Source organism: Cannabis sativa, chromosome X (genome assembly GCF_029168945.1).
Source record: "Cannabis sativa cultivar Pink pepper isolate KNU-18-1 chromosome X, ASM2916894v1, whole genome shotgun sequence".
Lineage (NCBI taxonomy): Eukaryota > Viridiplantae > Streptophyta > Magnoliopsida > Rosales > Cannabaceae > Cannabis > Cannabis sativa.
In genome coordinates, this window is record NC_083610.1 from 526,324 (window position 1) to 595,393 (window position 69,070).

General features: G+C 32.2%; 4 protein-coding genes across 5 annotated transcripts; 2 read left to right on the forward strand and 2 right to left on the reverse strand.

The window, feature by feature from the left end:
• Positions 1-17,801: 17,801 nt before the first annotated feature.
• LOC115712375 (probable F-actin-capping protein subunit beta) lies at positions 17,802-21,154 on the forward strand. The gene is made up of 8 exons (XM_030640645.2): positions 17,802-18,041; positions 18,651-18,721; positions 19,133-19,246; positions 19,395-19,477; positions 19,644-19,717; positions 19,821-19,940; positions 20,662-20,757; positions 20,906-21,154. Exons 1-8 carry the CDS (start codon positions 17,913-17,915, stop codon positions 20,984-20,986), a joined length of 768 nt encoding a protein of 255 aa, XP_030496505.1. The 5' UTR covers positions 17,802-17,912; the 3' UTR covers positions 20,987-21,154.
• Positions 21,155-35,147: 13,993 nt separating this feature from the next.
• Positions 35,148-37,647, reverse strand: LOC115712367 (co-chaperone protein p23-1). The gene is made up of 6 exons (XM_030640637.2): positions 37,494-37,647; positions 36,330-36,516; positions 36,066-36,237; positions 35,947-35,984; positions 35,655-35,760; positions 35,148-35,559 (listed from the first exon to the last, which is right to left on the reverse strand). The coding sequence occupies exons 1-6, from the start codon at positions 37,496-37,498 to the stop codon at positions 35,447-35,449; spliced, it is 621 nt and encodes a 206-aa protein (XP_030496497.1). The 5' UTR covers positions 37,499-37,647; the 3' UTR covers positions 35,148-35,446.
• Positions 37,648-39,212: 1,565 nt separating this feature from the next.
• Positions 39,213-42,200, forward strand: LOC115712356 (pentatricopeptide repeat-containing protein At1g34160). Its single transcript, XM_030640626.2, has 2 exons — positions 39,213-39,770; positions 40,626-42,200. Exons 1-2 carry the CDS (start codon positions 39,364-39,366, stop codon positions 41,971-41,973), a joined length of 1,755 nt encoding a protein of 584 aa, XP_030496486.1. The 5' UTR covers positions 39,213-39,363; the 3' UTR covers positions 41,974-42,200.
• A 1,197-nt stretch (positions 42,201-43,397) lies between these two features.
• LOC115712345 (very-long-chain aldehyde decarbonylase GL1-9) lies at positions 43,398-46,625 on the reverse strand. 2 transcript variants are annotated; one of them, XM_030640619.2, is made up of 3 exons: positions 46,444-46,596; positions 45,956-46,291; positions 43,398-44,301 (listed from the first exon to the last, which is right to left on the reverse strand). In XM_030640619.2, exons 2-3 carry the CDS (start codon positions 46,187-46,189, stop codon positions 43,756-43,758), a joined length of 780 nt encoding a protein of 259 aa, XP_030496479.1. In that variant the 5' UTR covers positions 46,190-46,291; positions 46,444-46,596; the 3' UTR covers positions 43,398-43,755. The 2 variants fall into 2 exon arrangements, with proteins under 2 accessions (XP_030496479.1, XP_060962741.1); XM_061106758.1 differs by having other exon boundaries at positions 45,956-46,625.
• Positions 46,626-69,070: the final 22,445 nt, after the last annotated feature.

A 69,070-nucleotide genomic window follows, 5' to 3' on the forward strand; every position in this document is an offset into this window, starting at 1 on the left:
ATAAACTGCTACAAAAATAAAAAGAAGAACGATATTACCGAATGAAAAATTCTGAGTTGAGTTGCGAACTACGTCGCTCTCTTTAAGACGTTCGCAGCACTGCCCAGGAGTGTGCAAGCAGTCGAAATTTGCCGGTCGTTCCCAGGATAAAACAGCCCAGTCGAACACTGTATCGGAACTCTATTGCACGATAGAGTACCGTCGAAATTAAACACCCAAAACTGACTACTGCTCAAAAATATAAATATGTATTATAGTAGTATGTAAATATATCGTATAATTTTTCAGTGTGAAAAAAGATATTTTTCTTCCACTGTTCAATCGCATTATATAGGCAATGCACTGAAAGTAGTAACGGGAAGAAATATGTTACTGGAAGGGAACGTTGGAACAGATCGTGGGAACGATGCACAAAATTAGGAAACCTTTGTTTACTGATTAATCAAACACGTTTAAAAAAAACTGTTTTAATTAATTAAATAAATAATAATTTAATAAATAAATTTTTCCCAAAAAATAAGGTGACACCATACCCGCCCGCTCGGCTCGGCACGGTCGGACGGGCGGCGGTGCGCGCGCGCGTGTGTGGTGGTCCGGTGTGTGAGTCCTCACCCATGCGCACAAAACTGGGTACCCCTTGGGGCCCAAACCCATATCTCAAACTTGCACTAGTTATACACTTCAAATGAAGTGTTTCTATCCCATGTGGGACTCTTACTCACACACTTTATTTTTGTAATATTTCACAAGGTTCCAACAATCCCCCACTTGAAATTTTAAAAAAATATTTTTCTCGAGCAGTATTCTAAGCAATAAGATTGAGCATAAACAAAGGTATCTTTCGATTTGAACCTCTGCGTAGTGAATACGATTTAGATTTTACTAGAGTGACCCATAGTCTTGAACTCTATCTTTAACATTGTACCACGCAACAACCTTTTCAAGGGTGTAATCAAAAGCCCGTGCGTTATTGGCCATGCACGTCTATCCCAGTATAGTGAACGCTCTAGAAATTTTGCCCAAAATTTCATAGGAAGCGGCCCCACTCCCACATTCACATAGGTGAGTCTATCAAGAGTACTCTGTAGCTTGGTACTCCACTCCACTTGGAGTATAGATCTCATTAAGAGTTTCTATTAACTCTGCCTTAAATCGCTTCAGGAATTCATGCTTCTCTTTTCGTATAATTATAGCATGATCTCACTTTTATCACTTCATAACTTGTTATTACCCATTGAACCTATTTCTTGGGATCTCCAGTCTATAGGTCGGGTTGCCATTATGAGTAATTCATCAATCTAAGGGCAACAGTCCCATTCCTTTCGATGTTTTAAGGACTTTCTCTCTAGCTAAACCTTTCATCAAAGGATCAGCCAAGTTATCATCAGTGCGTACATGATCCACTCTAACAGCTCCTGTTGAGAGAAACTCTCTAACAGTGTTGTGCTTACGACGTATTTGTCGTCTCTTACCGTTGTAATAACAGTTCTGTACTTTTGCAATAGCCGTGGTACTATCGCAATGGATCAACACAGCTGGAATAGGTTTTTTCCATAAAGGAATCTCAGCTATCAGGCTTCTCAGCCAACCTGCTTCTTCACTAGCAGTAGCTAGTGCTATCATTTCAGACTCCATTGTAGATTGAGCCAGAATAGTCTGTTTGTTAGATTTCCATGAAACAGCTCCACCAGCTATGCTAAAAATATAGCCACTGGTTGCCTTGGAGTCATCTGATAAAGTGTTCCAATCAGCATCACTGTACCCCTCAAGTACAGCTGGAAACTTTTGAGAATGTAATCCAAGAGTCGATGTTATTTTGAGGTATCTCATGACCCTCTCTATAGCATTCCAATGCTCTACACTAGGTCTACTAGTAAACCTGCATAATAATCCCACGACATAGGCAATGTCGGGTCTAGTACAATCAGTGGCATACCGAAGACTGCCAATGATGCTCGCATATTCAGATTGTCTTACACCATCACCAGTGTTCTTAAATAATTTTACACTGGGATCATATGGTGTACAAGCAGATTTACAGTTAAAGTAATTATATTTCTTTAAGATCCTCTCAATGTAGTGAGATTGATCTAAAGAAATTCCCTTTTCAGACCTAGTGATTTGTATACCAAGGATTACATTCGCTTCCCCTAGATCTTTCATGTCAAAATTTTCACATAACAAAGATTTCACATTGTTCACGACATGAATATTTGATCCAAAAATTAGCAAGTCATCCACATATAAACAAATAATAGTACACACATTATTTTCAAATTTATAGTAAATGCATTTGTCACTTTCATTTACTTTAAACCCATGTGAGATGACAAGATTATCAGATATTTCATGCCATTGCTTAGGTGCCTGTTTCAAACCATACAAAGATTTATCTAATTTACACACTTTATGTTCTTGACCAGGAACAACAAAACCTTCAGGTTGGTCCATGTAAATCTCTTCTTCTAATTCACCATTCAAGAAAGCAGTTTTAACATCCATTTGGTGCACAACAAGATTATGAATAGCAGCAAGAGCAAAAAGCACACGAATAGATGTAATTCTAGTAACAGGTGAAAATGTATCAAAGAAATCTACATTTTCTCTTTGTCTAAACCCTTTGGCAACAAGACGTGCCTTGTACTTTTCAACAGTACCATCGGGTCTTAATTTCTTTTTAAGAATCCACTTACAACCTGGTGGTAACACAACTAAATGCCAAGTTCCATTTGACTCAAGAGAGTCCATTTCATCATTAATCGCTTCATTCCATAAATCAGCATCTAGTGAAGTCAATGCTTCTTGGAGGTTAGAAGGATCCTCCTCTAGAGTAAATGCACAAAAATCAGAACCAAAATCTTTGGTCATTCTAGCTCTTTTACTTCTTCTAGGGTCTGTTTCTATACCCTTTTCATGCTCATTATCCCTAATAGCAGTCATGTTACTAGATGATGCACCCTCACTATTTCTCAATTTAAATGAAAATCTATGTTCGAAAAAATCAGCATCATTAGATTCCAAAATAGTATGCGCATTTAAATCATAAAATTTATATGCTTTACTATTAACAGCATATCCAATAAAAACACATTCATATGCTCTACTAGCCAATTTAATTCTCTTAGGATCAGGAATTCTAACATATGCCAAACAATCCCAACTTTTAAAATATGAGATATTGGGTTGTTTATTTTTCAAACTTTCATATGGAGAAATTTTCCTTTTAGATTTAGGAACTCTATTAAGCACATAACATACAGTTAATAAAATTTCTCCCCACCAATGAGAAGCAGCACCCGAATTCAATAAAATAGCAACAATAGATTCAGTAAGAGTTCTATTTTTTCTTTCAGCTTTGCCATTCATTTCAGGTGAACAAGGTGCAGTCTTATCGTGTATGATTCCATGTGAGTTATAAAATTCAACAAAAGCAGTAGAATCATATTCAGTGCCTCTATCACTACGAAACTTCTTGATTTTTCTACTAAGTTGATTTTCAATTTCAGCCACAAATATCTTAAACATATCAAGAGCTTCACTTTTATTTTTCATTAAATACACATAGGTGAAGTCAGAACAATCATCAATAAAAGTGATAAAGTAGCGTTTACCATTTCTAGTCAAAGTTCCATCAAGTTCACAAATATCAGAATGGATTAAATCTAGAGGCTCGGTTTCTTTTTCTAACACAGATTTATGTGATGTTTTAATAATCTTGGCTTGGCTACAAAATTCGCATTTTTCAAAGTCATTTAAAGATAATTTAAGAATTAGGCCTAAACTAGTCATGTTCTTGATTATGCGTTTATTTACGTGACAAAGTCTAGCATACCAAGTATTAAAAGAACACAACATATAAGCAGAAGCATTAACTTTATTAACTTGAACATTCAATTTAAACATTCCCTCAGTTGCATACCCCTTCCCTACAAATATCCCATTGTTAGTTAAAGTAAACAAATCAGCTCCTATAGTCTGAGTGAACCCTGCCTTATTGAGAAGGTAGCCCGAGACCAAATTCTTCCTCATCTCTAGAGTGTGCATCACATCTTTTAGAATCACAGTTCTTCCAGAGGTGAAGTTCAATTCTACATTTCCAATACCAACAACTATAGTGGTGTGGGAGTCACCCAACAACACTTTCTGATCCTCAGTAGCAGCAACATATGTTTTAAACATATTTCTATCATAGCAGACATGGCGAGAAGTGCCAGTATCTACCCACCACCCTTCAGATCCACCAATGAGGTTGATCTCTGAAATTTTCTGTCAGGTTAGCCTGCGGAGCAGAATTAGGCCTGTTCTTACACTTTCGTGCCATATGACCTGGCTTGTTACGGTTGTAACACATGAACAAACCAAAGTCATTTCTATTAGGGGGTACATGATGCCTGTTATTATGGTTCCTTTGATGGTTCCAATTCTGATTGTTGTTATTGGTCCGAGGTTGATTGTTGCGGTTTGGATTCGCTTTGCGATTCTAATTCTTAAAGTTTTTCCCATTGGGTTTCAAAACTGCAGTGGATCTTTTATTAGTGCTATTGTTGTTTCCAACAACAAGCACTTCTTCCTTTTGGTCTTGTTTTCGAGCTTCCTCCTCAATTCGAAGATGAGTGATCAGACTTTCCAACGAAAACTCTTTTGTTTTGTGCCTGAGAGTATTTTTAAAATCTTTCCATGAAGGGGGTAATTTATCAATCATAAGAGCAACTTGAAATTGTTCATCAATAGTCATACCTTCAGACAGAATTTTGTGAGCTATTTTCTGAAGCTCGTGAGACTGGGCTTCGACGGATTTATCATCGGTCATTTGAAACTTCAGGTAGCGGCTCACAGCATATTTCTTTGTTCTGCCTCCTCGGTGTCATATTTTTTCTGTAATGCTTCCCATATCTCCTTGGCAAATTTTTCAGAATTATAATAATCATACAAATCATCAGACAAACCATTCAAAATAAAATTCTTACACAGAAAATCATTCTCTAACCAGGAGTCCCTTTCCTTAACCTGCGATTCGTACTTCTCGAATTCATCCTTCTTCTCGGCACGAGGTGGAGTCTCAGACACAACTGGTTTCAAAATAGTAAGCACAAACGCAACTTTTTTCATGGTCAGAAAAAACAGCATCTTTTGTCTCCAACGTTTAAAATGCAAACCCTCAAATCGAAAAGGCTTGTTAATGTCAGCAGTAGAACCAGAACATTCATCGGTAGTTGTAATGACCGCATACTTAAAATATATAATTAGTAATCGATTAATATTAATTATTTGCATTATTTGATTATGTGCGTGTATCATGTCATATGGGACCTATTCTCAAGAAATAGGCATTTGATTTATAATTTATCAATTTCAGAGATTTTATTGAATTCTAGGTGTATCGTAGAGGATATACATGAATTTTATTATTTTCATGGTTTTATTTTCGGTAATAGTGGAAATACGACGGACGGTCATTTTAGTCACATGGATACAATACTGTATCAATTATTTGATGAGGCATTATTATTGAGTGTTTTGGAATATCAGGGTTTATTAGGGTAATGCAATTGGACTATTTTACCCTTAGAGTTTTAGAGCTTACTTAGAGTGTAAGTGAGGGCAATAGGGTAAATTTCCACCTTTGATTAAGTTTGTTATTATCTTTCCTTTAGTTAATTAATTAGAATGTTAGAGATTTGTGTTAGAAAGGGTTAGAAGAATGAGAAAGTTACTTAATTGATGATAGGAATAGAGAGACAAACAAAAATACAAAAATTCAAACTCATCTCTCTTAAACCTTCTCTCTCTCTCGGCTTCCATTGGAACCCAATGAACTAGACCTAATTTGTCTACCTTCTCAAGGGTTTCACAACTAGGATTTGAAAGGGATTGGATAGCAAGAACAAGGTAAGCATGGTTCTTCTTCTCCTTTAGTTTTAATAAAAAAAAAATCTTTGGTTGAATATGTGAATTTGAGATGTAGGTGTTGTCTGAGTTTCAAATGATTGGGGATTAAAATTTCTAGGATATTTTATGGCTGTTTATGACTTGTGGGATTAGTTTTAGGTGGATGAGTTGAGTGTTGAGAAAGTTTGAGTTTATGAACTCAAACTTTGCTCAACAATGGCAATTTGTGATTTCTTGGGTTATGATTGTTGTTGCTTGATGAAATATGCTCATTGTAGTCTATTTAGATGTTCTGGAAAGTTTTGTAGCATTTGAGTTTGATTGGAGCAAGTTGTGGGGGTTGGAAGATTGAAAATTTTCGAGCATTTCTGCCCAGACAATTGGAATTTCGATTGGTTCAGGGCTGTTCCAACTGGAATTCCGGTGGGATAGTATCGGAAAAGGCCAATTTTCCTATTTTGGCCATAACTTCTCGCTCGGGTGTCCATTTTAGACGTTCTATATACCGTTTTGAAGCTTGTGACGAGCTCTACAGTATGGTTTATAATTTAGGGCCAAAGTATTAGTTTTTTAAGGGTGTTTTCACCACGTAATTTGGTAGAAAACCATAGATTCTTTTTGGGGAATTAGGAAGTGTTCTGGAGCAAACACTTACCTGTTTTTTTTTTATGGAAATGTGACATAGGGCCTTCGATCAGTAGATGGTATTTCCACTCAGATTAACTGGCATTCATGAACCCAGAATTGAGGTAAGATTAGCATAGAACATATTATATATGCATGTTGTGTTTGTGATTGTATATGTTTTGGGTGATATCATAGCGGCACAACCACTGTGTCAGTTCGCCAGTACATGCACCGTATTGGTTAAGAGTGACATTCACACCAAAGAGTATTAATTGGCGCTATCATAGCGGCACAACCATTGTGTCGGTTTGGCAGTACGGGCACAATACTAGTTAAGAGTGATATCATGGCCAATTATACTCTTGGGTGCTATTGATGCTATCATAGCGGTACGAACATAGTGTCGGTCCAGCAGTGCGATCATAGTGCTGGTAGTGGGTGATATCATGGTCAATAGCACCAACCATTAAGAACGTTCTTAATCATTTGGTAAGCCTTGTGGATAGGTGTATGGGCACCTAAATACTAGTCGATATTATGTTATATGTTTTGTGCTTTTCTTACTGAGTCTGTTGACTCACATTTGCTGCATTTTGATGTGCAGGTAAAGGCTTGTCTTGAACTGATTATTAGTGAGTCTAGAGCTTAGTGAAGATTGTACATATCTCAGCGGTTAGACCTGGAGTGTTCTGATCTTCGGGACAACATGGGCTCATAAGCTATTATGTATTTATCTATAAAATGTAAAACGGGATCCCAGATTTTTGTAACATGTTGTACAATTTATATTATTATAAAAAAAAATTATTCAAATCACGATTTTTATTAAACCCTTTGATTAGCAAAGGTTGCACAGTAATTAAGAAAACACTGTAGCACGCCTAAATAAATAGGGTGTTACAATTTTGGTATCAGAGCCACCAGGTTGTTCTCCGAAGACCGTCAAGATATGTACAATCATCATTGGAGATAAGCTCGACTCACAATTCAGTAAGCCTTTACATATTCTGTAGTTTATTTCAGTTATGCATGATTAGGAAAGCATAATAGGAAACATGTTATCTATATTATAGCAAATATAAGAACATGTCTAAATTTCCATGTATGCGGTGTAAGATTATATTTAACACCATCGCCCAGTTTACCTAATTTTGATCGTTAGGTTTGGCGATCTGCAAGAAGACATGGTAAAGAAGTTATGGTTGGAATGGTTAAATATCCCTTCTGGCTATGGCCATAGTATGGGTCTTAGTAAAAGCATTTTGGTTGGAATTTAGATCCACTTTAGATTTGATATGGGAGTAGGGGTTTGTTGTTATGCGAACTAGGTTCCCAGGGATTAAATGAAGAGATATATCAGTTTAGACACTCTGACCGATAAGGTTTAGATCACACGAAGTGTGATCAGATCAGAATCAGATATAAAAGATCTGACATGAAGGATCTTTTGTTTCAAGGGAAATTCAGGTGTTATAAATTCAGTGTAATGGTTAGACACCAAAGAAATTTATAATTAGAAAAGAGAGAAGCTTGAATAACCATTAAACATTTCAATTCTATGAGGATACCCTGGTTTGATGGGAAGGTTGTGCCCCTCCGTATATGGTGACAAAGTAGGATAGGTTCACCAGAACAGTATTAGGAGTGGTCTAAGTCACTTTTATTAAGTGAGGAATATATTTCGCAGGATTTGATGCCAAGATTGGACATGGTCTGATGAGTTCGTTGATATTTGGAGGTTAGATTCAAAAAAAAAATGAGGTTCAAGAATTAGATTGATCGTAAGGGTAGCCAAGAATATTGATACACCTATTTAGAATGTTAATCGTAGAAGACATCAACTGGGTAAGTCTTACGGTGTAGTTTCCTTTGGGATCAGTTGATGGAGTACTATAATAAGAATTATCCTCACTTGAAGAATGAAGGTGGTAATACTTTCAATTTTGGGATGTTTATCATCACTGAGACTGACACAATGGATGATCCATCAATTGTAACATATTAGCTTTTGGTAATAACCCTCATCACTATGTGTTTATGAACTCTGGAGCTACACACTTATATGTAGCATCAAAGATGACAGATCAACTGAGCAGGCCTTATGTTAAACACAAATCAAGGCTTGAAATCTAATTACCTACGGGGAAGTTAGATATCTCCAAGAGGTAAATTAGAGATACATTGGTTAGAATGGATATGTTTATGTTCATGTTGTGCCATGTTATGATATATCAGTTAGCACGATAGTTTGTGTACATAAGTTTACACCAAAAAAAAATCAATGATATGTGTCTGACAATTCTGGAAAGAGCGAATCGATATTTTGGCAGTACAATCATAGTGTTGAGACTCAGTGCAATTATAGTATTGAGGATATCGAATGAATTGATGTTATAATGGTATGATGCTGGTTTAGAGTGGAGGATAGAAAGTTAAATGTTGATCTTAGTAAGGATCCTTAACAGACTTTAACATTATACTTGGGATGGACTTTTCCCATGTTTATGGCTAATTTGATTGTATAAGAAAGATAGTAATCTTTTAGCCGACAAGCGAGGAACCGTGGATTATTTGTGGGATTAATTTGGGGTTCCCGAACCCAAATTATAACCGGGTTAAGGTTAGGAACCCAATTACGAGATGGGTACATAGGATATCCAGCGGTAATAATTTATATTGGCAAACATAAAATGTTTAGACTTGAGAATGTTAGTATGGTCAAAAAGTTCAAGGATATGTCTCCCTGATGAGTTATTTGGATACTTTACCCAGTGAGAGATCGATTTTGTTATTGGATTGATACTGGGGAGTAAGAATTACATACTTATTTTAAGAAATTAGTCTAGTTAGCAAGTAAAATAGGCACCTATAGTTAAGTATTGATGACTTAGTTGAATAACTTTAAGGAAACTTAACCTCTTTCCAAAGTTGCAATTCGCTTGGAGTGACATCAGTTAAAGACTTTTAAGGAAGATCTTCTGATGATGGCATTCCATTTTAGGTTTAGCCAGTATGAATGTTTAGTTTTTGACCTTTAGACTACTGGTATTTTGACAGCTTCTATGAGTATCATAAGGAGAGTGGTAAATGGTCTCCTTCAGTAATTATATTATGGTATTTATCGAGGATACTCTTGAATACTCACAATCAGTAGTTGGTCATGAGAAGTGTTTGTGAGTAGTTTTATAGGATGTTAAGGACCATATGTTTTACATCAATTCAAGAAAGTGAGGATTTTAGTTATTATTAGAAGACTTCCCTAAGTCATATTAGTAGTAGAGACATGATTATAGTAGATCTGGGAAAGAATGGCGCAATTAGAATAAATATTCAATTAAGAAACCTCCTCAAATTAGTTGGGCTTTACTAATGGTTATTAGTAAGGTTATATTAATATCTCTACATTGGTAACAGAAAGAACCAAGGATGGTTAAGAGTTTGTGTGGATTGATAGGGATAAGACTATCTTTCCCACATCTAAGTAGTGATTAGTCATGACTCCCTTATTGATTTACCATTGGAACAAGCAAGGTTCATGGTTATTTTGACATCTTTGTTCAGAATCTTGAGTGTGAATCCGTATATGTTGATAAAATCTTTTGTTATAAATTTCAACAGTAAAGGGGTATAGATAGTATAATCCAACCTGCAATTGGAGCTCACCATAGTGGTGGTTGCAGTAAGGTTTCGTAGTTTCATTACGATAGAGGGAAAGAGCAAGTTTATACTAACTACAAGAGTCTCAAGTAAATCTTCATCAAGAAGTATTTAATTATGAGACTAAGATGGTAGTTAGAGATAATCAAGGATTATGATTATATGATGTATTGTCATTTTAGGGAAGTCAGTATTATAGTTGACGCCTTGAAATGGGAAATAATTTACATACAGGTATAGGGTGCTATAATGTTTTCTTCAAAGTTAATGGTTGAGAGGACTGAGTTATGTGTAAAGTTGTTGTAAACAAATGTAGTGATTGAATACCTCAAGAAAATCTATTAGAAGCATACATGGTATTTTATTGGAAGACCACAGAGTTCAAGGATTCACTCATGTTATGGTGAATCATCTCAGAAAGTTAACGTCCTTCCTATTTAGTGGAAGTTAAGTTCAGGACGAAGCAGTGCATATGAGTTTAAAATCAAAAGATAGTCGATCAACTTGAAATGATGAGGTTCATTGTTATGAACAGATTACGAGTTCACTTCTAAGTTAAAAGAGAATCTCTAAAGAACCACAAGTATGAGACAGAGTTTGGTACAACTCTATGTCTTCAATAGATGGCCAGTCCAGAGAGGTGGCGCAGATTTTAGAAGATTCTTATGAACTGGTGTTACAAATTCCAAGGGATTATGGAATTGGATTTCTACTATAACTATGATTAGTAAATTATTATAGGGGTGACTCCTTGTGAATAATATGATATAGTGTTGTTTTCCAGAATCACTTCAACATCTAATGATATTATAATGAGAATAAAGTTGAAAGGATACTTTTCTAGTAGGTAGAAAAGTTGTATGGATCCAAAGTGTAGGTTGGAGGTGTTACCTCACGAGTCTCGCCAACTTGAGGTATGACATATTTCAGAAGAAGAGACAAGGTAAGACTTGAGATTAAATAGACAAGTAGCATACTGTCTAACTATATTCCCAACATTATCAGAAATACATGGTGTTAGTCATGTATTAATGTTGGGTACGTATAGAATGACTTATGTAGGGGATGTAGTACTACAGACCTACAATTAGATACATCAGATGATGAATGAGTTTTTTTTAGAGTAGGACGCTAGATTTCATAATATAAGCCAAGTGGGGAAGAAACCTGGAAAGTGAAGTCAAATTAGAGAACTCAGTAGTTAAAGATGTTCAGATTTGATTTTGAGGACGAAATCCTTTTAACGAGGGGATAATTGTAATGACCGCATACTTAAAATATAAAATTAATAATCGATTAATATTAATTATTTGCATTATTTGATTATGTGCGTGTATCATGTCATATGGGACCTATTCTCAAGAAATAGGCATTTGATTTATAATTTATCAATTTTAGAGATTTTATTGAATTCTAGGTGTATCATAGAGGATATACATGAATTTTATTATTTTCATGGTTTTATTTCCGGTAACAGTGGAAATACGATGGACGGTTATTTTAGTCACATGGATACAATACTGCATCAATTATTTGACGAGGCATTATTATTGAGTGTTTTGGAATATCGGGGTTTATCAGGGTAATGCAATTGGACTATTTTACCCTTAGAGTTTTAGAGCTTACTTAGAGTGTAAGTAAGGGAAATAGGGTAAATTTCCACCTTTGATTAAGTTTGTTATTATCTTTCCTTTAGTTAATTAATTAGAATGTTAGAGATTTGTGTTAGAAAGGGTTAGAAGAATGAGGAAGTTACTTAATTGATGGTAGGAATAGAGAGACAAATAAAAATACAAAAATTCAAACTCATCTCTCTTAAACCTTCTCTCTCTCTCGGCTTCCATTGGAACCCAATGAACTAGACCTAATTTGTCTACCTTCTCAAGGGTTTCACAGCTAGGATTTGAAAGGGATTGGATAGCAAGAACAAGGTAAGCATGGTTCTTCTTCTCCTTTAGTTTTAATAAAAAAAAAACTTAGGTTGAATATGTGAATTTGAGATGTAGATGTTGTCTGAGTTTCAAATGATTGGGGATTAATTTCTAGGATATTTTATGGCTGTTTATGACTTGTGGGATTAGTTTTAGGTGGATGAGTTGAGTGTTGAGAAAGTTTGAGTTTATGAACTCAAACTTTTGTTGGGTTTTATGCCCTAAATAAAACTTCATTTCAATGTAATCTATTTTATTCAACATCAATAAAGAAACAGAAGTATTTTTCATTCATTTGTGTATGTTTTGGTTCACTTTATCAATTTCTTGTCTATTTGATTTATAAATTCATCTGAAACCCTTTTCACATACTTGATCCTGTTTATTGTGTTGTCAACACTTTGGAAAGTAAACATGACTATGTGAATAAAGTTTCCTAGATTTATCAGACACAGGGTTTTACTGATGTGATAATCTACAACAAGAGTTTACTTGCATTTGGAGAAATGCTATGTTCTTTCCAGAACATTGGTTAAAGTAAAGCTCAGGTTGGATGCATGGAGTATGCATCAGAAGGGACCGATATTGAACTTTGACTTAGATTTATTAAACTTACCGTAAAATCTATTCAAGTCAATATCGCCTAGTTGATCCTAGATCAAATGATCTTAATCCTGTTATGATTAGGCTCAATCTCAGGAGGCTATTCGTGTTCTTTGATTTGTTAGTTAAGCCTACTTTTAGGTCAGGGTGATACGTACATTTTGGGAACACGGTAGTGCAATTGAGTGGGAGCGCTAACATAAACATGGAATCTATAGCTTCCATCTGGCGAATAGTAAGCAAAGGATGATCTCCTTCGAGCTTGACCAAACGAAAATAAATGGTGGAGTACTCATTTCACATAAGCTGAAATATCATGTATACGGGGTCAAGTGTTTTAAGGATAAAATACATAGTAGGGTGTAACGGTAATCTAATCCCTTTACAGTGTAGATCATTCATATAGAGGATCATTGATCAAATTAGGATTATAACAATGGATAACTAATGATGTGTCTATATGGTGGAACATATAGAGCATTCTATATACTGAGAGTGCAATTCTAAGTTCTATGCGTGGATTCAACGAAGAATTAATAAGTTAGTGAATTTAAGTAATAAATTCTTGATCTACTTATTGGAAGCTCGGTTATATAGACCCATGGTCCCCCCACTAGTTGAGATAATATTGCTTGTAAGACTCATGTAATTGGTTTTGACTAATCAATTATAATTCTCAAATTAGACTATGTCTATTTGTGAGAATTTTTCACTAAGTAAGGGCGAAATTGTAAAGAAAGAGTTTTTAGGGGCATATTTGTTAATTATGATACTTTGTATGGTTCAATTAATAAATATGATAAATGACAATATTATTTAATAATTATTTATAGTTATTAAATAGTTAGAATTGGCATTTAAATGGTTGAATTAGAAAATTGGCGTTTTTGAGAAAATCAGATGCAAAAGTGATAAAACTGCAAAATTGTAAAAAGTGAGGCCCAAATCCACACTGTCATGGTCGGCCACTTTTATAGGATTTATCCTCTGATATTTTCATTATTTTAATGCCAAATAATTCAAACCTAACCCCAGTGGAATGCTATAAATAGATAGTGAAGGCTTTAGGAAAATTACACTTTTCATTCAGAAAAACCTGAGCCTCTCTCTCTCTCTCTCTACCTTGGCCGACCACTCTCTCTCTCTCTTCTTCCTTAATATTTCGAAATACTTAGTGATTAGAGTAGTGCCCACACACAGCAAGTGATACCTCAATCATAGTGAGGAAGATCGTGAAGAAAGACTTTCAGCAAGAAGGAGTTTCAACATTAAAGAATCAGAGAAAGAGATCCAGGTTCAGATCTTGATAATACTCTGCGACAGAAAGGATACAAGGGTTAGAGATCTGAACGGAAGGAGTCATTTAATTCCGCTGCACCCAATGTAAGGTTTACTAAACTTTATATGTGTTTATTTCATCGTTTTAGAAAGTTCATATTTAGGGTGTTAATCAACATACTTGTGAGTAGATCTAAGATCCTGGTAAAATAATTTCCAACAACTTTGCTCAACACTGGCAATTTGTGATTTCTTGGGTTATGCTTGTTGTTGCTTGATGAAATATGCTCATTATAGTCTATTTAGATGTTCTGGAAAGTTTTGTAGCATTTGAGTTTGATTGGAGCAAGTTGTGGGGGTTGGAAGATTGAAAATTTTCGAGCATTTCTGCCCAGACAACCGGAATTCCGATTGGTTCAGGGCTGTTCCAACTGGAATTCCGGTTGGATAGTATCGGAAAAGGCCAATTTTCCTATTTTGGCCATAACTTCTCGCTCGGATGTCCGTTTTAGACGTTCTATATACCGTTTCGAAGCTTGTGACGAGCTCTACAGTATGGTTTATAATTTAGGGCCAAAGTATTAGTTTTTTTAAGGGTGTTTTCACCACGTAGTTTGGTAGAAAACCATAGATTCTTTTCGGGAAATTAGGAAGTGTTTTGGAGCAAACACTTACCTGTTTTTTTTATGGAAATGTGACATAGGACCTTCGATCAGTAGATGGTATTTCCACTCAGATTAACTGGCATTCATGAACCCAGAATTGAGGTAAGATTAGCATAGAACATATTATATATGCATGTTGTGTTTGTGATTGTATATGTTTTGGGTGATATCATAGCGGCACAACCACTGTGTCAGTTCGCCAGTACATGCATCGTACTGGTTAAGAGTGACATTCACCCCAAAGAGTATTAATTGGCGCTATCATAGCGGCACTACCATTGTGTCGGTTCGGCAGTACGGGCACAGTACTGGTTAAGAGTGATATCATGGCCAATTATACTCTTGGGTGCTATTGATGCTATCATAGCGGTACGAACATAGTGCCGGTCCCGCAGTGCGATCATAGTGCTGGTAGTGGGTGATATCATGGTCAATAGTACTAACCATTAAGAACGTTCTTAATCATTTGGTAAGCCTTGTGGATAGGTGTATGGGCACCTAAATACTAGCCGATATTATGTTATATGTTTTGTGCTTTTCTTACTGAGTCTGTTGACTCACATTTGCTGCATTTTGATGTGCAGGTAAAGGCTTGTCTTGAACTGATTATTAGTGAGTCTAGAGCTTAGTGAAGATTGTACATATCTCAGCGGTTAGACCTGGAGTGTTCTGATCTTCGGGACAACATGGGCTCATAAGCTATTATGTATTTATCTATAAAATGTAAAACGGGATCCCAGATTTTTGTAACATGTTGTACAATTTATATTATTATAAAAAAAAAATTATTCAAATCACGATTTTTATTAAACCCTTTGATTAGCAAAGGTTGCATAGTAATTAAGAAAACATTGTAGCACGCCTAAATAAATAGGGTGTTACAGTAGTAGTCATAGCAGATAGATCGTCTTAAAATTGTTGAATAAACTGCTACCAAAATAAAAAGAGGAGGGTTGAGTCACAGACTAGGTCGCTCTCTTTAAGACGTTCCGGCACTACCCAGGAGTGTGCAAGCAGTCGAAATTTTCCGGTCGTCCCCAGTATAAAACAGCCCAGTCGAACACTGTATCGAAACTCTATTGCACGATAGAGTGTCGTCGAAATTAAACACCCAAAACCGACGACTACTGCTCGAAAATATAAATATGTATTATAGTAGTATGTAAATATATCGTATAATTTTTCAGAGTGAAAAAAGATATTTTTCTTGCACTACTCAGTCGCATTATATAGGCAATGCACTGAAAGTAGTAACGGGAAGAAATATGTTACTGGAAGGGAACGTTGGAACAGATCGTGGGAACGATGCACAAAATCAGGAAACCTTTGTTTACTGATTAATCAAACACGTTTAAAAAAAATCGTTTTAATTAATTAAATAAATAATAATTTAATAAATAAATTTTTCCCAAAAAATAAGGTGACACCACACCCGCCCGCTCGACTCCAACATGTTCAGTTGGGCGAATATTGTGTGGACGAGGTGGGAGGGTTAGGGTAAGAGGGAGGGCTTGAGTGCACGAATTACGGACCAAGCGAGTCATAAGAGGCCAAGCAACATTTCGACCACTGCTATTAAATGCAGGTTGACCATTACCCCTTCTAGGCAAAGGGTCCTCTTCATCCAAGGGCCATAGGACGAAGAAGTATCCCCTCCTACATATTCAGCTTCCAAAAATTTAATACAACTTAAGTAAGTATGTCCAAGGCGAACACACTTATGGCATATATCAGGAAGTTTCTCATATTTCAAAACCACCCATAAATCATCAACAAGGCCAGTAATCTTCAAAAGACTGCCACAGATGAGGGGTTGAGAAACATTAATAGAGATACAGACACACATGAAGGGTCCCCACCCTTCCTCAAGAGAGTCATCATCAACCTCCAAGAATTCTCACCCAATGATGTTAGTCATAACCTTGGTTTTGCTAAGAAAAGGCAGACCATGAACCTATACCCGAAAGAGAATGTGAGTAAAATCAGAAATAACAAGAGTAGACAAAGCAGGAGCAGAATAAAAGACAATCGACTGATTATTGAAATGCCAATAACTAATTGATAGTTATCTCATATTGTTTTGTTCATATTTTTTTTTTATTTTCTTTTAATTTTTCCTACAAAATAATTATTTCAGAAAAAATTATATTTTTATAATTACAAAAAAAAAAAGATAAAAATTAAAATTCTCAATATTTGGAAGACTCTTCTTCTCTACAAAATATTGGGCGGTTACTTCTTGCTAGGGATGCACATTTTCCCTATAGAGATCACCCCGCAGGGACCTGCTCTTAATGAGGCAGAGATTTTCCGTCTAAATGAGGAACGGGGTGGGGACGGAGAACATTTATGTCCCCAAATATTAAATGGGGCGGGGATGGAGATACCACTCCCCGCCCCAACAGGCACCCGTTTAATTTATTAATATTTTATATTTTATAATATGTGTTTGTATTTTTTTAGTATAATTATTGTCATTTTTATAATTTTTTAAGTTGTATTTTTGTATAATAATTAATATATTGAATAATAAATAGTGTGTAATATTTTAATTTTTATGTAATTTAATAATTTTATACACTTAAATTTTTTGGTAAATACCATTTTGGACCATATATTTTGCAAAAGTTATCAATTGGACCATCTGTTTTGTTAAATGACAAAATAGACCCTGTATTTTCCAAAATAGTAAAAATAAGACCCTAAACTCAATTTTCAACAGTTTTATTTTTTAACATATGCAATTTTAAGACAATTTCTTACATGAATAAATACAGAAAATATAATCAGTTTTATCATAACATCTCTAGATTATATTATTATTAAGTTTTATTATGACAAAAAATCAGTTTAGGTCCTATTTGTACAATTTTAGAAAATACAGAGTATATTTTGTCATTTAACAAAACAGAAAATCCGTAACTTTTGCAAAATACATAATCCAAAATAGTGTTTACCCAAACTTTATTATTATATTGGAAGATTTTCCCACAAATAATATTGAGATAGAAAGTATTCTTCACAAATTCTCTAACTCGTGTGCATGCCTACTTCTCAGTAGGAAAATTGTGTCCCAAAAAATAATAATAATTTTTTATATTATAACTATAATTTTTTTTTTAAAAAAAAAAAAAAAAAAAAAAAGAAAAAAGAAAATGTTTATTCCTTCCTCTCACATATCTCATCATATCATATTCATAACAACGGCTTTTCTCCATTCAAGTTTTTTCTGTTTGGTTCGAAAGAAAGTGAGAAAGAAAATATGGAGGCAGCAATGGGACTGATGAGGAGAATTCCTCCAAAGCACACTGAGACCGCTCTCTCTGCTCTTCTCTCTCTTTTACCTCAACACTCCTCCGATCTCCTCTCTCAAGTCGATCAGCCTCTCCAGGTCCCCTTTCTCAATTTTTCTCTTTTCTTTTCAATTCCTTAGGGTTTCTTTCCACCTAAATTTTCTGTTTCGTTTCTGAAGATAATACATCATAACTACCTAGCGTTGATCTTATTATGACTCCATTAATGAATAGATAATTTTAATTTAAAAAATCAATTACAGAGACACAAACAGTGGAAATTCCTATAACTAAGTTACTTTTAATTTCGATTTGTTAAATTTTTGTTAAGATTCTATGAGTTGGAGCCTAATATTTACTATCATGGCAGCTTAATTATGTATGTGGATATAAGAAATGATTACATACATTTACTGCTTTTAAATCTATACATACATATATAATGTAATTATATTTGTGAGTTGGTGATCTTACAAAACTTGTTATTTGTTCATTTTTTGGGGATTTTTTATTTATTTAATTTTATGTGAATGGTATTGTAGTGTGAATCATTGGCATTCTATTGTCCCATTTTTTTAATTAATGGAATACTTGAATTTTCTCTGTTTTATATTATTTGGAGGAATTGATTGAGTGGATTTTGATAAATGCAATAGTTTGCTTTTATAAATTTTTCCTGAACTTTGAAAACTTTGACTGATAAACAGGTCTTGTGTGATGTGGATTCTGGAAAGGAATTCATTTTGTGTGAATATAATCGAGATGCAGACTCTTATAGGTAAAGTAATCATTTCTCTCTCTCTTTCTACTTTGATAAGTTTAAAGTATGAAGTTCACCAACCTGAAAAGTGGTTAACTTTCTCAAAGTTCGTGGATTTTTTTGAGTAAATTGGCCTATATATTGGTTTACCTGGATACTTTTTACACTGTTGTCTTTTTCATAAATTAGAGAGACAATTACATAATATGTCTGTTCTTCTAGTTGCCTTTTGGGGTCTGTTTATGCTTTGCCTTTTCTTCTGTTGTTGATTTGAGTAAATATGAATTGACAGAATAAGTAGGTTCAAATTTTGGAGTGGAAATTTTCACTAGGTGTAGCCATTGCTCTCAGTTATAACTCTTTTCATTCGGAATTAGCTTTCATTAGATATTTATTCTGTTATTTTAATACGTTTCTTTGTTTGTATAGATCACCATGGTCAAACAAATACCATCCATCTTTAGAGGATGGGGCCTTACCTTCAGCAGAGTTGAGAAAACTTGAAATCGAAGCAAACGACATCTTTACCATTTATCGTGACCAGTGAGGTCCTTTACTTACCTCATTATTAGCATTGATTTCTTTTATGATGAATATTTCTGTAACTTTTTACCATTCTAATCTTCAAAGAAAGAAAACTAGAATTATTATACGTATTTACTTAGCAGTTTGGTTAACAATGTATTGGTAGGTATTATGAAGGTGGGATTTCATCAGTTTACATGTGGGAAGATGATAATGAAGGTTTTGTTGCCTGCTTTTTAATAAAGAAAGGTAAGCTCATTACTGTAGCCCGGGCAGCCACTGATTTATGGTCTCTCTCTCTCTCTCTCTCTCTCTCTCTCTCTCTCTCTCTCTCTCTCTCTCTCTCTCTCTCTCTCTCTCTCTCTCTCTCTCTCTCTCTCTCTCTCTCTAATTTCTTATAATTTATGATGAAAAGATGGCTCGAAGACAGGAGATGGTAGGAGGGGTTATTTACAGGAAGGGGCATGGGATGCCATCCATGTTATTGAGGTGAACTTCATTAAGATGACTTTAACAACATTTATGAAAAAACAACAATCTCTTCTTTACTGCCTTTCTCATTTTAACACCCTTCACTGAATATCCTTTTTAGGTGGGCCCAGAGGAGGAAGGAACAGCTCATTACCGTCTGACCAGTACTGTCATGCTGTCCTTAACTACAAATAATGATGCATCAGGAACATTCAGTTTGTCCGGATCGATTAGACGAGAGGTACTTGTGTTTGAATTCATCTTTCCATCTTTATTGAAGCATTCTTTTAAAAGTTGTAGCTGTACAAAAAGAATGTTTGTTTCTGAATTTGTGCTCTTTGCACCAACACATATACTACAAGAGTTTACATGATCCATCTCATCCCGGGTTTCTTTAGACTTTAGCTCAAGCGGTATAGGAGTTTGATATAAGGGGAATTAATATTGAAACGGTGTTATGCTTTGATTATGTAATGTTACAATAATTGACTACCGTTAGTTTTATTTCTTAAGAAACAGAAGGATAAATAAATGAAGGGCCATAAATGAAATACCAAACAAAAGTACAAGTTATGTAAAAGCAAAGTTGTTTGGAAACAAGTGAGAAAATAACTGTGACTGGTGTAGAGAGTTAGGATTTCTGACCCTTTTTTTTGGAGTTAATATTCAAGATATGAAAATTAAAAGCTACAAAAAAATGAAGAAATTAATGGATGAGATGCAGATAGAGAAGTAATAAAGATCCCTTGTCCAAAAAATTGTAATGTCCCCTCATTAAAGTTAAGGCATCATTAAAAATCCAATGACAACAACAACAGAGTAATAATCATATATTTTCATAATTTGATTTCTTCATTCTTTGTCAACTTGTCAAAGAACTACATTTTCTTGGTTTGTTACATAATGATTTTGTGAAATTAAGAAATGAATTGTTTTCAATTTTCACTTCTCCTTTTTTGTAGATGAACATGGACCTTTCAATTGAAGAAGGCCATCTTTGTAACATGGGAAGAATGATAGAAGAAATGGAGAGTAAGCTTAGGAATTCTCTTGATCAGGTACAACAACACGAAACTTCCTTTCTTTCTGATTTTCTTTAGAGCCGTTATCTAAAACCGTTGGGCAAAACCGTTGGGCAAAATACGCCCAGTAATCCTATTTTAATGAAGTCAAATATTGTTGGTGCTTTTCTTTGCTATTTTACAGGTTTACTTTGGAAAGACAAAAGAAATGGTTTGTACCTTGCGACCACCATCCGAAGTGGTGATGAGACTGCCCGAGGCTTGACCTGGTATCATCATCAGCCAACAATGCCAAATGAAACAGGAAATTCGTGCCTATATCTTTGGTTCTTTGTGTTCATTTAACAATATGTTTTGTGTTTTCATATGGCTTTACATGATATTGTGTTGTAGACATGATTAATTACTATTTCAGAACTTATCTTCTGATTCATCTTCTTCTTCTAATATGTTCATTTGATTGATTGAATATTTTCTTAAGAAATAGATTGACCCACTTGGTTGTTTGGTAGGAAAGTTTAAAATTGAAAAGAGAATATAATTGTGTGAAAACTTAATACAATTGTGTTGTTGTTAGTAAGCTTAATTAAGTATAAAATCATGTTGAGTATATAATGAGATTTGTTCTTAAACAAGACAAAGTCTTAACCCTACATTAGAGTCCTAAGGATTAAACATGGATTTACAAATTTTAAAGGTTAGATAAATAATATGAATAAATGTAAAGCAGCTATGATTTCCAACTAGATAATTTGTTTTACCTATTCTCATGCTGATATTATGATATAACAAACCAAATAGCCTTGACGAATTATCTCAGTATAAATTATCACTATAGCTTTCTTATGTACTAATTTCATCATTTAAGTTTTAAGTAACTTTTGCATTATAGGAAGGGTTAACACCATTTTGAATTCTATATTAAACCCTTTGTTTTATTAAATGACAAATTGAAATTGTATTTCTTAAAATAGTACTATGAATTGAATTTTTGTTAAAATAAAATTAATAATAATCTGATTTAGTGGTGTTATGACAAATTTTGTTATGTTTTTATGCATCTATTTATTTTATGAATTATCTTCAAGTTGATTATATTAAGAAAAAAATTGTTGAAAATTAAGTTCATGTTCTATTTAATTCATTTTGGAAAATACAGAGTTTATTTTTCCATTTAATAAAAAATAGGATTCATTCAGTAATTTTTATAAAACATAAGATCCAAAATAGTATTAACTCTTATAGGAACCTCACAAAATAGAATATTAATATAATTAGACTAATTTAGCATTTGTTTTTGTTAAATGAGAATTTGGATGGGACATTTGAATTTATATGCATAAATTTGGTGTATATTAAATTTTTGAACACAAGCTTACTAAAATTAAAAAAAAAATAGACATACTTTATATTCATACCTATTATATTCTTCTCTCTTCTCTTCTCTTCTAAATTCTCCATCCATACTCCATATTCCTATCTATAGATTCTATACTGATGGTGGTCCGATGGGAGTTCGATAATGGCCCGATGCTACCCCTTTTTTTATGTTTTTATACATAAAAAAAAGTAGCATCAGGCCACCATCGAACCACCATCAGATCTCTATCTTACCATATTCTACATTTATAAATGTTAAGCTCCATTCATTAAGCTCGTCAGGAAGGCATCGGGCCACCATTAGACTACCATCAGAACATATCATCGGGCTACCATCAGACCACCATTGTAATATCCCAGAAAATATAATAATATTTATTTAGACATATTTTATTAAATATGTAATTATATGAATATTATAGTAAGATTATAATCTTACTTAAACTAATTACGAGTTAATTAGTGGATTTTGAGTAAATGAACAAATAAAGCATAATTTATAAATTACAGAGATTTATATAGCATGTGTGAATGTAATATGAGCTATTTGTGAAATACAAATATTTTCAGGTTTGGCGATCTTAGAGACTCGATCGGGGGCCAAAAATGTCACAACGGTATTAGTTAGTTATGTTGATGGAATTATTGAGATAAGTTGATTATAGAATTACCGGGGTATTTTGGGGTACTCAGGATTGACCAAATACCTTAAGGTTAGAAATTTCTTATTGACTAAGAAATAATTAAATAATTTTTTATTATTATTATTATTATTATTATTATTATTATTGTTGTTGTTGTTGTTGTTGTTGCTGTTGTTTATTTTTTATATATATATAAAGTTTATATATCTATTCTATATAAAGTGGGCCTATATAACTGAATTTTTAGTTTATGAAAAATTCATGGGTGACTTTTTATTTTTATTTTATAAAATAATAAAATATTATTTATATATAATAAAATAATAATAAAATAAATCTCATTAATATTTGAATTGATATTTTCTTTTTATAAAACACGAGGTAATCGATTCTTCTCTCCCATGCAATTGAACATTCTTCTCCGATTTTCAAATCTGAGTTTCTTGTTTAAAATGAGATGCAATTCAATTTGGCCAAACTGAGTTTCCGAACCAGATTTCTGCAGATTCAGGTATTGGCTTTTTGTGTTCTTCAGATTATCTCATTCAATAATTGATTGGATTTTATTTATATGTTATTGATTACCAACTCATTTATGCATAATTTTTGTTTTGGGGGAGTGGAAAAAGATCCTGCTAAACAAATACTAGGTACGCTTGTTTTGGGTTGGTTGGGGAGGCTTGCATTCCCGCCTTCTGGCACCCTTACTATCCTCAACAAGCAAGGCCTTTCTTATGCTGTGAGTATGTTATAAGTACCAAATTTTAGTTAGTACAACTGTCCTTTTCATCAAGTTATGATTTCGTTAGTGTCTTAAATTTGTGAAGACTTTTGAATTTGTTGAAAGAAAATTTAGAAATAACTAATACCACCGGGTTCTACGTGTGTGTTCTGTTTAAGACACTAATAGAGTTTGTGTAGATGAAAAATGATGAAAATTATAGTTGTCCTAGCATTGGGTACTCTTATGTTGCTAAATAAATCATTAAGTTTATGCTACTTACAAACTCAAAACTTTAAGTAATTTATAGTGGTATGTTGTGTTGCTGCAATGAACTTGTATGTACAATTCTTATATCTTTTCTTTACAGGTGTTTTTCCATCATTGGATCCAATCTATCGTTTTAGTCTATGTGTTGCCGCATCTGGTTTGCAACGGTGAAGACAATAATGGACATCTCACCCATCTCTCTCTATTCGCTTATGACGTTGGAGCACTAAAATTTCTCTCTTAGTCCTCTGCTTTAGTAGCTCGTTCTTGGTATGTTTCAACTCAATTTTAAGATTTGAAGTGGTATTAGTAGCTTGACTATATTTTTATTTTTATTTAAAAGAAGTTGCATAACACAAGTTGCACATATTATATATTCGAGATGATATTAATCTTAAAACTGAATTATTGGTTATCTAATTTTCCTTTTAGTAAACAATATAATTTCAAAATGAAAAATTATGAGTATTTATTGTTTATTATAGGAAAGGCTAAACGAAGTATTTAATGAGAAAAGTTATCATATATAAATATTTATATTAAATGAGAAAAGGAAGGATTTAAGTATAGCATGGAGATAATGAAATTGCTTCAGATATATAGAATATTTCAGTACTTGTTTTACGACTTAATTTCATATCACAAGATCTACAATTATGCTCTTGGTTTGCAACTGCGGTTCCGTGCATTAATAATTGAAGATAAGAAGGTATTATGCCAATTTTTTAATCACTTTATATTCAACTTATAAAGAAATTGTGAAGTTTTTATTGAACATTTTTGTAAAACTATCTGGTATTTCAAAAGCAGATTTAGAAGGAGTATCTTGAATCTCTGAGAGAGATTACCAATATTGTGGGTTCAAAATAAAAAGTTGTCACTGCTAAAGGAAAGAAGCATTACGAGGAGAAGTACTAAGCTAAGATAGCTATGGAGTTGCTTGAACGGTGTCTTTAGTTCAAACCGAAAGTTGAGAAGGAAAACAAAAAGACTAAGAAAATCCCCTCTCTCTCTCTATATATATATATATATCTATTCTATATAAAGTGTGCCTATATAACAGAATTCTTGGTTTATGAGAAATTTATGGGTGACTTTTTATTTATATTAAAAATAAAATAGTTTATTATTAAAAATAAAATGGTTTATGAGAAATTCATAAGTTACTTTTTATTTATATATAATAAAATAAAAATAAAATAAATCCCATTAAATCTAAAAAAAAAATATAGGGTTCTAGATTTTCTTTAATTACCGTATTTCTAACTCTATTTAATTATTTATGCCTCTTTTATAAACCCTATTTGATTAAAGTTAAGATTATAAGATTAATTCAAATTATTGTTTATACATTGATTAATCCCATTAATAAAAAATAATTCAATATATGAACCCTATTTGATTAATCACATTATTAAGTCTTTTCCCTTTAATTTTCCTTTTGTTGATGATGCTAATTTATTCATATTAAGGTAGTGTTCTACTAGGGGATCTAACGAGTTTCGCCCCTTCGCTAATGGCCTCTAAGAGTTCAAATTCCAGTATTGTATAAATCTTCAATTTGTTCTATTTCTTATATTAACTGAGATTTTGCTACTTTTTTTTTTAATTTACAACTCTATTGTTTATATCTTATTAGGGACATTCATGGAAATTTGAGTTTCTTTGAAATATACAATTAATGAGCATTACTTTTTGATCATAGTGTGTTTTCCATGGCTGAAAACCTCAATAATCTCTATCATTTGATATCAAATAAAATAAAATTATCATGATGTATACATTATGGTTATTTAATGAGTAATTAGTATGTTAGAATTGTCAAGCTGATATAGAATTATTTATAAGTGAATTGTTTCTTTGTCAAAATTAATATTAAGTATATTTATATGCAGTGGCGGAACTATGTTATGGTATGGGGTGGCCATGGCCCCCCCTAATATTTTGGGAAATTAGTTTTAATATATATATATATAATTTATAAAAATTAAATTTAATTATTAAAGAAATATAGTTAGTTTAGTTTACCTCAATGTACATAAATAGATGTGTATTATTATATATGGGTTGTATAGGTGTATTCTATTTCCTATATTTATTTAAAAGCTATGTGTAGGAATTGTCCCTCAAATTAATACAATTATCAAATCGTCTTTTGAAATATTTATTTACTATTCCCTTCGAACTATGTCACAATGCTGAAATATAAGACTTCTAATAAGTTTTATCCAATATGGCTAATAAAATAGTAATGGGACTTGTGTGTCATTGTTACATAAGTACCACATGTATAATTTAAATAAAAATAATTTCTCTTCTTATCAATTAATTAATTTATTTTTATTCATATAATTTAGGGTAAATACCATTTTGAATCCTGTATTTTGCAAAAGTTACTAATTGGAATCTATGTTTTATTAATCACAAAATGTACCATGTATTTTCGAAAAATGTACAAATAAGACCCTGAATTGATTTTTTGTCAAAATAAAATTTAATAATAATTTTATCTAAAGATGTTATAACAAATCTAGTTACATTTTCTGTATCTGTTCGTGTTAGAAATTATCTTAAAGTTAGTTATATTAAAAAATAAAAATGTTAAAAATTGAGTTTAGGATCCTATTTTTATACCATTTTGGAAAATATAGGGTCCATTTTGTCATTTAACAAAACAGAGGGTCTAATTGATAACTTTTACAAAGTAGAGGGTCCAAAATAGTATTTATCCTATAATTTATAGTTAATAAGAAAATATTTTTTAAAATTTTAAATTAAATATGTGGCCCTGACAATAACACATCAACTACATTGACATGTTTTAGCAGAAAAAATTTCAAGGGGTGCGATACGATCATTGTAATAGTTCAAGGTTATAAAATTTTTTAATAGCCTAATTTTATTAATATTTTTTAAAAAGAAATAGGTAAAAATACAATTCGCTTGACCTTCCTATTTGGCCCCTCCTCGGGTTTTTGTCTGGTTCCGCCACTGTTTATATGTTTATAGGTTTATCTATTTTCTCTTAGATCAATCATGCTCATATAGTAAAAAAATCATACTCATATAGGCATGTTATTTTTATTTTGTAATTTAGATCTTCTTAGTCATTATTTAGTTCACTTAAACCTTTTCCGATTATGGTAACTGAAGTTTTGTTTCTTTTAAGTACTCTATTACAAAGATCTGTATTACATGTATTATTCATTTTTGACTATGAGGAGGTGGATTTCTTTATTGGGAAACATATAGCGTGAAAAGTTATTGTTCATAGATTGAATAATTATTTTTTATTAATGCATGAGATTCATATATATAACTGTGTATATTGAATTCTTTATTCAAATAATTATTTTTTATTTTTACGTGATTATTTATTGTTCATATATCTAGAACCCTATTTGATTAAAGTTAAGATTATAAGATTAATTAATTTGTGATTTCTTCCTATACACATAATAATAATCTCACCTAATAACTAATAATATTTTTTCTTGAATTTTTAATTGTATCACTTTAAAATAACATAGAAGAAAACTAGCGTAAAATTTAGTATACGTGCCTCGCACGTAGCTTTTTACTAGTATATATATATACATGTATGATCATGGAACATTAGTGTTTTAGTTTAATTGACATTTTACAGAAACAAAAGGATCTATTGAAGTCGAATAATGATTTATTAGTGTTTTATAGGAATGGTTCTGGAACATTGACATTCCAATATGGCTATTGGGTTTTAATGAATAAAAGAACAATTGTGATCATTATTGTAGTCATTGACTCATTGTCAAAGAAGGTTCTGATTGTAGTACATTATTATGTTCTTTTTTAGTCAACAATACAATACAACAGTTGTATTTATGTTTTATATATATGTATAAATTCAGTTTGATGTTTTTTGTTGCTAAATGTAGAACAACTTTGTGAAAGTGTTTATTCTGTTGGTTAAAGATCAAGTAACTTCGTATCTTCATTTTATTTTCTTGAAAAATCCTATATTTTGTGAAGTATTGATTATTGATTTCTTCACTTTGTGGCACCAATATCAATTAGAAGCAATGGTACCTACGAGTGAGATGTGTTAGTGGTCTCAATCAACAACGAAAAGTTTATTAGCTTGTTGTGATTAGATTTTAATTTTAAGCTTAAGATTAAAAGGTTCTTTTATTATATCGTATTTATATATATAATATTTTTATTATTTTTTTAATTACAATTATTTAATTCATGTTGTGTGAAAATGTTTTAAATTTCTTAAAAGTACGATATTTTTTAATTAATATTTTGAATATTAATTTTTAGTTTATTTTTGAATTAATTTGAGAATAATTTGCAATTAGATAATCAAGATTTCTTAAAACTAATATATTGCATTCAGTATACTTTTAATTTATAATACCATTATTTACATTAATTAATGTGAAATGTATTATTTATTTATTTTATACATTAAAAATAATTTCAAACAATAACTAATAATATTTTTTCTTCAATTATTTATTGTATTATTTGTAAATAAAGTAGAAAACATCTAACATAAAACCAAGTATACGTGCATCGCACGTACCTTTCCTCTAGTATATATATATATTTATATATATATTTATTGGTAAGCGAAAAAGAAAAAGAAAAGAAGCAAACCCTCACTTCTCCTTCTCCTTCTCTCGAGCAAGAAAAAGCTAGCTAAGGGACCAAGTTCTATTAGCATTTCCTATCCAATTTCATCATTTTTCATCATAAGTTGCAGCTAGAAGAAGACTCTAGTTGGAAGGGAACATCAAGGTAATGACCTTAGCTTATTCCTCCTTTATTTTTCCATGGAAACAATAGGTTTTGGAGGGTGAGTTTTGTGTTGTAGTTGTTGTGGGTTTATCAGGGTTTTGTAATGATTCTAGGATAGAATAGATGTGTTCTTGATGTTCAAACCAGTAGGTTTGCTGCAGTAGTGAAGGTGAGAGTCAAGCTTGAGTTTATTGAACTTAAAGTTTGAACTCTAATGGTATTTTTCATGTTATGATTTGATTTTGAGTTCTATCAATTAGAAAATGTTATTTTGATACTCTAGAAATGTTCTGTGAAGTTTCATTGCAATTGGTTAGGTTTGGAGTTAGTTTGGAGAGTTTAAAGTTGAGGAAAATCGTGTTCGTGGCAGTTCAGAACCGGAATTCCATTTGGTTAGTTTTCGGAAAAGTCGAATTTCGTATTTGGCCATAACTTTTCACTCGGGTGTCCGTTTTGGACGTTCTATATACTGTTTCGAAGCTTGTGACGAGCTCTATGATATGGTGTATATTTTAGAGCTAAAATATAAGTTTCATTTTAGTGAACTTTTATCCCAAGGTTTGGTAGGAAACCATAGGTGTTCCTTTACAATTATTAAGCAGTGTTTTGGGATAAACACTTATTGGTTTATCACCGTTATGACATAGGGCCCAGGATGATCGATCGTTATCCAAGCAGGTCGGCCAACATACCTAAAACAGAACTTGCGGTAAGAAAAGTATTAAGCACTATTTATGGTTAACGATATGATTGTTATGGTCTCGATTATGATCGACATCCCAATATGTATTTATTGTGACTCGATCTTGATCGAGATTACTAATATGTATTTGTTGTGACTCGATGGTAATCGAGGTAATGATGAGAAACGATTATTGTCATTTGTGAATTGTTTATGATTGAGGGAAGAACACGGTTATCACCGTTGTTGTGAATGAATTAAGATACGGTCATTACCGTTATGAGTATTACTCCTGAAACCGCGGATAGGTTTCTTACTTATCGTTTTCTTTATCAGGCAATGATAGTGACATACGCAGCTCGTGGTTAATGAGTGGTAACGGTACTTTATGAAATACCGGGATTGTGTGGTTACGATATTGTGAAATGAATTAAGTGTGTTATTATGTGATGAGTTGTAATTAAATACATATTGTTATAGTGTGACTGAATGAATGATATATTGCTTATGAAATTAGTCACTTTCCTTACAGAGCCTTGATGACTCACGGGAAGTAAGAGTAAGTGTACATAGGAATGTAAGATTGGAGTGCTTTATGAAGCACTGAGAATGTATGGTTATGTATTGATTAAATATTCATTTAGTATAATGGTGAAGATGTTGACTAAGATGTTGTGGTTTTCTTATTGCGTAACATATAGGTAATTGTTTAAATGTTAAAACCATATAGATGTGTATGATGGACTTGCGTGAATCACTAATATATATGTTATATTGTGATGTGAATATCTGCGTTTACAATGCTTTTGATTTAATAACTTTTCATGCTGAGTCATTGTGACTCACGGGTGCTTCGTGGTGCAGGTAGGAAAGTTAGCTATGTTCAGCCATGAATTAGAGGTCTCCCGGCAATGTACATATCAGCTGTGGTGTCTTGGCTTCTAGGAAGCAGGATCGACTTCTTTTCGTTATGTGTGAAAGTGTAACTTTACTTTTGTAATATCAATTTTGCAATTTGTTATAAGGAAATTTTATAAACAGGGGGTCCCCATACTTTAGTGGTATTTTAAAAAGAAATTTTATATATATGTTTTAAATTATCAAATTTTAATTAAATTAACTACACTTTTTCTAAACTAATATATTAGTAAGAAATACATTTGTAAAAGCACACATGTGGTGTCCCTGAGGTTCAAAGCATTACAACCATCGAACATTCGTCTTCAACCTTTACTCATTTTTACAATAGGAAGGCATCGGACCACCATTAGGCCTGACAAAAAAACCAATGTTTTGTCCAAAACTCAGATCTGGTCATTTCGACCCTAAATTTAACATCTATTCACAGATAACAAACATTAATCATACAATTTATTCTTTTGACAACATTGCCGATAGTGAATCGGTAGCTGATGGAGAAGTCGTTGGGTCCGCGGTGGTCATTGGGTCCGTGGGTCCTTGAGTCTATAGTCGTGGTGGTCGTGGAGAGAAGGGACTAAGGTTATGGGTGGTGGGTTGTGGGTCGAGTCCTTGGGTGAGTTCAAAGAGCGAGAGAAAAAAGTGAGAAAAAAAGAGTGTTAGGTGTTTGAAATGAGAGGGGTAGAATTGAGTTTTATAAAATATCAGTCTATTCTATTAATATGGGTTAACTTAAGTTTAGAAAAATAATTTTAATTTAATAAAGGTATAAAAAATCAAATTTTCCATTCCGATTTTGTATTTTACAAAATAGATCAAACTGATATAATGTGCTCTAACAAAATAATTTTCTAAGCACATTTTTTGAATGATTTTGTTTTTGGTGATATTAGAAAGGGAAATATCACTTGACTAAAATTGACCCAAGGGTATCAGAGTGTGATCTATTTTACAAAACAGAAAGATTCAATACATTTTTTTTTATGAAATATCAACTTCATTAAATTAACATTCTCAGTACAAAATATCCAAAATAGTAACTGGAGCATTAGACACAGAAATAGTACGACCAGATAAGTATCGTGACATCCTAACAACAACATGTGCTAGACGGTTTGCTGATCGTTTAACAAAACGGACTTTTATTAAAGGCATAGAAAGCATAAGAGAATGACAGTCTTGAACTAGATTCCCAAAAATGGAACAAAGTGGCGAGCGGCTACGAATAGCTTGGATAGAGACTAAACTGTCAGATTCCAGTTCAACATGTTGCCAACCTTGTCGTTTGATCCAACTTAGGGCCTCTTTGATTCCCATAATCTTTACAACCTCTGGTGTGAAGACACCATTAAAACAATGAGCTTTAGCATCAATGAGAGCTCCGGAGTCATTTCTGGCAACCATACCATAGCCATGTTGGTTATCACTAGCAAAGATCGCAACATCAACATTAATCTTGATTGTATTTGTTTCTGATTTAGTCCAAAGCTCAGCTCCATCATCATGACTACCATTGTAGATATGAGATAGAGAAGTGTTATCCTGAGCTTTTCGCCAATGATCAAGAGCTATGCATGCTGAAGATATGACATTTGCAACAGTGAGTACCTTATCTTTCTAAACTATTGAGTTCTTTGCTTTCCATAAAGACCACCCAACCATAACCATTGAACAGACTCGATCAGCATCAAGAGACTGAAAAAGACCGTCCAACCAGCTAGCAAAAGAGAGATCAAGAGAGACCCCGGCTGGTAGACCCATATAGTTCCAACAAGAAGAAGCAAAAGTGCAAGAAAGAAGAATGTGTGAGGTTGTTTCAGGAGCGGCTCGACAGACAGGGCAAAGAGATGGGACATCAACATGCTTAGTTCTGAGATTTACACAAGTCGGCAGAGTCCCAGAAGCAGCATGCCAGAGGAAATTGCGAACCTTTGGTGGGATCTTTAGTTGCCATAGATTTTGCTAAAAGCCTGAATTGTTGTTACCAGTTCTGGGATCTTTTGACGCCTGAAGAAGACGATAAGCACTTTTGACAGAAAAGTGACCAGAGCTTTCATTAGACCAGGACCAGAAATCAGAAGATGCCGAGAAACTTAAAGGGATGCTTAAGATTAAATTGGCATCCCTATCATTGAACATATCCCGGACCAACTCAATATCCCAGCTTCTTTCATTAATCGAGAAGAGAGAGCTAACATCATGACCAAGAAGACCAACATGGGAAGAGGTTATGTAAGGATTACCATGGTCAAGGAGCCAAGGATGGTGCAGAATACTAGTAGAAGAACCAGTATCAATGGTTCGTCTAACCCCCTGGCGAACCAAATCCATAGAACTCCAGATACTGCGCCAAACAAAACTAGGATTTTGACCCAAAGCAGCCGAGAGAAAGTCATCATGGGGAAAATAACGAGCTTTATAAATCCTAGGGGCGAGAGAGTCAGGATGACACAGCAACCTCCAACCTTGTTTAGCTAGCATAGCCAAATTAAAATCATGGAGAAGGCGAAAGCCTAAGCTGCCTTCATCTTTTGGACGAGAGAGGCGGTCCCAATTCATCCAAATGATTCCATTGCCCTTGCTACTTGTAGTTTTTTGCCAGAAACGAGTCATTAACTTTTCAATTTCATCACAAGTGCCGAGAGGGATAAGAAAGACACTCATAGCATAAGTGGGGAGAGCTTGAACCACAGTCTTTAAAAGGATTTCCTTACCCGCGCTTAACAACTTTCCAGTCCAGCTATTAATTCTATTCAAAACTTTGTTCTTAAGGAAACCAAGAATAGCCTTCTTATTTCTCCCAATGATGTTGGGGAGTCCCAAGTAAAGACTGTTTTCAGAGGCTTTAGGCATATGGAGAATGGAACAAATGCTGTGACGTAGTTGTTCATGGACATTGGGGCTGAAAAAAAACTGATGATTTGGCCAAATTGATTTGTTGTCCCGACGCATTTTCAAATTGCCGAAGAAGAGACAAGACACTACCAGCAGCACCATTATTAGCTTGGCAAAAAACATAACTGTCATCAGCGAACAGCATATGAGAGACCATTGGTGTACCTTGAGATACACGACAACCTTGGAGTAAACGCTCCCTTTCAAACCGAGATATAAGAGCTGAGAAACCTTCAGCACAGATTATAAACAAGTAAGTAGAAAGCGGATCACCTTGACGGATGCCACGAGATGGAGTGATCGGTCCCATGACATGACCATTATGAAAAATAGAATACCGAACACTAGTAACACAAGCCATAATCAAGTTGACCCATCTGTGATCAAAACCCATTTGAAGCATAACAGCTTTTAAAGCTTTTAAGTATCCCCATTCAACACGATCACAAGCTTTACTCATGTCAAGCTTGAGAGTCATGTAGCCTTTTTTGCCATGAACTTTTCTTTTAAGATAGTGCATTATTTTGAAAGCAATCATGATATTGTCTGAAATCAAACAACCGGGAATGAATGCACTCTGAGTGGGAGAGATGATGTGATCAATAAGAAGCTTCATACGGTTAGCAAGGACTTTTGCAATCACCTTGTAAGAGACATTACACAAGGCAATAGGACGGAGATCACTCATAGAGCTTGGAGACTTCTTTTTAGGGACCAACACTAGATTTGTATCATTCAAGTGGCAAGGAAAAGTGCCCGAGGCAAAGAAATTACAAGTAGCATTAATCAAATCTGACCCAACAATATGCCAGTGCTTCTGAAAAAAAAAAACCAAGCCCCATTCCATCAGGTCCCGAGGCCTTGTCTGGATGCATTTGGAAAAGAGTCAGTCGAACTTCATCACTAGTAACCGGCTTCAGCAACTCAGTGTTCTGGGCAGTAGTAATCGAGCAATTAACACCGTTCACAACCTGGTTCCAATCAACATTCCCAGCAGAATAAATGTTGGTAAAATAATCAACTATTACCTCTTCGAGACCATTGTTCCAAGCAGTCCAAACACCGGAGCTATTTTTAAGATATTGGATGTTATTGCTGCGTTTGCGGTTGCTGGCCATTGCGTGAAAAAATTTTGAGTTTTTATCCCCGCTATGAAGCCAAAATTGCTTTGACCGTTGCTTCCAATATAACTCTTGTTGGGCTAGAATCTCAAAATAATTATTTTGTTCATAAAGTCTTAATGATGATTGAAATTGTCCCTAGTTATTGTCTAGGCTAATAAGCTATACTTGGGTTTTGGTTCTTGAGAATGAGGATGTAAAACCAGTCTTATGTTCGCTATAATTTTAGTGTGAGTTTATAATTAAGTGGATCCTATTTTTATGAGTTATCTCAAGCGAGTTTTATATCTCTCAAACTCTTTCAATTAGGAGTGGCAAAACAAGTTTTGACAAGACACACAAATAGGAACACGACACGACTCGCTTAATACAAATTTAACACTATTTTTTATAAATAAAATAAAACAAATATTAATAATAATATAATTATATAAAAATATATATTTAATGATTTAATGTTAAATTTAATTTTTTTAACATAAAATTAAAAATATTATAAATTTTTTAATTTTTATTATATATATATATATATATAACAAACTATATATTCATAAATGTATATAAATTTTCTGATTGAATTTTAATCTATTATTTTTCTCTACAATTCCGGCTTCAATAATAGCAAAACAAGTTAAAGTGAGTCAACATGAATACAACACGATCTTTTACGAATCAGGTTAGGGTTGAAAAAATTAGACACGAATCAAAAAATATATCGACGCGCCTAATACGAATTATAAAAACAGATCACATCAAATATGACACGTTTAGCCACCCCTACTCTCAACAAAAATCTATTATAGCACTCTTACACAACATATGCAGTGGAATAATTAGTTTTTAGTGTTTTACTTCCCTGTAAATACATATGGGAGTCTCCATTTCTTAAACACTTCTATCCTTTTCTTTGTTTTTTTTAAATAATAATAATTATTATTATTATATGTCAGATTAATCTGTTGACATAAATTAATTTAAACATCTAGACAAACATGTCATCACAAGATGAATGATCAAAATTTCATGAGAAAGACCATTAAAGATTAACAACAAGATCCATTTTTGCAAAATTTACAGAATCAGAATCACACCAATTCTTTGATATCAGTGATATAGGGTATTAGTATCTTAGAGAGTAAAGAAAACATTCACATCACAAGAGACTGAAGACATTCATTGAATTACCTATGTAGTTTTCTCTCTGTTCAAAAACTACTATGCCAAACACCATTGATCATACACCCCCAAAAAGAGAGAAAATTTCTAAGGTTGACAGTTTAGGTATCCCAACTTTAATGCATGACAATATTCAAGCTTTAGGTGCAGTGTCAACAACCGGCGAAACCTTTTCATTAAGTTCATCAGTAGCGGGTGATTCCTCTTCATCATCACTGTCATCGTCTGTGTCACTATCATCGTCCTCTGCAAGACATTAGTTCAAGTGTTATAGATTCCCAATCAAATTTCAATACTTTTCAACTGCATAATATTACTGGAAACAAGTATGTAAAGCATACCATCATCATCGTCGTCAGCACCACCATCTAAGCCATCAAAATCTTCAGCGCCGTCTAAGCCATCATAACCTTCGCCTTCGCCTTCACCCCCTCCCATGTTCAGCTTCTGAAATGCCAGACCGGGATCAAGAGGTTTAAGTATATACACAGTAAAGTTCTTATTCGAAGCCATATAATGTCTTTCCTACTATGGAAAGCTCCCTATTAAAAATGTGTAGAGAGCCAAACTGTACTTATTTATGATATTCTGCTAATATGAAGAAAAACAAATGCTCAAGATATTGTTACTTACCGAAAAATCCAAGTCCCCAAAGTCCATATCGTTTTCAACTAAAAATCATAAGAAGAAAAATAAGTTTTTCCAGGAAAACAAGTTTAGTAACAATTAAAAGAACTAGAAATACAAGATACCTTCCTTATTGTTATTCTCATGCTCCTCATCTTCATCAACCCATTTCTCCCAATCAACTTTCAGAAACACGGGAGCCTTTCCTGCCTGCTTTAACAGTCTGCTCCACCATTTGTCCTCAGATTTTTTCACGAGGTAACGAATATTTCTCAAGCCTACACTAGCTTTGCTCTCCTGCAAGTGCCATTGTTAATGTTATTACAAAAAAGAAGACATATTTGAGCATATTCCAAAGCCAGCATGCTAATATTTTGGGAAAAACTTACATTTACGTCAACTTTGTCAAACAAATCGAGGTCAAGTTCGTAAGGAATCTTGTCCGCCCCACTGATTGCAGAGAATAAAAACTTGCCCTCAGGCTCCAGCTTAAGTTTCACATCCTGAGCATCGGGTAAGTCGATGGTTATGTAAAGTTTATCAGACCTTTGTGCCCATTTAACAGATGGATGTCGGCTGGAAAATTGCATGGTTTAAACTCAAATCAGAACCATAGTGGAAAGTAAGTAACAGTTAAAGGATCAAACCTTTTGATCAAGATGACAGATGATACCATTTTTCTTTACACCAGCCACTCATCCATTATACTTAGCTACAAACTAGCTGTATATATCTTTTTATCATTATTCTAATACAGCATGAGTTTTTCTTTTTAACATTTCAATTGGGAAATCTGCATGTGCATATGTTTTAAAACTACAAGAACTGCATCATTTTATGTAAAGGATTTAAAGCAAGATTAACAAATAAAGATAGAGCTAATAGCCTGCAAAACCGAGCTCCCCGTCACTACCTTAGAATGTAAAAAATGTTTTCAAGGCTTGAAGAAAACAATATGGCTTGCATGATTTGTGAGCAGAATTCCAATAACCAAAAATGGAAAATACACCAACCCATTGAAAAATTAAAAACAAGCAAACTCCTCCTACTTTCATTATCTAAACTTAGAAACAAGGCTTTATCTAAAAAAAAATTCCGAAGCAAACCCAAATTCTTTCTCTCTTTCCTTTCCTGAGTAAGATGATCAAATAGAACATGTGTAAATCTCTGTTGCTAGAATAAAAGTACAACTACTTAGGTCACATTTTCATTCACATTTCATATGGTTTAACTCTCTTAATCCAACTTTTTAATAAAATATCTAAATACTTTCTTATTAAATTTCCCCAATTTTTTTGGACTTTCCTTTCATATGATTCAACATAGATTCTTGAAGTTAAGCATAGATTCTTTAACGCTGCTAAACTAAACCCTAACACTAAACCCAAGCAAGAAACAAGATAAAAAAGAGCATTGTACTATATAGCCATATAATACATATAAAACACAAAAATATTCAAAGAATTTCCCCTATATATACACATTTCTACTATCCATTATTGGATTATCATCATTTGAAGAGAGAAAATTCAAAGAGTAAGTAAGAAGAATACCTCATTTTGTCGAATGAAACTGCGAGAGAGAGCTTTCAATTTCAACCAAGCCGAAAAAACAAAACACGAAATGAAGAAATGCGCGGAGAGTTAAGTTATATACTATAGAAATAAGGGGCTTTATGTAATTTTAAAGAGTTTTAGGGACGACTTATAAATTAATATAGTTAAAGGTTGGCTTTTGGAAAAGAAAATTATTAGGATTTTTGGTACTTAACTTTTAGAATTGGTTAATTAGGATTTTTACTCCCCAAACTTTAACATGTACCAAATTATGCCCCTAAATTTTTTTTGCCATTAAAAATTATCCTTGAATTTGAGATTGTTAGATTTAAGGATTTTGTTTAATTTCATTCAATTTTACTATTTCAGTGATTGTTTATGTATTAAATCATGCTCTCAGACTTTAATATCTACCAAATTATGTCCTTCGAATTTTGACATATACTAAATCATACTCCTAAACTTTCATTCATCTTAGACTTTTTTTACTAAAATTAGACAAAAATTCTTAAATTCAACAATTTTAATAGTTTGGGGGTATTTTTAACGACCTTAAAAGTTCGAGAGCATGATTTGGTACATGTTAAAATTCGGGAGGTAAAAATCTTAATTAGCCTTTAGAATTATTCTAAAAGTCGATGCTCTAAACTCATTCTTTATTTTAAGGTTTTTTTTTTTAAATTTACTATTTATGCTCTACATTTATGAAATATTATTCATTGTTTTAAATATATTTTATTAATTATTTTGAATTTTAATGATTATTTTTGTATGGGGATATGTGTATATATTAATATTATATATTTAAAATGAATAAATTATAATACAATTTAAAAAAAAAATAAGGTTTTGGTGATGTATTTTAAAAAAATTGATATATGGTATAATATAAAAGTGTATTGTAAAACAAAGAAAAGTAGAGTTTGATTATGTATTTTGAAGATAGTAGAAAAGTTGTTAAGAGTGATCTTATGCATTATTGTGCTCCTGAAATTTTTACTATGTCATAAATGGTCAATAAACTATTCACGGTATTGTAAATTGATCATTCTATCAAATTTTATCACACGTGACAAACAAAATAGTGAAATAGTTGCTTATCTAATTACCATATCAGCATGTATAATTTATCATTAAAAATATAAAAAATAATGCATTTTTAAAATATTAAACTAAAAATAAATTAATAATTAGGAAAGTTAAGTAAAATTAAATTTTTAAAAAAGAAAAAAAGCTTTAATTATCTTTTAAAATTAATTACACTGTTAAAAGAATCAACTTATAACACCGTCAATAATACATGATAAAATTATAATTCGATGACAAAAATTCTAAATAACCAAAAAAAAAAAGAAATGAAATGAATTAATGAAGAATGCAAAGAGGAGAGTTAAGTAATTTATCATTAAAAATATAAAAAAATATAATTTAAATAACCACATGTATAATTTATCATTAAAAATATAAAAAATAATATATTTTTAAAATATTAAACTAAAAATAAATTAATAATTAAGAAAGTTAAGTAAAATTAAATTTTTAAAAAAGAAAAAAAAAACTTTAATTATCTTTTAAAATTAATTACACTGTTAAATGAATCAACTTATAACACTGTCAATAATACATGATAAAAAAAATCAGGCAAGTTATAATTCGATGACAAAAATTCTAAATAACCAAAAAAAAAAAAGAAATGAAATTAATGAAGAATGCAAGGAGGAGAGTTAAGTAATATACTATAAAAGCAAGGGGCTTTTATATAATTTTAAAGAGTTTTAGGGACTAAGCTTATAAATTAAAATAGTTAAGGGCTTTAGGGAAAAAAAAGAAGGGTTTTGAGGTTTTAGAAACAGTCTCCCATGGAGGAATGGCTTACTTAGATACCTTGTTACAGAGACGAAGCTCTCTCTCTCTTTCTCACTCTCACTTCAAGCAACTCCATTCCCACCTCTTAACCACCGGAATATTCCATCTCCGGCCAACTTCCGCCACTAAACTCATCGAACTCATCTCTATTTCACCCTCCGCCGCTGACCTCTCTTACGCTTTACAAATCTTCCCCTACATTCAATTTCCTTCCACCAACGACTGGAACGCCGTTCTTCGTGGCTTAGCTCAGAGCCCTAAACCTACCGAAGCCATATCATGGTTCAGGACCATGTCACGCGCCGCCGGTGCCAGACCCGACGCGCTCACGTGCTCCTTCGCTCTGAAGGCCTGCGCACGTGCTTTGGCTCGCAACGAGGCTGTTCAGCTCCATTCTCAGGTGGTTAGGTTAGTGTTTAGTAAAAATAGTTATTATCAAAAATTTCATTAGCAAAATAATTTTCTAATAATATTTTATTAGTAAAATAATGATGTTTAATCGAAAAAATGATAATAAATTATACTATTTGACTGTAAAAAGATGATTATGGTCATTTTGTAATATTATAGTTAATAAGGTTCGAGATTATTTTATAAATACATACAAATAATAAAAAAATTATAAAATTATGATTATATTTTTACGATTTATATAAATTTATACATAAAAAATATGGTATTTTATATATTTTTATATTATGTTTTTATTAATTTGTTTTTAATTTTTTATTATTTGTATGTTATTTTATTTTATTTTTTTTTTTGTTATTTTGATTATATTTTTTTTTATTTTTAAGTAATTTTGTTATTATATTGAAATTATTTTTATAAAATATGGTAAAAATATAAAAGAAATTTTTTGAACGTAAATATGTAAAAAAAAATAGTGTATTATATAATTATTAATGTTGTTATTTTGCTAATTTAATATTTTGATGATGTTAGTTTGAGTAATTTTTTATAGAGAAATTGAGTATGTTTCCATGAAAAGACTATTATGGTTGTTTTGCGACTGTAAATTTATGCATTATGATTGTAAATTTAATGTGTTTATTTTGCTAATTTAATATTTTGATGATGTTAATTTGACAATTTTTTCTTATTTGGAAAATTTAAATTTTGTGAATAAAAATTGTAGAAGGGTAATATTTTTATAGAAAAATTGACTATGCATCTATAAAAAGACCATTATAGTTGTTTTGCGACCATAAATTTGATGAACAGTGTAAATTCAATGTGATTATCTTAAATTTTTCTGGTTAGGTTCGGGTTCGGTTCAGATATGTTGTTGAAGACTACTCTGCTCGATGTTTATGCGAAAGTTGGGGATATTGATTGTGCGAGGAAGGTGTTTGATGAAATGTGTAAGAGAGATATTGCTTCTTGGAATGCTTTGATTATTGGTTTGGCTCAAGGGAATAGACCCAATGAAGCTATAACTATGTTTAAGAGAATGAGAGATGAATTGGGTGGTTTTAAACCTAATGAAGTTACTGTCTTGGGTGCTCTTTCGGCTTGTTCTCAATTGGGGGCTTTTAGAGAAGGAGAAGAGATTCATGAGTATATATTGATGGAGAAGCTTGATGGGAATGTGATAGTTTGTAATGCTGTTATTGATATGTATGGGAAATGTGGTTTTGTTGAGAAAGCTTATGAGGTTTTTAGTTCTATGAAATGTAAGAGAAATATTGTTACTTGGAACACAATGATTATGGCTTTTGCTATGGATGGTAATGCCCGAAAAGTTCTTGAGCTTTTCGGGGAAATGAGGGAATCCGGTGGGGTTCAACCGGATGCAGTTTCGTATCTCGGTGCTTTGTGTGGTTGTAATCATGGTGGATTGGTGGATGAAGGTGTTAGGTTGTTTTATTCGATGGTAGAGTTCGGTTTGGAGCCTAATGTTAAGCATTATGGTAGTGTTGTTGATTTGATGGGAAGAGCCGGGAGGCTTGAAGAAGCGTATGAAATAATAAACTCGATGCCTACTTCGCCTGATGTTGTGCTATGGCAGACTTTGCTCGGTGCTTCCAAGACGTATGGGAATGTAGAAATGGCGGAAATTGCATCGCAGAAGCTTATGGAAATGGGGTCTAGTAGTTGTGGCGATTTTGTTTTGTTATCGAATGTTTATGCTGCTCATAAGCGATGGGACGACGTAGGGAGAGTTAGGGAAGCTATGAAGAAAAGGGATGTGAGGAAGATACCGGGTTTTAGCTACACAGAAGTTGAAGGAGTTATTCATAAGTTTGTTAATGGCGATCAAAGCCACGAGAAATGGCGTGAAATTTATGGTAAGATGGATGAGATACAATTGAAAATGAGAGGCTTTGGGTATGTGGCTAGTACTAATAATGTGTTGCATGATATTGGGGAGGAAGAGAAGGAGAATGCTTTGAGTCATCATAGTGAGAAATTGGCAGTGGCATTTGGTTTGATTAGTACAAGTGAAGGAACACCAATTCAAGTGATCAAGAACCTTAGAATATGTGGGGATTGTCATATGGTAATCAAACTCATTTCCAAGATTTTTAACCGGGAAATTATTGTGCGCGATCGAGCACGATTTCATAGGTTTAAAGATGGTTTGTGTTCTTGCAAAGATTATTGGTAAAATTTGATAAAACAGTTCATGAAGTTTGAGAAGAATATATTAAAGTACAGAGCATAGTTTATACTTTTAACCAAATTCCCTCTTTTTAAGAGTTTGGGGCAGGATTTATTTGTTTGATTTCACAGCATTCTTTATTGAGATTATAAACAAATGGAAGGAAGTACTTGATGGTGGAAAATGGAAATAACTTATCAAACGTATTTATCACTTTGATATACTTTTTTTTTTTTTTTGAGAAATAGTACTTTTGGCCATGGAATTGAGTTTGTGTAAAGCTAATTTACTTAGAAGCATTACTCTTGGACTCCCTTTTACATTAAATATGTTGTTTTGGTAAAATGATTGAAAAAGACTTGAGTTAGGAATCATAAAAACATACCCATTAAAAAACATGATAGTATTTGAAGATCAAGAAAATAAAAGAAATGCTAAAAGACACTAGTGGTACTTAATACGCATTTTATGTGACAATATCGCTATTGGTTCAAAGTATCGAGTCTCATATAATTTAATATAATAACTTTTAGAAAATATCACTAGCTAATTGTAATGTAACATATCTACAAATGCTAAGTACTACTGGTCCTCAATAATAATACTAACAAAATTAATTATTTTTGAAAACATTAATAATTAATAGGAACTTTTTTAAAGCACGATTTTTTTAGTAGTTAACATGTAAAAGCATGTTGAACAATATTTTTTTAACTTTTTTAAAGTTAATTTTAAAAAGTTCTATAACATATTTTTTTAATTGTGTAAGGATATAGAAAACATCCTATAATTGGAAAAAAAAAATGTAGAAACAATAACTTTAAATTCCCAATTAAAAATAAATGCATGTTTGGTTGATTGTAATCAAAATTGTATTGGAATCAAAGTCACCATTACAATGTTTAGTTTATGTTTGTTTCTAATCTTTGTAATAGAATTCCATTGTAATGGGCATTACACCAATTCTATAAAATCTCATTACACTCTTACACCTCATGAATGAAGATTACAATGACAGCTAAATAATAAAAAGACAATTTTACCATTTCTCTTTCTCACTTTGAAAATATAAAAAAATAAATAAAATAAGGATATTTTTGTCAATTTAATTCTAATTGCAATGTTCGTTACAAAATAAATCAAACATGGTAATAGTATTTCTATTACTATTATCATTACATTCTATTACTATTCATATTACCATTACAATTATATTCCGGTAAACCAAACACCACCGTGGCTTAAAAATCATAAGCACAACACAACAATGATTCCATCTAGTTATTACTTTCTCCTTCATCTTCTTTTGTTATATTTTGAAAGAAGCTCAATTACAAAAATATTAGCTCTGATACAATAAATTTAGATACTATTTTTCCTTTTTCTTTTATACTATAAAACAATAGATTAAAAGGACAAAGTACTCAAAGTTTAGTCATAATAGCCTCAAGAGGCCATCAAACAATTTAAGTAGCATAATTAATATAAATCAACATACAAAACTACAAGTACAATAAATTGATTCTCCAACAACCTGACCCTGTAATCTAATTGTCAAATCAACATAGAAATTAATAATATACTACACAGTGAATAAATATCACAATTACAAAGCACATAAAAGAAGAACACATACACATTATCAAGCAACCAAAAATGGAATATGAACTCTATTCAATCCCTTGCTTGAGTCTCTAAAACAAAGCCTCATCAATTTTCCTATTAGAAGGGAGAGAGCTTGAATCGATATCAGGACAAATGTTTAAAAGAGACGAAAAAATCAAACTACTACTCTCTTTTAATTGGTTTCGCTTCGAAACCCCCTTCGGGTCTTTTTACCAGATTGTATGGCATATAAGTGCCCAGAAGTTTATCCCATAATGGGAAGAATGGCTGAGAATAGTTGTACTTTAAGCCTTGTAATTGATGGTGAATGTCATGATAAGCAGTGTTATTCTGGAAGAACAGATGAAAGATATTACCTGGTAACCAGAGTCCACAATGATCATCGACGGTTTTAATCACCGCAAAGCTGAAGAAAATGACTGCTGTCCTTGCAGTCATCCCCGAGACTAGAAATGAAAGGGCCCCACCGAAAGTGTCGAGTAAGAGGCCCTCGAGGGGGTGGTTGTAAAGGGCTCCGATAGCATATGGGACAATTAGTCTGTGGTGTTGTGAGTGGACATGGCGGTACAAAAACTTGTTGTAATGCATATAACGGTGCACGAAATACTGCCATGTGTCCATGACAAACATTGCAACAATAATCTGCACTATCTGAACTGCGAGGGAGGGTTGAATGGTTACTCCCGATGCATTTGCCTTGGACGTGACCTAATTCAACGATGTTTTTGAAGTAAAGGATTAGTTTAAGCTCAAGCAGATCCATCTAAATATCATCCGGCATAGAACATATAATCTCACAATACTTGATAAATTAAAGGTTCAACCAATAAATCAGGCAAACCTTCTAAGCCTAACTATAAATTGTCTAAAAGGGTGAAATAATTAATGATCATTTCACTTTCAAAGCAACAAAAGATTACAATATTTCCCTCTTAATCATTACAATCTACAATCTTTAAAAGCCAATACAAGCTAGAACAGCACTGTCATTTATGGAATAGACTAGATTGACTAGGATATTCTTCAGAAATTCAATATGTTTTTAGTGTTTTTATCTTTATAATAGGTTATAAGAAGGTTTTGTCATGGTGAACAAGAGTTATCAGAGTTTTAGTAGAGCCTTCCTAGGGTGGTTGCCTATGGATAGCAATGAAAACATTAAATCCAATTTCTGATCAAAGCCAGCTAACAACCTCAGGCACATACATAGATTTCAGTCATGTTCACATTCCTGGCAATGGCATTGTTTATAAAGCCTAAAAACTTTCCTTCTATTCAAGAAAAAGCATAAACGAAATGTGAAACTTTTAGTCATAAAGATAATGGTGATGATGACAATAATGATGTTAAAACATGAGCAAATGAAAAATTGCAAAGAGAATTCCGCAAATCAAATGTCTCTTCATATTGGAAAATCTTTGACTTTCACTAAGTTAATCCCATGCAACAACCAGCTTGCACAGCTCCAAATGTAAACTTGGATAATCAACTTGATATTTGTTCAACAAAACAATTAAACAAAGAATCTAATTTGTTCATTACATGATTCTGATTAACTTTCGAAACACCAGATTGTTCCACAGAAAATCCAAATTGTTACATTCAAAATCTATTATAGTTTCCCTCCTACCATATCATTATAATTCAATACAAGCTTACTTGGAAGTTTTAAGACTCAAGTTGACATCATTCCCAAAAATAACAACTTTTGGAAATTAACATATTTCTTATAAAACAGATGCCATCTATGGCATAAAATACAAGGTACATAAAATCCAAATGTAATCTACCAGAACCAGATACGCAACTCGCGGACCGAGTCCTAATCTGAACTGGTATGGAATTCAAGTGGTTCCTCAACTAAGACCACCACCTTATCATATCAACCTTAGAGAGGCATGGGCTTCATGAAACTTTAAGCACTTTTTAAGGAAACCAATATCTCTAAAGGGAAGAGAACAAAAAGAAAACAAAGGTTTGATTGAAGCATTTTACCTATATGCAAATGTCTTAAATTTTCACTTACATTTCTAAGTTCTGAAGTAAAAATTCATAATATATCAGCATATGGTACAAAAATCCCAATTATGAAACTCACTGAATTGTATTAACCAAACCACAAAGACTACACACTACTCTATTGCCAACAACAAACAAACAATGGATTGTTATAGTCCTTTCTCATTCCCTTTCTAACCAAAATGGGGTTTTCAAAAATGGAGATCTGAGTACAATCTCACTTGTACAATCGCCAAAAATAGAATATTTCAACTGGGTCAACCTTAATTCATAGTAACAAACCATTCAGTAAAGAGTTGTTCAACTCACACAAAACAAAAATTAGGTCTTTAAATTGACTAACCAAGAAGAGTGCCTGAGCAACGGTTGCCTGAACAAGCTGTTGAAGCAAAACACCTTTGACCACAGAAGAGAGAGGCACTGATTTGCTCTGTTGTTCCTCCTCTTTTCTTGTATGCAATCGATAATTATCCAAAGGTGGCATCAACTGATAAAACCCAGCATATAACCAATAAACCACAATCGGAGCAAATGTACCCATCGACTCATCACTCACATAATCTTCCCAAAAAACCATTTTTTTTCGATCCCAATTTTCACTACCAGACAAAGTTTCTACCTTTACTAATAATTCTTCAATTCCCAACAAAACACAAAATTTCCCCAATTTTTCTAAACCCTGGAAGAGAAAAAAGAATGGAAAAATCGAATCAAATGAGTTGAAAAAGACAGAAGGTGGTTCGAGTATTCAAATTTTTTATTTTTTTTTTATTTTCTCGGGAACAAAACAGAAAATGAAGAAGAAAAACACTGAATTTGATTTTGACTTACAGTGAAGAAGGTAGGAAATGGGTTTGGGTATTGGAGAGTGAATTCTCAGATCTAAGGCTGTGTTTGGATTGGAGAATGTGTTATTATGAAAAGTGAGTGCAAACAGTGTAAAATACATTTAAATTTTAAACTTCACAGTTCACTCATTCAAAAATCAATTGTTGATATTTTTGTTCTTTCTTCTTTGTTTTTCTTTTCACTTTTTAAATAAATAAACTAAATGAAATGTCTCAACCAATTATTGATTGCCACTTGTTTCCTAAGAAAAATGTTTTGTACTATAGGTTGTCACAGCGTGACTCCCTCGTTTGGTACGCATAATTGGACTAGACTAGACGAAATAGTTTTACTAGTTTAGTGTTGTGCTACGGAGAAAAATAGCTCTATATACATTAATTAGTTAAGGATAAATAGCGTCATAAGTACCTAAAGTTTTAAGTTTGTAAGCGGCATAAACTCAATATTTATTTTTAGTGGCATAAGTATCCAATGTTTGTAAAACTGTAATTTTCCTCCAGTTTTGTCAATACAGACTCCGTTTTGAATTTATTAAAGGAATATTTTGAAGTAACTGATACTATATATTTTTGTCTAAACCCAATGATCTAGAATTTGGACCTTATATGTGGCCTATTTAAGAAAATAACAGAGTTTGTACTGACAAAATTAGAGAAAAATTACAATTTTACAAACATTGGGTACTTATGCCGCTAAAAATAAACATTGAGATTATGCCACTTATAAACTTGAAACTTTGGGTACTTATGTCACTATTTACCCATTAATTAAATAAATGTTCATTTTAAAAAAAAAATAACAGAATAGTCAAATAAAATAAAATAGAGAGTGTTTGGTAACACTTATTTTTTAATTTTTTAATCACAAAAATAAAATTTGTATTTTTAAAAAATAAAAATGTGTTCTATATTCTATAACTTTTATTTTTATTTTTATTTTTTGATTTTATTTAAGTCAGGTTCAGGTTCGGGTTTGGGGCTGAGGTCGTGGTCCGAGTCCGAACTGGGGTCGAAGCCGAAGTTTGGGTCCCAAAGTCCAGGTTAGTAGGGGTGTTCGCAGTGCGGGTGGTACGGGTAGTGCGGTTTTTGACCATTTTTTCAAATCAACCCGCACATGCAGTTTTTCTAATTTCTCAAACCGCACTTGCACCGCAAAACTAAAAAACTACAAAAATCGTATCGTACAAAATAGTGCAGTGCGGTGCGATTTTTGTGGTTTGGACTATCACCAAATAATTAAACTATCACAAATACAGCAAAGCTTGAGCGACAATTGTCGAAAATACCATAAAACTTAAAAAAAAAATATGAAAAAAAAAAAAAGTTTCAACTATACAATAATTTAGTGAGCTTTGAGCTGGACCTTCACATATTGGACATAAATAAATATAAAAATTTGTATTTTTATAAGGGCTTACTTCACAAATACACAAAAACAACGAAAAAATTATAAAATACGGTTTCATGAAATTTTAAATATTTTTACGATTTTTTTCATTTTATTTACAGAAAATACGGTCTTTTTATGTTATACCATTGTTAATTTGTTGTTGATTTTTTGTTCTCTGTATGATATTTTTTTTTGTTATTTAAATGTTATTTTCATATTACTTTTATGTAGTTTTCTTGTTGTTTTCATGTTGTTTCTATCAAAAACTGTAAAAATGTAAAAAAAAATTCTTTCAACGTAAAAAAATAATTTTTTTTACAAAAAATTGGGTCTTATGTAATTATTCTTTTTTATAATGTGCAGTGCGGAGGGGTTTGAACCGCGTATTAACAATTCAAAACCACAAATCGCACCACACCGCGAAGTTTAGGAAAAATTCAAACCGCAACCGCACCGTAAAGAATTTCAAACTGCATTTTTTTTTGCGATACGGTGTGGTGCGGACTGTTTGAGCGGTTTGATAAACAGCCCAACAGATTAAGGTCAAAGTCCAAAGTATTGATTTAAAAAAAAAAAAATGTTTAAAAAAATTTTGAAAGTGAATTTTGTTTTCAAAATTTTAAAATTTTGATTATTAATTAAAAAATTGAAAAGTAACAACAGTTAACATATTTTTATAAAATATTTTCACTTTTCTAATTAAAAAAACAAAAAAAAAACTGATAAAAAAGTGTTACCAAACGTACTTAATTAATAAAAATTACAAAATATATTTATTACATATCAATTTTTTAAAATATATATATAATAATCCAATTAAGTTATATAAATTTTTGTTATTATTGCACATTAATATATTATAATTACAAGGAATAAATATATTATATCATTAAATATATATAACAGTATTTGATATATCGTCACACTGAAAATTAATAAGTAATAAAATTATATTAGTTTATTGAAATATCATTTGTAAAAAGCTAAGTGTTTTAAGGATAAAATACATTGAGGGGTAGAACGGTAAATTTGTCCCTACTTGATGTAAATCATCTATAGAATATCTTTAATTATTTAGATTATAAAAATGGATAATTAATAGTGTTGTTATAAAATAATATAAAATAATATAAAATAGATGAGAAGAAAGAAGAAGAAGATGAAGAGAGAAAGAGAAAGTGAATGAGAATTTCTGAGTTGTTTATTCCAATGGGGTGAACCCCTATTTATACAAATACAAGAGTGAGATATTAAGAAACTAAGAAAAAGGGAAACTAAGGAAAAGAAGAATGTTGATTACAATTAATGGTAATAAATAAAAGATTTGGACATCCACATAATTATTAATATTTATAACACTCCCCCTTGGATGTCCATAATAACTGCCTTATTAAAAATCTTGCTGAAAACTTGATCAAAGGAAAAAGAGTATAGTGTAAACTAACTCCCCCTCATTTAGGCATTTGTGGAGATCTTCTAATTGACGAATTTCGATCTTGTCTGCCGTCTTCTCAAATGTTGATGTTGGTAATAACTTTGTGAATAAGTTTACAAGATTGACACTTGATTAAATATGTTGAACACCAATATGTATTTTCTTGAAGCGTATAAAGAAGAATTTCGTGAAATGTGTTCTAACTCTATCTCCTTCAATGTACCATCCTTTTAGTTGAGCGATGCAAGCAATATTATCCATAGAGAATTGCTTGGGTTGATACTTCTTTATTGAGTGCAATCCATATGTTTCCTGAATATGCTATGTCAATGATCTCACTCACACACATTCTCTACTTGCTTCATAAAATGCAAGTATGTTAACATTATTTATAGTTGCCTCGTTAAAAACCTTGCCAGAAAAACCCAGTGGGACAAAATCTGAGCTAGGGAAAAGAGTACAATATATATTTCATATTCATAATTATTTGCAAGTTGCCTCGTTAAAAACCTTGCCAGGAAAACCCATTGGGACAAAACCTGAACTAAGGGAAAAAGAGTGCAACATGAATATGTCTCCTCCTCATGCACATATGATCCATAATTCTTTTGGTGATAATATATCTCATAAGATTATTGTTATCACTTTTAAAATATCACCATATATAATCTTTGATCATATATTTTCTATAACTCTTCCAGAGTATGTATGGACTTCTAAATTATAGATGAGGGGTTCGTGGAACATTAGTCTTTATCCAACTAATTGTATCATTCATGTGTGTACACAACTTTGTTCATACGAAAATTTAAAATTTCAAGTAGATATGAACATAACACATTAATGGTACTATAAATTTTCATTTGTGACAATGATGGTACTCCAAGACCATATATTTATTCCATCTTGTTTTATGATCTTAATTTCCATATCAAATGATCATATATCTATAATTCTTGATACATATGAAGTACTTCAGCACTTCAATACTAATGAACAAACTTTATACATTAATATTTCTCGAAATACAAAAGAAATAAAAATTTGTTCTTCAATTAATCAAAAACTCTTCAAGAGTCTATCACAACGTATATTTTACGTATTTATATTGCATAGACTGTTGGAAATTATTTTACCAGGATCTTAGATCTACTCACAAGTATGTTGATTAACACCCTAAATATGAACTTTCTAAAACGATGAAATAAACACATATAAAGTTTAAGAAACCTTACATTGGGTGCAGCGGAATATAATGACTCCTTCCGTTCAGATATCTAGCCCTTGATTCCTTTACGTAGCGAGCATTATCAATATCTGAACCTGGATCTCTTTCTCTGAATCTTTGATGCTGAAACTCCTTCTTGCTGAAAGTCTTTCTTCACGATCTTCCTCACTATGATTGAGGTATCACTTGCTGTGTGTGGGCACTACTCATACACTAAGAATTTCGAAATTGAAGGAAGAAAAGAAGAGAGGGAGTGGTCAGCCAGATAGGGAGAGAGAAGGCTCAGTTTTTTCTGAATCAGAAGTGTCAGAAGAAAAGTCTAATTTTCCTAAAGCCTTCACTATCTATTTATAGCATTCCACTAGGGTTAGGTTTGAATTATTTGGCATTAAAATAATGAAAATATCAGAGGTAAATTCCTATAAAAGTGGCTGGCCCTATACTAGTGGATTTGGGCCTCACTTTTTGCAATTTTACAGTTTTACCTTTTCTACATCTGATTTTCTCAAAAACGTCAATTTTCTAATTCAACCATTTAAATGTCAATTCTAACTATTTAATAACTATAAATAATTATTAAATAATATTGTCATTTATCATATTTATTAATTGAACCATACAAAGTATCATAATTAACAAATATGCCCCTATAAACTCTTTCTTTACAATTTCGCCCTTACTTAGTGAAAAATTCACAAATAGACATAGTCTAATTTGAGAATTATAATTGATTAATCAAAACCAATTATATGAGTCTTACAAGCAATATTATCTCAACTAGTGCGGGGACCATGGGTCTATATAACCGAGCTTCCAATAAGTAGATCAAGAATTTAGCACTAAAATTCACTAACTTATTAATTCTTCGTTGAATCCACGCATAGAACTTAGAATTGCACTCTCAGTATATAGAATGCTCTATATGTTCCACCATATAGACACATCATTAGTTATCCATTGTTATAATCCTAATGTGATCAATGATCCTCTATATGAATGATCTACACTGTAAAGGGATTAGATTATCGTTACACCCTACAATGTATTTATTCCTTAAAATACTTGACCCCGTATAAATGATATTTCAGCTTATGTGAAATGAGTACTCCACCATTTATGTTCGTTTGGTCAAGCTCGAAGGAGATCATCCTTTGCTTACTATTCGCCAGATAGAAGCTATAGATTCCATGTTTATGATAGCGCTCCCACTCAATTGCACTACCGTGTTCCCAAAATGTACGTATCACCCTGACCTAAAAGTAGGCTTAACTAACAAATCAAAGAACATGAATAGCCTCTCGAGATTGAGCCTAATCATAACAGGATTAAGAACATTTGATCTAGGATCTACTAGGCGATATTGACTTGAATAGATATTACGGTAAGTTTAATAAATTTAAGTCAAAGTTCAATATCGGTCCCTTCCGATGCATACTCCATGCATCCAACCTGAGCTTTACTTTAACCAATGCTCTGGAAAGAACATAGCACTTCTCCAAATGCAAGTAAACTCTGTTGTAGATTATCATATCAGTAAAACCCTATGTCTGATAAATCTAGGAAACTTTATTCACATAGTCATGTTTACTTTCCAATGTGTTGACGGCACAATAAACAGGATCAAGTATGTGGAAAGGGTTTCAGATGAATTTACACATTATGTACATATAATCATGGAATAAATCATGTGAACCATGCAATATTAAATGTTATTTCTGATCTATATTAATAAGTAAATCTGATTATATTGAAATGAATTTTATTTAGGGCATAAAACCCAACAAACTCCCACTTGCACTAATATAAAACAAAAAGTGTGTTTCAAATAATCTCAACACCTTGATATACAAATCAAGTGTAGTAGTAGTAAACTCCTCGTAATAGAATCTGAAAGGTTGAATTAACCACAACCTTTTCTCCACCATTACTCTTCCTTAATCACAAAATCATTGATAATGTGAAATTCCTCTCTATATGTCTACTCTCTTGGGATACTGGATTCTATATCTTTGGCAACTACTTTTGGTTAATCAGGAAATTAACACTAGTAGTTTAAGGCAATTTGGAATGGTGCCAAAGATGTATAGAACTTTCCTTAGACTGAATAAGTACCTTTCCTGCAACTTTAACATTCAGTCCCTCTCTGGTAGACCTAGAGACTTCAGATAGGTTTTTACACTTCTCCAAAATCACTATTCCACCCCCAGAGTAACCACCATCTTATCAGAAAGATTTACTAGCACAAAGGCAAATTTCGAAATCTGATATGGTGTAGTCTAAGAGTTTTAAACACACCCTTATAGACTAACATATAGTTCCTCTTCTTTATCTTAAGATTTACTTGATTGTCTTCCAATGTTCTTCTCCTGGATTAATCTGATACCTACTCATTACTCTCACTCAACAGCAGGTGTCTGGTCTAAGGCATACAAAAGCATATCTAAGACCTCTCACTGTTGATTTAAGAAATTTTCTGGAATAGTTGAGACTTTTCCTTAGATAAATAAAATCTATACCTAAGAAGTTGTGAAGCTTCTATAGATTGCCATTAGAAAGAAAATGCTTCAGCATCTTACTAAAATAAGTTGCTTGCATTAGAGTAAGTAATTCCCAGGTATACCACAAGCCATAGGTTTGAATAACCTCAAACCTATAATACTAGGAACATGAAGTTTGTTAAGTCCATTGAATGGACTTATAAACGAAAATTTCCTTTTATGTCCTTGTAATAGAAAACTTTAGGTTATTCCATGTGAATGGATTAAACCATAGTTCTATTGGCTTTCTTCTTAGTTTCTTATCTTGACAATCCATTACTTGTTTAAACTCACAATGGATTTTAATCACTAGTGTCTCCCAAGTCATAAGAAGGTGAGTTCCTAGAAACTCTCCCACTACGACGAGGCACCGTGAATTATGTCTAAGAAAACTAAATGGTATTGATCTCTTCGGTTGTGACAAGACAACAGAGGCAGTGGGATCATCATATGTTATATAAGATGATAGAACACTTTTGGAATCAAGAATTAAATATCTCCTTTATTTGCTACTTGTTTTTCAGACTTAGTCATTTTCTTAGAAAAGTAGTATTTGTTTGAACAAACACTTTCTTATCTATTGACAATGGGATGGTCCACCCCTAATCACTTAGAATAGCTAACGAACCATGGTTAACAGTTCTAGCTTTTCTTAAGATTTTGATTAGGTCATCCATGAATCTAGTAATGATTTACATTAAGTATACAACCATTACATCATTCTGAAATTGTATTACCATAGAAGGAATTAGGCAACGACTAGTAACTAATCATCAACATGCAACTCGAAATTTCTGGGGAGGTAAGTTTGGATATAATTCAAAAATCAATTTAATGATCTTTGAACTGCATATCTACTAACTATTTCTCCACCCCTATCAGTTCGCAAGATCTTTAACCACTTACCTTAATGGTTTTAACCATTGCTAGAAATTAATGAAATTTTTCAACATTTTAAATTTCTTTGCATAAGGTATAATCTAGAATAATCGTTTTAAGAATACAACGAAAAACTCATATCCACCCCTGAATGTACATCTATCTGCGAATGAGATGAACTACTTTCAGTGGATATAGGCATATTAACTCTTTGCAGAGATTGATCTTGTCAAATCCACTATGAACAAGATACAAATGCCATAGATTAAAAAAAATGTGGTAGTGTCTTTTGATGACATAGGTTTATAAAAGAATTCTTAGAATAGTGCAAGTGGATCCTGGTCACAGAATACCTAACTCATATTCCATACAGTTTGAATCCATTAATATAAGATGGATATTAAACACTTGAGAAAGTGTAACTGTATTGCATTCTTGAATTAGAAATATAAGAAAATTTCTATTTGGAATTTAAAATTAAAGTCAAAGACTTAAATTTATACCAAAAATAATGAGTAATTCTATCTTGGACCAACACTACTAATACAAACTCTAAGTCAGATTTGCCCATACAAGTAGGAGATTTCTAAGATTGAGGTTTTATATCAATTGGGAATAGAATTTCGGGATTATAATCATATGCGTCATTTAATTTCTTAAGAGAAAATATAGAATGACATAAAATGATTTATAGACCATTCATCCAATGATATGTTTTTAAAGCTAATTCGAAATGAATAAGCTAAGAGGAATTAGGATAATTTCGTTTATAAATAAGAATCCAATGATGCTTCGATTAGCGAAAGACAAAGTAATCTTATTTATGTAATCTTCTTGTTACATATTGTAAAAATACTAGTCTAAGGTGTCATCAATTGATGAACAGCTAGATGTTGCATATACAATATTTATCTTTCGAGATCTTACACTATTATGTATGTCTAATGGTGAAAATCCATTAGGGATTTATCTCATTAGAAAAACAAACATGTTAGACCAACAATGAAGATTCGAAATTAAACTACAACTTAATAACAGAAAATAACATGGTTCAATATAAATTCATACACAATTCAGAAATTATAAACATATAGCAAGTAGGAATGACTAGTGAAAATACTAAAACATACAATCCTAAATAATTTCGAAGGTTTTCAACAAACTGATACAGTGTCCCGGTAGGCGAGAGTCAAAGCATCATTTATTGAATAGAGTTGTCAGCTCTTCTAAAATAGAAACCATTCTAGCAACCTTTTATTCGATCAAAATAAGAATCCAACGTTGTCCCGGTAGGCGAGAGTCAAGGTTATTCTCATTTTATGAGCTTCCACCATTGTTTCATGTTTTATGAGTTTATCTCTAAGTAGTCACCGTAGGGGAGAGTCTAAATAGAGACGAAAACTCACAAAACACTTATCAAATGAAATCTTACGGTGTTAAATGCGTTCAACGAATAACCATCCATAGGGGGACGAAGTCTAGCGTCTCGAGGTTATATTGAAAACATTTAACTTTTGTAAGACCAACAATGGAGATCGAATATCTTAATAATAATCAAGCTCATTATTTAAAGTGAGTTGTATTTTCTTTGATTCTCTTTATTTAATTTATTTATTTTAAATATATATTTATTTAAAATTTCCAATTTAGAATGAAAAATTCTAAATATAAATTTTAATTTAATATTTATAAATTTTACTTAGATGGATATGAAAATAACATGAATTATTTTCATCTTAGTAATAATTTCCAATAAATATTTAGAAAAATATTCAATTTAAGTTGTTACAAAATTAATATAAATTAATTTACAACTCAAATTTAATTTTCTATAAATATATATTGCATTTCGAAAAATTAAAGTATTTAAGAATACAATTTTCGAAAATGCATGTTAAAATAAAAAATTAATCCTGGAAAAATTATTCTAATTTAATGTTGGCCCAAAATTAATTAATAAAATTAATTTACAACAAAAAATATAATTTTCCTATTTAATTAAATATATAAGAAAAATTTCAAATATTTAAGTATGATGATGAAAATCAACTTAAATATTAATTTTCTATTTAATTAAATACACTAGAAAAATACTTCAAGCAAAAATATCATCTATCTAGATTTTCCTTTGACTAATTAATTCAATTTCTAATAATATACTTTAATTCAATTTACTTTAAATTAATCAATAAATAAAAAAATCATTGATTTAAGTTGATCCAAGAATTAATTAAAATAAATAATTAATTTACAACTTAATCTATTTTTCAAAATAAAATTCGAAATTCTAGCATTTAAGAAATGCAATTTCGAAAATTGATTAATAAAATAAAGAAAAAATATATTTTGAAAATTATTTAAATTTAGTTGAAAAAATAAATTTCAACTAAAAATAATTTTCTATTTAATTAAATGTCATGAAAAAGAAATATTTAAGTATGATGATAAAAATCAACTTAGATATTCAATTTTCAAATTAATTAAATGTATTAAATTCAAGAAATAAATAATTAAGTGTAGAGAAGGCTTAATTATTAGTCTCTAGTTTAATACTAGGAAAAATATACTTAAAATAAATTGTACCAAAATTAATTATATAAATAATTAACTTCACAATGTATAATATTTTCCTATTTAATATTAGAAATAATAAGTAGTCTAGAAATAACTATCTAGAAAATATCTTATTTGACTAAGTATCTTTTCCACAAACTTTGAAAAAAAATATCTAATTTAAGTTGTATTAGAAAAAATCTAGAACTTAAATATTTTTCAAATTTAAATTTAATTAAATATCAAAAATTAAGTTGTAACCACTTAATTTGAAAATATTCCATTTTAAGTTAATATTCGAAAAGATATTAACTTAAAAAATATCTAAAGAATCTTAATAACCAATGCCTAAAATTCCTCAACTTAATTTTGAAATTTGAAATTCAAAAGATATTCAGATTTAAGTTGGTTAGTTGTAGATAACTAAACATCAACTTAAATAAGAATATTTAATGAAAAATTTAAATTAAGTTCCAAAAAGAATCTAGATGGTTATAATTCTATATTTAATTAAATACAAGAAAATACATATAGTTTAGCTTAGAATAAAAAATTCTTTAAACTATAATTTTCTTAAATTAATTTCAAAATAAATGAAATTAATTATGTTGCTAATCAATTTTATTAGGTTAAACTAGTGTAATTAACCTAGTACAGTTGTTCAAATCAGGCAAATGGGCCTTCACAATTGGGGTGGTTCGTGTGAGGGGGTGCTAGGTTCAGTATGTCGTACCTACTTCTATGGCTCCCAACTCTCACACAAGGCCCAAAAGAGAGGAATTTAACCTTAATAAGAACAACTGTTATTAATTGAATAAGCCCAATAACTAAATGGGCCTAAATAAATTCTATCAAGAACTATGATAATTTATTTTAGCAACAACAACCTATATGTATCTATAATCAAATTAAACACATAGGCTCACACAGGCACACTTTGGATGGGTCCTATCATGTTGCTAGGTCATACACAGATGAAAGAAGATTGTAAATATACCTGTTACAAATTATTAACTTGACCAAGGGAGCCATCAGATCATTAGATCTGGCAAAAAGTAACCATGGCTATTTGCAATCAAGTAATAATAGGTTTTGAAAACTTACAAACAAGCTAAAACACATACTCCTGCAACAAGGTTAGCTGGATAGTTGGAAATAGGATTTATTTAATTTTAAATTAAATAATTAATTTCGAAATAATTAATTAATTAAAAAATAATTTTTCGAAAATTTAAAAAAAAAATTGAATCATTCAAAATTTAAAAAAAATTTAAATTTAAAATTAAACCTACAATTTTGAAAAATTAGGTTTCAACCAACCTAAATATCATTTCAAAATTTGCTAACTACTTTTAAAATTTAAATGTTATTTTATAAATAAAAATTAGAAAAGATAAGTTAAATATCTTTTTCAGATTTTAAATTTAATTTAAATAAATAAAATAACAAAATTTAAAAGTTAGCAAAATATCTTACATCTATTTAAAATTACATGATTATAATTATCTTATTTTAAATTTAAATAAGGTCAAAATATCTAAAAAAGATTTAATTTAAAAAATATATATATAATCTGACCTTAAATTTAAAATTAAGATAAGATATAATCAAATTTAAAAATAAGATAGATTTTTAAGCAAGAAGATAGATACTAATTCTATTCAAATTCAAATTACACTAATATCTTGAATTAAATTTAAAAAATATTAAATTAATTCAAAATAATAATTAGAATTGAATTAGGAATAGTAATAGTATAAATACAAAACTATACAAAAAAAATCGGAAGTTAATTCCATGAAAAAGCATGAAAAATCGAAGAAAAACGAAAAAATTGTGAACTGTACGGACAGTTTTCGCGATCGCAGGAAAATTTCAGCACAGCTCCGATTTTTTCGAATCTTCAAAAAATCATAACTAATTCAAATAAAATCGAAATTGAGTTCTGTAAAAGGCTAACTTGCTTAATTTTTTCCATACTATCCAATAAAAATAATTCCAGAAACAGAATCGCAATTATTTTTCACGAAAATTTACAAACATCAATCAATCATCAAATAACACTCAATACAACATGACACCATCCAAAAACAAACAAACAATCGTTTTAAAGTCCAAATTTCTTGCAAGTAAATCAATTACCATGGCTCTGAGGCCAGTTGTTGGAAATTATTTTACCAGGATCTTAGATCTACTCACAAGTATGTTGATTAACACCCTAAATATGAACTTTCTAAAACGATGAAATAAGCACATATAAAGTTTAAGAAACCTTACATTGGGTGCAGCGGAATATAATGACTCCTTCCGTTCAGATATCTAGCCCTTGATTCCTTTCTGTAGCAGAGCATTATCAATATCTGAACCTGGATCTCTTTCTCTGAATCTTTGATGCTGAAACTCCTTCTTGTTGAAAGTCTTTCTTCACGATCTTCCTCACTATGATTGAGGTATCACTTGCTGTGTGTGGGCACTACTCATACACTAAGAATTTCGAAATTGAAGGAAGAAAAGAAGAGAGGGAGTGGTCAGCCAGATAGGGAGAGAGAAGGCTCAGTTTTTTCTGAATCAGAAGTGTCAGAAGAAAAGTCTAATTTTCCTAAAGCCTTCACTATCTATTTATAGCATTCCACTAGGGTTAGGTTTGAATTATTTGGCATTAAAATAATGAAAATATCAGAGGTAAATTCCTATAAAAGTGGCTGGCCCTATACTAGTGGATTTGGGCCTCACTTTTTGCAATTTTACAGTTTTACCTTTTCTGCACCTGATTTTCTCAAAAACGCCAATTTTCTAATTCAACCATTTAAATGTCAATTCTAACTATTTAATAACTATAAATAATTATTAAATAATATTGTCATTTATCATATTTATTAATTGAACCATACAAAGTATCATAATTAACAAATATGCCCCTATAAACTCTTTCTTTACAATTTCGCCCTTACTTAGTAAAAAATTCACAAATAGACATAGTCTAATTTGAGAATTATAATTGATTAATCAAAACCAATTATATGAGTCTTACAAGCAATATTATCTCAACTAGTGCGGGGACCATGGGTCTATATAACCGAGCTTCCAATAAGTAGATCAAGAATTTAGCACTAAAATTCACTAACTTATTAATTCTTCGTTGAATCCACGCATAGAACTTAGAATTGCACTCTCAGTATATAGAATGCTCTATATGTTCCACCATATAGACACATCATTAGTTATCCATTGTTATAATCCTAATGTGATCAATGATCCTCTATATGAATGATCTACACTGTAAAGGGATTAGATTACCGTTACACCCTACAATGTATTTATTCCTTAAAACACTTGACCCCGTATAAATGATATTTCAGCTTATGTGAAATGAGTACTCCACCATTTATGTTCGTTTGGTCAAGCTTGAAGGAGATCATCCTTTGCTTACTATTCGCCAGATAGAAGCTATAGATTCCATGTTTATGATAGCGCTCCCACTCAATTGCACTACCGTGTTCCCAAAATGTACGTATCACCCTGACCTAAAAGTAGGCTTAACTAACAAATCAAAGAACACGAATAGCCTCTCGAGATTGAGCCTAATCATAACAGGATTAAGAACATTTGATCTAGGATCAACTAGGCGATATTGACTTGAATAGATATTACGGTAAGTTTAATAAATTTAAGTCAAAGTTCAATATCGGTCCCTTCCGATGCATACTCCATGCATCAAACCTGAGCTTTACTTTAACCAATGCTCTGGAAAGAACATAGCACTTCTCCAAATGCAAGTAAACTCTGTTGTAGATTATCATATCAGTAAAACCCTATGTCTAATAAATCTAGGAAACTTTATTCACATAGTCATGTTTACTTTCCAATGTGTTGACGGCACAATAAACAGGATCAAGTATGTGGAAAGGGTTTCAGATGAATTTATACATTATGTACATATAATCATGAAATAAATCATGTGAACCATGCAACATTAAATGTTATTTCTGATCTATATTAATAAGTAAATCTGATTATATTGAAATGAGTTTTATTTAGGGCATAAAACCCAACATAGACAACCATAGGTATTTTTCAAATAATAATTTACTTACATGTCTTTATTTCATACAAAGATCTTTGTCATATAGTGCGAGCGACTTTGAATTTATATCACTTAAGACATGTATTAAATTCTTCTAGAATTCTTAGATAAGGCTTATTTCAAATTCTCACTATATTAGGAGCTCCAAATAAATAACCTTTTGTTGCAACATTTATGTGACGCTTATAAATCCTCATAAAATATATTCCAGGCTATAATCAAATCATGATTATATTTTCTCAATATTTAAGCCTTACTTCAATCAATCTCATGTCTATGCAAACTTTGTACAACAATTCATTATGTACAAATACATATATGCAAATTTCTCATTAGAAATATTTATTTGCACACCCTACAGGTCTTACTTCACTTTATGTGAGTAAATTTGCCTGGATTGCGTCATAATATTTTGGCCAAAAATCAAAATGTAAGTCGTTGATTCTCGACAAATCTAATACCTTGATCCTTGCTATCTCATGTTAGTTTATTGCATATGCAAACATTCAATATTTATTGTCGACAAAAATTTCAATAAATGATAATTTCCTCCCATCTTGACATAACTTATAGAGATCTCTTTAAATTACATATTTTTCAAATATGTTTATCATTTATAGGTACCTATATAGAATCACTTCAGGGATTCAATTATGATCAAATGTGTTATGTCTAACTTCTCTTGGGAGTCTTTTCGAGTACCGTTTTCATCACGGTTATCATTTTAATTCTTTATAACATTAAGGTATCTCCATGAGTACCTCTAGATTTAACAACTTCAGGGCAAATCAAATGAACATTTATTAATAATTTCTACATTGTTCATTTACGCTTCAGGCGTTTTCAACTCATTCTATCTCAACTTTGAATAATATTGATTTGCATTTGGTATATATCATTTTGAACTATATTGTTCTTATATACTTTGTGCAAGGATCATTTTTCAAAAATTATCATCATCCCAACTGCTTCTCTCCCCCTGATCGAGAGAATTTTTAAAAATTGTGATATCTAATAATATTAATATACCTGTAGGGATTTCAGTATATCACAATGAATCAATATTTGTTTAAACTCATATATACTATATGACATTGAACTTTAGGTTCAATAAACTTCAGTTTCAAGTTCAATCCTTATGAACTTAATTCATTTATAAGAATGAGTCATACGTGTATAATTAGAAATACATAAATTTACACATTTTGTAAATGCATGATTATATAATCTTATCACATCGATAAGAAACTATGCAATAAAAATCTAACAATAGCTCAAGATTGTTAAGGAAATATAATTTAAATATTTTCTATGTGCAAATATATGCACATTCTTCTTTTGAGCCTTATAAATTAACAATGAGAAGAATCTTCTAGTTCTTCAACAAAATTTAGTCAAATTATTTGACAATTTATTGCATATGATTGATCATGTCAAAATAATTCAATTCATGAACTTCAGGTTCACTATAATTTGTATTTCAATGAAACTTTCAAAATGTAATGTAAATTCATTACAACATAATCATTACAAGTTTCATTTTTATATACACGAATAATATAATTATATTATTCTCCAAAACATATACACTCTTCAGGAATCACTATCATCAATTCAATGATGGGTATAATTTAAAAGATACACGACAACTTCATCATGTTATTGTAATGGTCAAATAGATATAACCATAACATATCATTCATTTTTCCTGATATCTTTTTAACAAGTCGTCTAATTTATTTATAGACTATTCATCAGTCTAATTATCATGACTTGATATATTATATATTTAAATGTACAACAAGTACATATAATAAGTTATTTATTATCACTTTCATAACTAGATAAAAGTTACACATCTAGGTACATACAAAGACATTTTACTACTCAAAGTAGCAATTGTATGTAAGACTTCTTCAGGAAGCTTTTCAACTAATCATTTTGTGATTCTTTATCACTTTGATTATATTGGATCACTAACAAATATTAGTAAATTATATATCCACTTTTGAGAATATGCAAACTGAATTATATAGTAACTATATATTTACATATCATGTACCAACAATAGTTTGAAACTATTGATTTCAAGAAATAATAAAATATGTATATATTAATTTGCTTCTGGCATTACCAATATATGTGAAATCTATATTCTTTGAAATAGAATTTCATGCCTATTCATTCTCTTTAGGTAATGATATTTAAATATTCTAAATGTACAATAAGTTTGTACAATTCACATTCTATTAAATAATCAAGTATACTTTTATCTTGATTATAAGTGTGTCCGTACTACAGGTACGCGACCACTATTATTCAATTCCACACATGATATATAGATTTCATGCACTTTGATTGTGTGTGGTATCTCATCTTTTGGTTGTTTCCACTGTTTTTTGGAAATATTTGAGTAGTAAATAATGTCATTGATTATTTAAAATCATTACATTCACTTCGGGGAATGACGTTGAACAAGTAGAACATTATTATAAATTTCTTAAAAATTTATTACTTGTTCATCTATAAAAATATAAGAAATTATTCAACAATTTCTTTTACGATATTTCAAAGAATATATGAATGCAATTTTTGCATAGTCTCCAAAATGTATGCAAAATTTAATCTTTAATATATGTTGTTGGGTTTTATGCCCTAAATAAAACTCATTTCAATATAATCAGATTTACTTATTAATATAGATCAGAAATAACATTTAATGTTGCATGGTTCACATGATTTATTTCATGATTATATGTACATAATGTATAGATTCATCTGAAACCCTTTTCACATACTTGATCCTGTTTATTGTGCCGTCAACACATTGGAAAGTAAACATGACTATGTGAATAAAGTTTCCTAGATTTATCAGACATAGGGTTTTACTGATATGATAATCTACAACAGAGTTTACTTGCATTTGGAGAAGTGTTATGTTCTTTCCAGAACATTGGTTAAAGTAAAGCTCAGGTTGGATGCATGGAGTATGCATCGGAAGGGACCGATATTGAACTTTGACTTAGATTTAATTAAACTTACCGTAAAATCTATTCAAGTCAATATCGCCTAGTTGATCCTAGATCAAATGATCTTAATCCTGTTATGATTAGGCTCAATCTTGAAAGGCTATTCGTGTTCCTTGAATTGTTAGTTAAGCCTACTTTTAGGTCAGGGTGATACGTACATTTTGGGAACACGGTAGTGCAATTGAGTGGGAGCGCTAGCATAAACATGGAATCTATAGCTTCTATCTGGCGAATAGTAAGCAAAGGATGATCTCCTTCGAGCTTGACCAAACGAAAATAAATGGTGGAGATCTCATTTCACATAAGCTGAAATATCATTTATACGGGGTCAAGTGTTTTAAGGACAAAATACATAGTAGGGTGTTACGGTAATTTAATCCCTTTACTGTGTAGATCATTCATATAGAGGATAATTGATCACATTAGGATTATAACAATGGATAACTAATGATGTGTCTATATGGTGGAACATATAGAGCATTCTATATACTGAGAGTGCAATTCTAAGTTCTATGCGTGGATTCAATGAAGAATTAATAAGTTAGTGAATTTTAGTGCTAAATTCTTGATCTACTTATTGGAAGCTCGGTTATATAGACCCATGGTCCCCCCACTAGTTGAGATAATATTGCTTGTAAGACTCATGTAATTGGTTTTGATTAATCAATTATAATTCTCAAATTAGACTATGTCTATTTGTGAAATTTTCACTAAGTAAGGGCAAAATTGTAAAGAAAGAGTTAATAGAGGCATATTTGTTAATTATGATACTTTGTATGGTTCAATTAATAAATATGATAAATGACAATATTATTTAATAATTATTTATAGTTATTAAATAGTTAGAATTGGCATTTAAATGGTTGAATTAGAAAATTGGCGTTTTTGAGAAAATCAGATGCAGAAAAGATAAAACTGCAAAATTGTAAAAAGTGCGGCCCAAATCCACTTGTATAGGGCCAGCCACTTTTGTAGGAATTTAAACTGATTTTTTCATTATTTTAATGCCAAATAATTCAAACCTAACATTAGTGGAATGCTATAAATAGATAGTGAATGCTTCATGAAAATTACACTTAAATTTTTCTATTTTTTCTTCAGAGAAAAACCTGAGCCTTTCTCTCTCCCTATCTTTAGCTGCCACTTCTTCTTTCTCTTCCCTCTTGATAATTTCGAAATCCTTAGTGTATGAGTAGTGCCCACACACATCAAGTGATACCTCAATCATAGTGAGGAAGATCGTGAAGAAAGATCATCAGCAAAGGAGTTTTAGCATCAAAGATTCAGAGAAAGAGATCCAGGTTCAGATATTGATAATGCTCTGCTACAGAAAGGAATCAAGGGCTAGATATCTGAACGGAAGGAGTCATTATATTCCGCTGCATCCAATGTAAGGTTTCTTAAACTTTATATGTGTTTATTTCATCGTTTTAGAAAGTTCATATTTAGGATGTTAATAAACATACTTGTGAGTAGATCTAAGATCCTGGTAAAATAATTTCCAACATATGTCACATTCAATAATTTCTAACATTGCAAGTAATAACAATGTATAATAACATGACTAATACGAGGAATCTTTAAAAGTAATTGACTTCAATTCGTATCATTCTTATACTTTGATGTTTCAATGCAATTTTCTTAACATTCTTTTTAGGTATTCAAAACCCACTATAAAATTGCATCAATAATAATCATTTTTAATGATTCTTTAGTTGTATTCACATAAATACAATTATTTTTTTTGACAAATATAAAACATTTACTTCATGAAATGTTTGTCAAAATCTATATTGATATTAGATTACTTTTTATTGTCCTCAAAGAATACAATAACATATATATAAATACGTATTCATCTCTTTCATTATATATCCATCAACTATATAATGAATATTACGTTTGCATAATCTTCAGGATATATGCAAGATTTTATTGAGGACGCATAATCATCAGGATATATGCAATATTTTATCGAGGATGCATAATCTTCAGGATATATGCAATTTTTTTATCGATGATGCATTATCTTCAAGATATATGCAATTTTTTATCAATGATGCATAATCTTCAGGATATATGCAATATTTTATCGATGATGAATAATCTTTATATGCAATATTTTATCGAAGATGCATAATCTTTATATGTAATATTTTATCGATGATACATAATCTTCTGGATATATTGTTGTCGAGTGAATTTCGCAACACCAAAATGTATTATTTAATTAATATAAAAAGAGAATTTTCAGGGAAGTGACAAGTGCGAGTATTCGACCTAGAATGGCGAGTACTCGACTGGGAATGCAAGAACAATCAACAAGGCTGGAAAATATCAATAAGGCAAAGAATTATAGTGGTTCAGTCAGATTTTGATCTGCTTAGTCCACTGTAGCAAAGGATTCGTAGGTGCCATTTTCATGGTGGATCACCCCTTTATATACAAAGTAGGTGTCCAAATCGGTTACATAAGGATCACATTCATTGTTAATCCATTATTTACATATTGAATTGCAATAATTAAACCCAAACAACGTTAACATTAATAAATGTGTGACAGTTACTAAGTCCATCAACGTATGCGTCTTCCGCATCTGCGGGTTGACTGTTCATGTTCTGTTTGTTGAGCTCGCAGGGTCATCAGTACGTTTGGAACGTCTGCGCCCTTAGGTAACCGCCTCTTGTAGACATCGCATGTTGAGCTGGTTGAACCTAGACATGCGAATTTATATCGGTTTGTCAGGGCTATTGGGTCGTTGGGACCAAATTGCATCATAGAGAGTTGGTCTCTATGCTTTCGCAGAAATATAGAGGGGATACTCGCACATGTTCTGACACATGCGAGTTGGATCTACCCTGCATAATGTGAATTACGGTTACGTGGTTCGACTTAGGTCGTACTCGCAGTATCTCGCTGGTTTTATCCTGGGCGAGGTCTAAACTTCGAGAAGTCTCTCACGGACATTTCAGCTCTCATTGGAAATCTGAATACACGTGTCCTTTAAATAGGAGTCTGGTCTCGAGTTTCTAGGTGAGAGAAATCTCACTATAACACATGCCCCTAGTTTCGCGATGTGACAGGAGCGGTCACTGAGGGAAACTATTACTCGAGAGACAGGTGAAAGGTTGTCACGAAGAGGTGACCTTTTGGTTGTCCCATCGAGGGTTTCGAAAAATGACGGTTGTAATTATTAGTTTTTATTACATTTATGGTGCCACGTCACAAAACTCCTCGGTTTTTGTGTAGGCGTGGCCATCGTTGGTCTTTTGATTGGGCGCCCTTAGGCATTCTGGCTGCCACGTGTCGTAATCCCAATTAATAAGGGATATGGGTATTTAAACTCTTTGATACGAATCAAAAACTCCCATTTCTCCCTCTTGCTCTTAACTTCTTCTTTCCCTCCATTTCAGACACTTCAAAAATCCATTCCCAGATTTTCTACCACTTTTCCACAACATTCTCAATCTCAGAAGTGATCGAGAGCAATCGCAGAAATCAGAACTAAAGGTTAGTTTTCAAGTCATTGCATTTTCGTTTTCTGTTTGGAGAAAATATGCTTTACTTTCTGGGTTCGGGTATTTTAAAGGCTTTTTAGGAATGTATGCTAGTAGGTGTTTATGAGGCTATGTGTTTTAGGTAAGTAAACCTAGGTAAATTCATAGAATATGACCTGTAAACTGACATAACCGCACACAATTGATAAGCACTGTTTCACGTCTTGAATACTCGCGGATATTCGGATGAACAACTTGAATATTTGCTGGTGTTCAGATTAACAGCTTGAATACTCGCGTATTGCCAAGATTTACTTCCATTTGACTGTTAGCTAGATCTTTTAGGATTTTTATATGTCGCGTGCTGAGTTGCGAGGGTATTAATCGCTATTCCAAATGGTGGGTGTGTCACAGTATTCTAATGGTCATATACGGGGTTATATGCCCCTTGAGATACTGTGATACACCCAGCCAAGTGCGACATGCGTTAATATTCAAATGAGCGTACTCTTTGGCTGATAGGTAGTCTCGGAACGGTGGGGGTCTCCCAGTAACTTCAGGGTTATGCTCGAAAACGCACACCCCTTAAGTCACTGGGAAACTCCCAGCCGTTTCTGGAGGTATACCGCTTGGCCGAGGATACGTGAATTACTTGCCCAAGATAGTTTTATCTCTTCTCGCATATTGAGGGGATGGTCAGTATTCGCAAGGAGGCTGACCATTCTGTCGAGTGCGACTTTATAATCTAATGCGGGTGAGATCACTTACTCTACTTTTCACACATCCATCACGCTGAAAAGATCTTCTATCTTTCAGATGAGCGATTTGTCGGATAGCCAACAGCTCGGCTCCGGAGGCCGTGCATTTTACGGTGAAGCTGACCAGGAGGAGGACAGTTTTCTCCCCACTTCGCTTTCCGAAGAGGAGGCCGCTCCAATAGAGTTAGGTCCGATGTCTTCTGTGGACATCGAGAAGATGGTGCAAGAACTCGCAGAACCTGGGACCATCGATATTCGAGACAGCGAGTCCACAGTGTCGGCACGCGACTACCTTATACACTCGAGGCATGCTCCTGACATCGAGGTCGAGGAGATGGACGAGGAATGGACGACTCCAGTTCGCGAGTCAGGTGAGGAAGAGGAGGAGGCGGAAGGGAGTGGGACAGATTTGGTCGACGATTCCCAGCTGAACGAGCCCTTCGCGTGTGAGGATTTAATCTCGAGGGTTTCCAAATCAGACTTCACCACCTTTGTGAGGTTAAATTTGCTGCGACTCGCATTTCAGCGACCTAAGCCATCTCAGAGAGCGCATCTTCCATTTACTAACCCTGTGATCATTCCCACCGAGGATGTGCTAGTCTCAATACCCATTCTTTGGTGTGGGGTATCGGTCCCCTTTCACCCCTTCATCGCAGCTATTCTCAGGCGATATGATGTATCGCCCTTTCAGCTAACTCCAAACAGCTACCGTACTGCCCTAGCCTTCTATGCGATGTACATGGAGTATGTCCATAGGGCTCCCTCAGTAGAAGAGTTCAGCTATTTCTACGACATAAAAAGCGTAGGTCTTCTAATGGCTTCTACTGCTTTAGAAAATGGGCGACTTCTGAAATCAACTGAGTTGAAGGAATGGTGTCGAACATGGGGGATTGGAAATCGAAGTGGTTTTATGTCTTTAAAGTTCCTGGGATTAGGACTGATTTTAATCGCAGACCTAGTATGTCGCGTATTTCTTGACTTAGACATTTTTTTGCATTACTTTTGAGATCTTTTGCTTACTCGCTCTTTGTTGTTATCGCAGATAGACCAGTTCGACCGACCCTTGACGCGACTAGCAAGGAGACAGCTGAAATCCTCGGGAGCCTTCCAGTACAAGATCGCGACTGGCGATTACTGTGTACGACTGCGAAGTTGCGAGAACATCAGCTGATTCCTGAGAACGCAAGTCTTCAAAGGGAGCCAGTATACAAAGAACCATC

Coding starts and splice junctions, on each gene's coding strand:
- LOC115712375 (XM_030640645.2), top strand. CDS start 17,913: ATGGAGGCAGCAATGGGACTGATGAGGAGAATTCCTCCAAAGCACACT. Junction 19,718..19,820: donor ATGCCATCCATGTTATTGAG/GTGAACTTCATT, acceptor TATCCTTTTTAG/GTGGGCCCAGAGGAGGAAGG. Junction 20,758..20,905: donor TTAGGAATTCTCTTGATCAG/GTACAACAACAC, acceptor GCTATTTTACAG/GTTTACTTTGGAAAGACAAA.
- LOC115712367 (XM_030640637.2), bottom strand. Junction 35,761..35,946: donor TTGGGGACTTGGATTTTTCG/GTAAGTAACAAT, acceptor CTGGCATTTCAG/AAGCTGAACATGGGAGGGGG. Junction 35,560..35,654: donor TGCTGACGACGATGATGATG/GTATGCTTTACA, acceptor AATGTCTTGCAG/AGGACGATGATAGTGACACA.
- LOC115712356 (XM_030640626.2), top strand. CDS start 39,364: ATGGCTTACTTAGATACCTTGTTACAGAGACGAAGCTCTCTCTCTCTT. Junction 39,771..40,625: donor CTCCATTCTCAGGTGGTTAG/GTTAGTGTTTAG, acceptor TTTTCTGGTTAG/GTTCGGGTTCGGTTCAGATA.
- LOC115712345 (XM_061106758.1), bottom strand. CDS start 46,189: ATGGTTTTTTGGGAAGATTATGTGAGTGATGAGTCGATGGGTACATTT. Junction 44,302..45,955: donor TTGCTCAGGCACTCTTCTTG/GTTAGTCAATTT, acceptor TCGTTGAATTAG/GTCACGTCCAAGGCAAATGC.